General features: G+C 38.4%; 4 protein-coding genes across 5 annotated transcripts; 3 read left to right on the top strand and 1 right to left on the bottom strand.

Annotated features, from left to right (window-relative positions):
* The first annotated feature begins 20,561 nt into the window (after positions 1-20,561).
* Positions 20,562-24,273, top strand: LOC106088078 (uncharacterized). Its single transcript, XM_059361413.1, has 3 exons — positions 20,562-20,610; positions 23,628-23,698; positions 23,767-24,273. Exons 1-3 carry the CDS (start codon positions 20,562-20,564, stop codon positions 24,271-24,273), a joined length of 627 nt encoding a protein of 208 aa, XP_059217396.1.
* Positions 24,274-24,495: 222 nt separating this feature from the next.
* Positions 24,496-24,829, top strand: LOC131994904 (farnesyl pyrophosphate synthase-like). Its single transcript, XM_059362037.1, has 2 exons — positions 24,496-24,562; positions 24,620-24,829. Exons 1-2 carry the CDS (start codon positions 24,505-24,507, stop codon positions 24,793-24,795), a joined length of 234 nt encoding a protein of 77 aa, XP_059218020.1. The 5' UTR covers positions 24,496-24,504; the 3' UTR covers positions 24,796-24,829.
* Positions 24,830-41,703: 16,874 nt separating this feature from the next.
* On the top strand, positions 41,704-45,859 carry LOC106088088 (metallothionein-1). The gene is made up of 2 exons (XM_013253393.2): positions 41,704-41,883; positions 45,480-45,859. Exons 1-2 carry the CDS (start codon positions 41,862-41,864, stop codon positions 45,581-45,583), a joined length of 126 nt encoding a protein of 41 aa, XP_013108847.1. The 5' UTR covers positions 41,704-41,861; the 3' UTR covers positions 45,584-45,859.
* A 5,461-nt stretch (positions 45,860-51,320) lies between these two features.
* LOC106088089 (mucin-2) lies at positions 51,321-70,565 on the bottom strand. 2 transcript variants are annotated; one of them, XM_013253394.2, is made up of 4 exons: positions 69,009-70,565; positions 52,960-53,571; positions 52,694-52,888; positions 51,321-51,737 (listed from the first exon to the last, which is right to left on the bottom strand). In XM_013253394.2, exons 1-4 carry the CDS (start codon positions 70,093-70,095, stop codon positions 51,520-51,522), a joined length of 2,112 nt encoding a protein of 703 aa, XP_013108848.2. In that variant the 5' UTR covers positions 70,096-70,565; the 3' UTR covers positions 51,321-51,519. The 2 variants fall into 2 exon arrangements, with proteins under 2 accessions (XP_013108848.2, XP_013108849.2); XM_013253395.2 differs by having other exon boundaries at positions 51,654-51,722.
* Between the last annotated feature and the right edge of the window lie 1,524 nt (positions 70,566-72,089).

Below are 72,089 nucleotides of genomic sequence, written 5' to 3'. Positions count from 1 at the left end.
ATCCGAACCCACAATGGTTATGTTAAATGGCGCAAAAAGTGGTGATCCAGCCCTCCAGATAACAACTTCATTAAACGCAATAATGCAACAGCGAAATAAGTTCAGAAAAAAACCGAAACATGGCCTTTTGTCGTTAATGTAGCAAACCAATATGGATGAATTTTAGTACAGTCGGTATAAAGCGTGAGCAGAAAAAATATACATTAACAAGTAAAAGTGTGCTAAGTTCGGCCGGGCCGAATCTTGGGAACCCACCATCATGGATTCTGCTAAGGAAGTAAAATCGGGAGATCGTTTTATATGGAAGCTATATCAGGTTATAGACAAATTTGGACCGTACTTGGCACAGTTGTTAGGAGTAATAACAGAACGCTATGTGCAAAATTTCAGCCAAATCGGATGAAAATTGAGCCTTCCAGGGGCTCAAGAAGTCATATCGGTTTATATAGAAGCTATATCAGGTTAGAGACCGGCTCAGACCGTACATCGCACAGTTGTTGGAAGTCATAACAGAACAAATGTGCCAAGTACGGTCCAAATCGGTATATAACTTGATATAGCTCCCATATAAACCGATCTCCGGATTTGACTTCTTGAGCTCTTATAAGTCTATTGAAATCACGCTACAGTCTTCAAAAATAAAGATATTGAGCTGAAACTTTGCACAGCTTCTTTTTTTGTTCATAAGCAGATTAAGTTCGAAGATGGGCTATATCGGACTATATCTTGATATAGCCCCCATATAGACCGATCCGCCGATTTAGGGTCTTAGGCCAATAAAAGCCACATTTTTTATCCGATTTTGCTGAAATTTGGGACAGTGAGTTATGTTAGGTCCTTCGACAATCTTCGTTAATTTAGCCTGGATCGGTCCAGATGTGGTTATAGCTGCCATATAGACCGATCCTCCGATTTAGGGTCTTAGGCCCATAAAAGCCATATTTATTATCCGATTTTGCTGAAATTTGGAACAGTGAGTTGTGTTAGGCTCCTCGACATCCTTCGTCAAGTTGGCCCAGTTCGGTCCAGATTTGGATATAGCTGCCATATAGACCGATCCTCCGATTTAGAGTCTTAGGCCCATAAAATCCACATTTGTTATCCGATTTTGCTGAAATTTGAAACAGTGAATTGGGTTAGGCCCTTCGATATCCTTCATTAATTTGGCCCAGATCGGTTCAGATTTGGATATAGCTGCCATATAGATCGATCTGCCGATTTAGGGTCTTAGGCCCATAAAATCCACATTTATTATCCGATTGTGCTGAAATTTGAGACAGTGAGTTATGTCAAGTTGTTTGACAACCTTCATCAATCTGGCCTAGATCGGTACAGATTTGGATATAGCTGCCATATAGACCGATCTCTCGATTTAAGGTTTTGAGCCCATAAAAGGCGCATTTATTGTCCGATGCCACCGTAATTTAGGACAGTGAGTTGTGTTAAGACTTTCGACATAATTTTTCAATTTGGCCCAGATCGGACCAGATTTGGATATAGATGCCATATAGACCGATTTCTCGATTTATGGTTTTGGGGCCATAAAAGGCACATTTATTGTCCGATTTCGCCGAAATTTGGGACAATGAGTTATGTTAAGCTCTTCGACATTTATCTGCAACTTGGTCCAAATCGGTCCAGATATGGATATAGCGACATATAGACCGATATCTCGATTTTAAGTCTTGGCCCAACAAAGGGCGCATTTATAATACGATTTCACTGAAATTTGACATAGTGACGTATGCTAGGCTTTTCGACATCCGTGTCTTATATGGTTCAGATCGGTTTATTTTTAGATATAGCTACTAAAAAGATCAAAATTTTGTTTTACACAATTGAACAATGACTTGTACTTATTAGTATTTTGTCCAAATCGGAACATATTGGGTTGCCCAAAAAGTAATTGCGGATTTTTTGGAAGAAAGTAAATGCATTTTTAATAAAACTTAGAATGAACTTTAATCAAATATACTTTTTTTACACTTTTTTTCTAAAGCAAGCTAAAAGTAACAGCTGATAGCTGACAGAAGAAAGAATGCAATTACAGAGTCACAAGCTGTGAAAAAATTTGTCAACGTCGACTATATGAAAAATCCGCAATTACTTTTTGGGCAACCCAATATGTTTTGACGATAGGTGGTTTACATATATTCCCTAGGTGGTGGGTATCCTAAGTTCGGCTCGGTCGAACTTAACGCCTTTTTACTTGTTTAGTTTTGACTTAAATACTTAAAACAAACATTTTTACCAAAAATTAAGTTAATCTTAATTTCGTTCTTCTTGCAGGCACTGTGCTTCATTGTTTTGTCATTCTTAAAGTGTTATAATATGACACAAATTTAGTTTCTGAAAAATAAAGCCAATTTGAAACTCCACATCCTCCTAAAATGAAACTTAATCAAATGTTCGTTATCCTCTGCTTTAGTTACACTATAGAGCACCATTTGAAAGAACAAAGACTGCTCTAATATTGCCACTTAATAAATTCATGCCTTCATTGCTTTCCCCATTCTTGCAGTTTCACTTGGCTTGGGCTTTGTGGCATTTGGAGATTTATTACCCTCGACCCTAAATTTGACATATTTTTCATTGGCTGACAACAGGAGCAAAAACCGCATGCGCAACATTTGCAATGACATGCACCAAGACGAACGACTACCACCACCGCCACCAACGGAAAGGTACTGCAAAATATGGAAAGACATTTGGTTTCCATTTTGAACTACAACGAAGATAATAACAACAACATAAACAGTAACACCATTGTCATCACCACCATCACTTGCACTTGCTATGGGCCTGGAATGAGGCCATAAGGGAATCCTTAAGGATATTTTTCAACCTACCATTTTAGCAGGTGTTTATCTTCTGCTTATTGTTTATCGTCGCCTTGTAGCACTAGCTGTGGTGTATGAATTGCTTATGAGACTGAAATTCTTGGTTGCAATTGACACCAACACCACCACCACCACCATTATCTCGGCCTGCGCTACTTTCAGAGCAACGTAGATGTTTGTTCCTGCCTTCTGTACATGAAGCGGAACCTCATGCGATTACAATATGTTGTCTGTTTGGCAATTTGGAATTTCACTACACATTCAAGCCCAAGCCGGGGTTCATATACTGTCCTAGAACAGCTGAATTACTCTGTCCATTGTTTGGAATTACATTCATTTTTAAATGAGCTCCCTCAACAAAATGAACGGCAGTGTCCTAAAAATGATAAGCAATTACTGATAAAATAGCTCCTTTCTTCTTCTTCCGAAATAGTTTCCGTAACAAAATGCTAAGACAAACAAATGTTTTTCTCTCCGCTGCTGCCTCTTAACAAGAATGATGGATTTCTATTTAGGTGTCTATGGCCTATTTTCCTTACAATGTTGGCGTTTAACAAGAAACAACAGACACTTGTAGTGGTGGTCTCTTTAGTTTTCTAAGGAAATTTGTTTCGAGTTCCGTGAATTATGACATGAGACTCATTAGGAAAGATTGACAAAAATGTTTATAACTGCCACCAGAGGATAGACATTTTTAACATCTAGGAACATACATACATTGATCGGTAACTCTATAAAGTTTTCATAATCTTAATGCCCTGGCCGTTCCTCTGTCTGTCAAAAGCACGAACAAAGCCATTCGCCTCAAATTATGCCAACTACTTCAAATTTATCAGGCCGTAGAAATTACCAATAAAAAGGCAATGCCAACAAAAAGTTAGGGTAATGGAACTAGACCCATAGAGAAAAGTCCCAAAAGGGTTTACAGTTCTCAGGCAAAACTTTTTTGGGGCCCTTGTAATAGGGCCAAAACTGCCAAAAAACCACAGCCATTCAAATACCCCAGTTTCCCGGCGCAGTCAGTGGTACTCGCCGACGAGCGTGATGGAATTCGTTGCGCGGACCCTGGAAATGAAGAGGGTAGTTAACGAACATAAGCGGAATTTGTGGCTGGAGCACTTGGAGCAATGTAACTTAGGTACCGGTTTAGGCAAATTTGTGGTCTACTGTTGAGTCACTCTCTAACCCCGGTAGACCTCACTCACTTTAGGCGACGTAACTGTGACTGACCCGAAAAAATACCCCAGATTGTTCAACCGTCAATTTATTAAGCATCCTGAGAGCAACAAGGCAAGGAGGAGAGCCATTCGCCCTATCCGCGGTTTCCGAGCCGATGAGCAGCCATCACAATTTAACGTGGACGAAGTTACGAATGTCATCCATTGCTCCAAGCCATACAAAGCGTTGGGTCACGACGGAATCTGTACACCGATACTGAAGAATCTGGATCAACCTGGAGTTGAGTACCTTACAACTGTCCTCGACCTGTATCTGAACATTCGACCTGTCTCTAAACTCTGTAAAGTGGGCAGAGTGATCCCGCTACTGAAACCTAGAAAGGACCATAGCAAGGAGGTGTCTTTCAGACCTATCTCCGTTCTCTCACCAATAGCTAAGACTCCAATGAGGCTCGGTGTACTTCCGCACTACAACTCCCGAGCCTACTAGGAGAATTTTCATTCGCCGAGTATCAGCATAGATTTCGACAGCCGCACAGCACAAAAGATGGACAGCCATCACAATTTAACGTGGAAGAAGTTAGGTATGTCAACCGCGGCACCAAGTCATCCAAAGCGTTGGATGAAGAATCTGGATATGCCTGGAGCTGAGTACCTTACAACTGTCCTCAACCTATCTCTGAACACTCTTTTAGTACCCGATGTCTACAAAGTAGGCAGAGTGATCCCGCTACTGAAGCCTGGAAATGGCCCATGTAAAGGGGAGTCGTTCAGACCTATCTCCCTTCTCTCACCAGTAGCTAAGACGCCAAAGAGGCTTGGGAGTAGAGACATTATTACTCCCGAGCCTCATTGGACAAATTTCATTCGCCGAGTATCAGCATAGATTTCGAAAGCAGCACAGCCCAAAAACATCTTTGCATGTTTTCACGGCACACATATGCCGTAGTTTCAATTAGCCCAAGCCATATGATAGGATGGTTCTTGTGGCACTGGACCTATCGAAGCACATGTCAAACTATTTGGGGGCATTGCCAACATATCCCTCCAGCCACTGGACAAGTGGCTCTGGACTCCTCGTGGCACTGGACCTATCGAAACCATGTCAAACTACTTGAGGACATCGCCAACATATCCCTCCAGCCACTGGACTAGTGGCACTAGATTTATCGTGGCACTGGACCTATCGAAAGCTATATCAAACTACTTGAGGACATCGCCAATATGTACCCCCAGCCAGGCTCGAAACGCTCATGTAACGAATTGAGGTCACCAGTCGTTTTGTGAAATTTAGAGTTAAGATGTCAAAACCCCGTAGGGTGCAACATGGAGTTCCCCGGTGAGATATCTCCGACGCTGCTTAAGCTCTACGATATAGAACCCGTACCATATGCTGATAATTGTACAGAAATGGGATCAGGCCTTCCACCCATTGGTTACATCTGTGATAGGTTAAACGTCTACCTCAACGGATTGCCTCTTATTTCGCTGCAAGAGATCTGAAAACATCTGCCACCAAATCTTTAACCACAATGATCACTACCTACACACATGAGTTGGGCAGGGAGCTGAATGTGATGGTCGATAGTGTAACAATTCGGAACATTAAGTGTCCCAAAATACTAGGTGTCACAAGACGTCAAATCGGGAGATCGGTTTATATGGGAGATATATCAGCTAAAAGACCGATTTAGACCGCACTTGACACAGTTGCCCGAAGTCATAAAGGAACACCACATGCACAATTTCAGCCGAAACGGATGAAAATTAAGGCTTCCAAGCGCTCAAGAAGTCAAATCGGAGGATCAGTTTATATGGGGCTATATCCAAATCTGAACCGATATGGCCCATTTGCAATACCAATTGACCTACATCAATATTATTGGTTGCCCAAAAAGTAATTGCGGATTTTTCATATAGTCGGCGTTGACAAATTTTTTCACAGCTTGCGACTCTGTAATTGCATTCTTCCTTGTGTCAGTTATCAGCTGTTACTTTTAGCTTGCTTTAGAAAAAAAAGTGTAAAAAAAGTAGATTTGATTAAAATTCATTCTAAGTTTTATTAAAAATGCATTTACTTTCTTTTAAAAAATCCGCAATTACTTTTTTGGCAACCCAATAAGTATATGTGCAAAATTTCAAGCGGCTTTTCATACCCTCCACCAAAGGATATGCGTATACTAATTTCGTCATTCTGTTTATTATTCCTCGAAATATTCGACCCCATAAAGTATATATATATATTCTTGATCGTCATGACATTTTAAGTCGATATAGCCTTGTCCGTCCGTCTGACCGTCCGCTTGATTTTTTTATTGCACATATACTTCATATTAGTGTAGGTCAATTGGTATTGTAAATTGGCCATATCGGGCCAGATTAAGCAGATTAAGCAGATTAAGTTCGAAGATGGGCTATATCGGACTATATCTTGATATAGCCCCCATATAGACCGATCCGCCGATTTAGGGTCTTAGGCCAATAAAAGCCACATTTTTTATCCGATTTTGCTGAAATTTGGGACAGTGAGTTATGTTAGGTCCTTCGACAATCTTCGTTAATTTAGCCTGGATCGGTCCAGATGTGGTTATAGCTGCCATATAGACCGATCCTCCGATTTAGGGTCTTAGGCCCATAAAAGCCATATTTATTATCCGATTTTGCTGAAATTTGGAACAGTGAGTTGTGTTAGGCTCCTCGACATCCTTCGTCAAGTTGGCCCAGTTCGGTCCAGATTTGGATATAGCTGCCATATAGACCGATCCTCCGATTTAGAGTCTTAGGCCCATAAAATCCACATTTGTTATCCGATTTTGCTGAAATTTGAAACAGTGAATTGGGTTAGGCCCTTCGATATCCTTCATTAATTTGGCCCAGATCGGTTCAGATTTGGATATAGCTGCCATATAGATCGATCTGCCGATTTAGGGTCTTAGGCCCATAAAATCCACATTTATTATCCGATTGTGCTGAAATTTGAGACAGTGAGTTATGTCAAGTTGTTTGACAACCTTCATCAATCTGGCCTAGATCGGTACAGATTTGGATATAGCTGCCATATAGACCGATCTCTCGATTTAAGGTTTTGAGCCCATAAAAGGCGCATTTATTGTCCGATGCCACCGTAATTTAGGACAGTGAGTTGTGTTAAGACTTTCGACATAATTTTTCAATTTGGCCCAGATCGGACCAGATTTGGATATAGATGCCATATAGACCGATTTCTCGATTTATGGTTTTGGGGCCATAAAAGGCACATTTATTGTCCGATTTCGCCGAAATTTGGGACAATGAGTTATGTTAAGCTCTTCGACATTTATCTGCAACTTGGTCCAAATCGGTCCAGATATGGATATAGCGACATATAGACCGATATCTCGATTTTAAGTCTTGGCCCAACAAAGGGCGCATTTATAATACGATTTCACTGAAATTTGACATAGTGACGTATGCTAGGCTTTTCGACATCCGTGTCTTATATGGTTCAGATCGGTTTATTTTTAGATATAGCTACTAAAAAGATCAAAATTTTGTTTTACACAATTGAACAATGACTTGTACTTATTAGTATTTTGTCCAAATCGGAACATATTGGGTTGCCCAAAAAGTAATTGCGGATTTTTTGGAAGAAAGTAAATGCATTTTTAATAAAACTTAGAATGAACTTTAATCAAATATACTTTTTTTACACTTTTTTTCTAAAGCAAGCTAAAAGTAACAGCTGATAGCTGACAGAAGAAAGAATGCAATTACAGAGTCACAAGCTGTGAAAAAATTTGTCAACGTCGACTATATGAAAAATCCGCAATTACTTTTTGGGCAACCCAATATGTTTTGACGATAGGTGGTTTACATATATTCCCTAGGTGGTGGGTATCCTAAGTTCGGCTCGGTCGAACTTAACGCCTTTTTACTTGTTTAGTTTTGACTTAAATACTTAAAACAAACATTTTTACCAAAAATTAAGTTAATCTTAATTTCGTTCTTCTTGCAGGCACTGTGCTTCATTGTTTTGTCATTCTTAAAGTGTTATAATATGACACAAATTTAGTTTCTGAAAAATAAAGCCAATTTGAAACTCCACATCCTCCTAAAATGAAACTTAATCAAATGTTCGTTATCCTCTGCTTTAGTTACACTATAGAGCACCATTTGAAAGAACAAAGACTGCTCTAATATTGCCACTTAATAAATTCATGCCTTCATTGCTTTCCCCATTCTTGCAGTTTCACTTGGCTTGGGCTTTGTGGCATTTGGAGATTTATTACCCTCGACCCTAAATTTGACATATTTTTCATTGGCTGACAACAGGAGCAAAAACCGCATGCGCAACATTTGCAATGACATGCACCAAGACGAACGACTACCACCACCGCCACCAACGGAAAGGTACTGCAAAATATGGAAAGACATTTGGTTTCCATTTTGAACTACAACGAAGATAATAACAACAACATAAACAGTAACACCATTGTCATCACCACCATCACTTGCACTTGCTATGGGCCTGGAATGAGGCCATAAGGGAATCCTTAAGGATATTTTTCAACCTACCATTTTAGCAGGTGTTTATCTTCTGCTTATTGTTTATCGTCGCCTTGTAGCACTAGCTGTGGTGTATGAATTGCTTATGAGACTGAAATTCTTGGTTGCAATTGACACCAACACCACCACCACCACCATTATCTCGGCCTGCGCTACTTTCAGAGCAACGTAGATGTTTGTTCCTGCCTTCTGTACATGAAGCGGAACCTCATGCGATTACAATATGTTGTCTGTTTGGCAATTTGGAATTTCACTACACATTCAAGCCCAAGCCGGGGTTCATATACTGTCCTAGAACAGCTGAATTACTCTGTCCATTGTTTGGAATTACATTCATTTTTAAATGAGCTCCCTCAACAAAATGAACGGCAGTGTCCTAAAAATGATAAGCAATTACTGATAAAATAGCTCCTTTCTTCTTCTTCCGAAATAGTTTCCGTAACAAAATGCTAAGACAAACAAATGTTTTTCTCTCCGCTGCTGCCTCTTAACAAGAATGATGGATTTCTATTTAGGTGTCTATGGCCTATTTTCCTTACAATGTTGGCGTTTAACAAGAAACAACAGACACTTGTAGTGGTGGTCTCTTTAGTTTTCTAAGGAAATTTGTTTCGAGTTCCGTGAATTATGACATGAGACTCATTAGGAAAGATTGACAAAAATGTTTATAACTGCCACCAGAGGATAGACATTTTTAACATCTAGGAACATACATACATTGATCGGTAACTCTATAAAGTTTTCATAATCTTAATGCCCTGGCCGTTCCTCTGTCTGTCAAAAGCACGAACAAAGCCATTCGCCTCAAATTATGCCAACTACTTCAAATTTATCAGGCCGTAGAAATTACCAATAAAAAGGCAATGCCAACAAAAAGTTAGGGTAATGGAACTAGACCCATAGAGAAAAGTCCCAAAAGGGTTTACAGTTCTCAGGCAAAACTTTTTTGGGGCCCTTGTAATAGGGCCAAAACTGCCAAAAAACCACAGCCATTCAAATACCCCAGTTTCCCGGCGCAGTCAGTGGTACTCGCCGACGAGCGTGATGGAATTCGTTGCGCGGACCCTGGAAATGAAGAGGGTAGTTAACGAACATAAGCGGAATTTGTGGCTGGAGCACTTGGAGCAATGTAACTTAGGTACCGGTTTAGGCAAATTTGTGGTCTACTGTTGAGTCACTCTCTAACCCCGGTAGACCTCACTCACTTTAGGCGACGTAACTGTGACTGACCCGAAAAAATACCCCAGATTGTTCAACCGTCAATTTATTAAGCATCCTGAGAGCAACAAGGCAAGGAGGAGAGCCATTCGCCCTATCCGCGGTTTCCGAGCCGATGAGCAGCCATCACAATTTAACGTGGACGAAGTTACGAATGTCATCCATTGCTCCAAGCCATACAAAGCGTTGGGTCACGACGGAATCTGTACACCGATACTGAAGAATCTGGATCAACCTGGAGTTGAGTACCTTACAACTGTCCTCGACCTGTATCTGAACATTCGACCTGTCTCTAAACTCTGTAAAGTGGGCAGAGTGATCCCGCTACTGAAACCTAGAAAGGACCATAGCAAGGAGGTGTCTTTCAGACCTATCTCCGTTCTCTCACCAATAGCTAAGACTCCAATGAGGCTCGGTGTACTTCCGCACTACAACTCCCGAGCCTACTAGGAGAATTTTCATTCGCCGAGTATCAGCATAGATTTCGACAGCCGCACAGCACAAAAGATGGACAGCCATCACAATTTAACGTGGAAGAAGTTAGGTATGTCAACCGCGGCACCAAGTCATCCAAAGCGTTGGATGAAGAATCTGGATATGCCTGGAGCTGAGTACCTTACAACTGTCCTCAACCTATCTCTGAACACTCTTTTAGTACCCGATGTCTACAAAGTAGGCAGAGTGATCCCGCTACTGAAGCCTGGAAATGGCCCATGTAAAGGGGAGTCGTTCAGACCTATCTCCCTTCTCTCACCAGTAGCTAAGACGCCAAAGAGGCTTGGGAGTAGAGACATTATTACTCCCGAGCCTCATTGGACAAATTTCATTCGCCGAGTATCAGCATAGATTTCGAAAGCAGCACAGCCCAAAAACATCTTTGCATGTTTTCACGGCACACATATGCCGTAGTTTCAATTAGCCCAAGCCATATGATAGGATGGTTCTTGTGGCACTGGACCTATCGAAGCACATGTCAAACTATTTGGGGGCATTGCCAACATATCCCTCCAGCCACTGGACAAGTGGCTCTGGACTCCTCGTGGCACTGGACCTATCGAAACCATGTCAAACTACTTGAGGACATCGCCAACATATCCCTCCAGCCACTGGACTAGTGGCACTAGATTTATCGTGGCACTGGACCTATCGAAAGCTATATCAAACTACTTGAGGACATCGCCAATATGTACCCCCAGCCAGGCTCGAAACGCTCATGTAACGAATTGAGGTCACCAGTCGTTTTGTGAAATTTAGAGTTAAGATGTCAAAACCCCGTAGGGTGCAACATGGAGTTCCCCGGTGAGATATCTCCGACGCTGCTTAAGCTCTACGATATAGAACCCGTACCATATGCTGATAATTGTACAGAAATGGGATCAGGCCTTCCACCCATTGGTTACATCTGTGATAGGTTAAACGTCTACCTCAACGGATTGCCTCTTATTTCGCTGCAAGAGATCTGAAAACATCTGCCACCAAATCTTTAACCACAATGATCACTACCTACACACATGAGTTGGGCAGGGAGCTGAATGTGATGGTCGATAGTGTAACAATTCGGAACATTAAGTGTCCCAAAATACTAGGTGTCACAAGACGTCAAATCGGGAGATCGGTTTATATGGGAGATATATCAGCTAAAAGACCGATTTAGACCGCACTTGACACAGTTGCCCGAAGTCATAAAGGAACACCACATGCACAATTTCAGCCGAAACGGATGAAAATTAAGGCTTCCAAGCGCTCAAGAAGTCAAATCGGAGGATCAGTTTATATGGGGCTATATCCAAATCTGAACCGATATGGCCCATTTGCAATACCAATTGACCTACATCAATATTATTGGTTGCCCAAAAAGTAATTGCGGATTTTTCATATAGTCGGCGTTGACAAATTTTTTCACAGCTTGCGACTCTGTAATTGCATTCTTCCTTGTGTCAGTTATCAGCTGTTACTTTTAGCTTGCTTTAGAAAAAAAAGTGTAAAAAAAGTAGATTTGATTAAAATTCATTCTAAGTTTTATTAAAAATGCATTTACTTTCTTTTAAAAAATCCGCAATTACTTTTTTGGCAACCCAATAAGTATATGTGCAAAATTTCAAGCGGCTTTTCATACCCTCCACCAAAGGATATGCGTATACTAATTTCGTCATTCTGTTTATTATTCCTCGAAATATTCGACCCCATAAAGTATATATATATATTCTTGATCGTCATGACATTTTAAGTCGATATAGCCTTGTCCGTCCGTCTGACCGTCCGCTTGATTTTTTTATTGCACATATACTTCATATTAGTGTAGGTCAATTGGTATTGTAAATTGGCCATATCGGGCCATGTTTTGATATAGCTACCATATAAATCTTAGATCTTGACTTCTTGAACCACTAGAGGGCGCAGTTCTCATCGGGTTTGGCTGAAATTTTGCATGAGCTGTTTTGTTATGATATCCAACAACTTTACTAAGTGTGCAATTTCTGTCCGATTTGGCTTAAACTTAGCATGAGGTGTTTTGTTATGGCTTCTAACAAGCGGTTCTAAGTATGGCTCAAATCGGTCCATTTCCTAATATAGCTGCCATATAAACCGATCTTGAACAATGACTTCTTGAGCCACTAGAGGGCGCAATTCTTATCCGATTTGGCTGAAATTTTGAATGAAATGTTTTGTTATGGCTTCCAACAAATGTGCCAAATATGGTTAAAATCGGTCCATAACCTGATATAGCTGCCATATAAATCGATCTGGAATCTTGACTGTTGAGAATCTAGAGGGCGTAATTATTAACCCATTCGGCTGAAATTTTGTACAACAGCTTCTTTTATGACTTTCAACATACGTGTCAACTATGGTGTGGATCGGTCTATCGGCCTGATTTTACTTCTTGAGCCCCTTCCTATTTTACTTCTTGAGCCCCTAAAGGACTCAGTTCTTATTCGAATTGGCTGAAATTTTATACAATTACTTCTACTATGGTCTCCAACCCTTAAATTAAATTATGGACCATAACTTGATATAGCTTTAATACCATAGCAATTACCAGGATACCAGGAAAAGGACTCGAGAAATGCAAATGGTCGAGGGTATATAAAATTCACCCCGGTCGAACTTAGCACGCTTTTACATTTTATATTTATGATAAAAATTATTAATATTATGAAAATTTTCGGCGGACCCTCCCCCTTAGCCAAAAACTACTACCCAAAAATAAAAATGGACCGATCGGGACAATATGGTATTCGAATGAAAGGTATTCAAGAGTACAGTACGAATTTCATAATAAAAGTTGGGTTCAAGTACCTGGGGGGCCGCCCCAGCCCCAAAACCCCCTTAAATAGGTTTATTTGACGATCATGACAATATGGGACTCAAATGAAAGGTATTCGGGAGTAGATTACGAGTATGGTTATGAAGAAGGAATAGACTTTATAATTTATTGATAAGAAAAGAGGGCGGACCCTCCACCGTTACCCCAAAAACATTACCCTAAATCAAAAGTGGACCGATTTGCGGGAGTAGATAACGAATCTGGCATACAAATTCATGTCAAAGTATAGGGGGTCACCCCACCCCCACAAAAACGCGCAAAATGGACACATTAGCCAAGCAAGGATATATGGGACTCGGTTTGTTTGTTCCGTATAGACTGAAAAACGGCCGATTTTCTCGAAATTTTCGCATATTGTGTGGGTTGGTCTGGAAGGAAACATAGGCTATATAATTTTTTGATATCGGAAGGCGGGAGGACCCCCTTACCCCAAAAGTATTACCCAAAAATAAGAGTGGACCGATCGGGACTCAAATGAAAGGTGTTCGGGAGCAGATTGCGAATATGGGCAGGAAGGAGAAATAGGCTTTATTATGTTGACGATTTCGGAAGGGGGCGGACGCTCCCCCGTTACCCAAAAACACCACACATAATCAAAAGTGGACCGATCGGGACAATATGGATATCAAATGAAAGGTATTGGAGACCAGAAAACGAATATGGTATTAAAATTTGGGTCTAGTACCCATCGGGCCGCTTGGAAATAGATTACAATATGACATTAAAATTTTGCGTTCAAGTCCAGGTGGAACTTTTCCTCCCAGAAATATGTCAAATAGGTTAATTGGCCCATTATGACAATATGGAACTCAAATGTAAGGTATTTGAGGGTAGAAAATGAATTTGATATCCAATTTTGAAGTCAAGTGTTAGGGGGGATATGAAGTTTAGTTTAGGGGGTGCTTTAGAACAACACTCCCTAAACTGAACTTCATATCTGACTATGTCAAATTGGAGCTTAAATCAGCGGTATTTGGGGGTAAAGAACGAATTTTATAACTATTTTCAGGGCAAAGTACCGGTGGCCGCCCCGGCCCAAAACACCCTCCAAACGGTTCTTATTTACCGACCCTGGCGATATGGGGCTCAAATTAAAGGGATTTGGGAGTGTTGCATGAATTTGATATCCATATTTGAGTCGAAATGTCTGAGCTGCCATCGCTCCCCTAAAAAGAATTTCTCATTAACCCAATTTTTAAAAACACCAGATCTCGGAGATAGGTGATGCTATTCGTTCGAAAATTTTTTTGCATGCTTACAGTCACTAAGGAGTTAAAGCCCTCTCTGAGGATGACACAATCCGCATCATTTGAGTGCCGGGCCATAACGAAGTAAGGGGGAATGAAAGGGCAGACGATTTGGCAGTGAAGGCCAGTCGATAAACTTGGTTAACCCGAAGTCTTTCGGTTCGGCGCAGTCCGATTTAAGCGCTTGGACGATAAATGCATGTAACACTGTGGAACAGCGAAACAGTCGGTAGGACGACGAAAATACTATGGGGTGATCCGGATCGTGAGAGGACGAGGCTATTACTGAAAGGAAGTAGGAAGGAGGTCAGTATAGCTTTTGGTGTCATGACGGGACACATAAGACTACGAGCTCACTTATGCAAAATTGGTGCGGCAAGTGAAAGCATGTGTGGGGAAACCGATGGGACATTTGAGCATTTTCCAAAAATTACATTTTTTTCTTCGAGGCTACTTTATAGTTTTTAGAGCGCAGAAGAAGCCAAATACTGGCTTATGAGTATATCTATAGCGGCATGGGGCAGATTGATATCTGCACCTTCTTTTCAATCTAACCTCACGTAATCTACCGTCACCAAAAACAAAACATTGTTTCTATTGTTGTACTCTGGTGACTCGGGGGCCGCACAAAGCCCGCCAAATGGATATATAGACCAATCACAACAATTTAGCGTCATAGGCGGATGTATGCTACAATGACACGAGTTCGATATTCACATTCAGGGCGAAGTGACCCCACCCTTAAAAGATATAAGAGAGTTAAAGAAGGCGCACCGGAGCGGGCCCGGTTCGGCTAGTCTCCCATATAAACCGATCTCACGATTATACTTCATCCGCCTGTAGAGGGCGCAATTATTATACAATTTTGCAGATGATGATTTGTTATGACTCCCAACAATCGTACCATGTATGGTTCAAATCGATCCATCACCTGATATAGCTCCCACATAAACCGATCATCATATTTTACTTATTGAGCCACTATAAGGGAATGGTTGAAGGTTTATAAGATTCCGCCAAGCCGACTTAATGGACTACAACAACAACTTTCTCTTGAGTTTATACAGATGGCCCTTCGAAAATATAGGTTACAAAATTACCTACATAATCTTCTTCAGTCTTAAGATGGATACAAAAATGTTGTGGGGAAATATTGATCTACCATAACATTCACATCACCGCCCCTGGTCAATAGCCCCACTATTGGAACTTCTTGCGCACGCCCCTGGTTACCTCACGACACATTAGAACTATTTGCATATTTCTTTAACGACAGACATAAGCAATGAATTCCAAAAATATGTATAATTAAATATTGTTTCAGCTTATATCCATAACTATTTATAGCTTAAGAAGAACTAGACTATAGTCAGTATAGTTTCGTCTATTGTCAAACCCATCAAAAAGGTACGAATATATCAGTGGTATTAGCATTAATTCATAGCTCGTCCAAGTAACTAGGCTACTGCGCTTTGGGTTAACGTTAAGTGTTTCAAGTGTTTGTCAAAGGTTCTGTAAAGAAATCGTTTATCCAACTCAATTATTGCATTTTGGAGCTTCAGTTCAATGTATGAACAAGTGCTAACCTAATTTTAGAAAAAATTTCGTAAATTTGCCTGTTGTGAATAGAATAAAAGAAATTGGGAAACACAAGTAAGCCCGGCCTAGACAAATCTTAAATAATCATCACCAGCTATAGTATTTGTCAAGTACTTTGAACGATTGTGTCTAGACGTAAACCAAAACAGAGAAATTCAAGGTCTTCAAAATGAAGGCTTCATTCATGTGTTCGAACGTTATCTAGGTTTCAACAGACAGTTGGACGACGGAGGTTGATTCGGAAGTTCATATGAAATAAAAAATAAAAAGGAAAAAGACATTCAGTACAAACAAGCCGAAGTTAGAATACCCCAGACCTCGTACATATATGTTAACCACATTTCGACAAAATATACGTATACAGCTATGTCAAAAACGTTGTGCAAAATTTTGGCAATAAAGGTCAACTAAGGCGCTTGCAGCTGCTTTAGTAGTGAATATCGGGCGATATACATATATAGCGGCTATATCTAAATCTCAACTGATTTCTATGAAATTCACCAGCAATATTAAAAGTCATAAGAAAGTCCTTCATGCCAAATTTCGAGAGAATCGGTTAACAAATGAGTACTAATGGGTTGCCCAAAAAGTAATTGCGGATTTTTTAAAAGAAAGTCAAAAAAAAAAGAAAAAAAAAGCTAAAAGTAACAGCCGATAACTGACAGAAGAAAGAATGCAATTACAGAGTCACAAGCTGTGAAAAAATTTGTCAACGCCGACTATATGAAAAATCCGCAATTACTTTTTGGGCAACCCTATATATTGCAATATTTCTCAAAATCGGACAAATATCTGGCAGCTATATCTAAATCTTAACCGATTTCGAGCAAACTTCTCCGATATTGTGGTAGTCGTCAAGAAAAGCGTCAAGCATTGTTCCAAGTTGTGGCAATATTGATCAATAAATGCACATGCAGTGGCTCTAGAAGTAAAAATCGGGCATTATATATATGAGAGCCATATCTTAATCTGAACCGATTTTTATACGACTCACCAGTAATATCGAGAGCCAAGTGAAATAATTTAATAAATGACCACATTATTGCTATTTTAGTCCAAATCAGGCGCTCATATATAAAGGGTGATTTTTTAAGAGCTATAGGAAAGCTTTAAAACAAAAAAAAAAAGTAAAAGTGATCTAAGTTCGGCCGGCCCGAATCTTGGGAACCCTTCATCATGGATTCTGATAAAAATTTATACCAAATAAATCTAGTTGAAGGGCATTATTTTATTTTACATACCAAACTTTTGTCACAACAGCAAAAATTAAAGCTTCTAGGAACCGAATAAAGATGATCCGGAAACCGGATTATATAGGAGCTATATCAGGTTATGGACTGATTTGGACAGTATTTGGCACAGTTTTTGGAAGTCGTAACAGAACACCTCATGCAAATTTTCAGCCAAATCGGACAAATGTTCCGTTTTGTAAGGACCCAAGAAGTCAAATCGGGAGATGGGTTTATATGGGAGCCAGGGACGTAGCCATAGGGGGGAGGGGGTCGGGCCCGGGCCCCTTTCCCAAAATGTTTTGTCTACAAAAAAAATTTTAATTAAAATTATTCTAAACAAAACATTTCGGAAACATTTCTTAAATGAAACGAGTAAGTTCGGCCGGGCCGAATCTTATATACCCTATACCATGGTCGCATCTGTCGAGTTCTTTGCGCAGTATCTGTTTTTAGACAAACAAAGAATAATTCATAAGGACGGAGGAGTAGCTATTGGGTTGCCCAAAAAGTAATTGCGGATTTTTTAAGAGAAAGTGAAATCATTTTTAATAAAACTTAGAATGAACTTTAATCAAATATACATTTTCTACACTTTTTTTCTAAAGCAAGCTAAAAGTAACAGCTGATAACTGACAGAAGAAAGAATGCAATTACAGAGACACAAGCTGTGAAAAAATTTGTCAACGCCGACTATATGAAAAATCCGCAATTACTTTTTGGGCAACCCAATATATTAAGTTATAGTCCGATTTGGGACTCAAGAAGCAAAATCGGGAGATCGGTTTATATGGGAGCTGTATCAAGCTATAGATCGATTCAGACCATATTGCACACGTATGTTGAAGGCCATGGGAGGAGACGTTGTAGAAAATGTGTGCCAAATCGGATGAGAATTGCGCTCTCTAGAGGCTCAAGAAGTCGGGATCCCAGATTGGTTTATTTGGCAGCTATTTATTTATTGTCCGATGTCGCCGAAATTCGGGACAGTGAGTTAAGTTAAGCCCCTCGATGTATGCAATATGGCATAGATCGGTTCAGATTTGGATATGGCTGCCACATAGACCGATCTCTCGATATAAGGTTTTGGGGCCATAAAAGACGCATTTATTGTCCTATTTCGACGAAATTTGGGATAGTGAGTTTTGTTGCCTTTCGACATCCTTCTGCAATTTGGCTCAGATCGGTCTAGATTTGGATATAGCTGTCATATAGACCGATCCGCCGATTTATCCGGTTTTGCTGAAATTTGGGACAGTGAGTTGTGTTAGGCCTTTCCACATCCTTCTTCAATTTGGCCCAGATCGGTCCAGATTTGGATATAGCTGTCATATAGACCGATCTTTCGATTTAAGGTTTTGGGCCCACAAAAGCGCATTTATTATCCAATGTTGCCGAAATTTGGGACAGTGAGTTGTGTTAAGGCCTTCGACATTCTTTTTCAATTTGCCATCGGACCAGATTTGGATATAGCTGCCATATAGACCGATATCTCAGTTTAATGTCTTGGCCCCATAAAAAGCGCATTTATAATCCGATTTCACTGAAATTTGACACAGTGACTTATGATAGGCTTTTCGACATCCTAGTCGTATATGGTTCAGTTCGGTTCAGATGTCCGCCGTTCCTCTGTCTGTCGAAAGCAAGCTAACTTTTGAAGGAATAAAGCTAGGCGCTTGAAATTTTGCACAAATCCTTTTTATTAGTGTAGGTCAGTTGGGATGGTAAATGGGCCAAATCGGTTCACGTTTTGATATAGCTGCCATATAAACCGATCTTGGGTCTTGACTTCTTGAGCCTCTAGAGGGCGCAATTCTCATTCGATTTGCACGCGATGTTTTGGTATCACTTTCAACACCTCTGCTAAACATGGTTCAAATCGATTCATAACCTGATGTAGCTGCCATATAAACCGATCTTGGGTCTTGACTTCTTAAACTTTGTGTTTTGTTTTAACTTCCAATAACTCTGCCAAGTATGGTCTAAATAGGTTTATAACCTGATATAGCTCCCATATAAACCGATCTCGAATCTTGACTTTCTTAGCCGCCAGAGGGCGCAATTGTTATCCGATTTGGCTGAAATTTTGCATTAAGTGTTTTGTTTCAACTTTCAACAACAGTATTAAGTATGGTCCAAATCGGTTCATTACATGATAGAGCTCTTATATAAACCGAACTCGGTTCTTGACTTCTTGAGCCTCTAATGGACGCGATTCTCGTCCGATTTGGCTGAAACTTTCCACGAGATGGTTTGGTATTACTTTCAATACCTGTGCTAAATATGGTTCAAATCGGTTCATAACCTGATATAACGGCCATATAAACCGAACTCGGATCATGACTTCTTGAGCCTCTAAAGGGCGCGATTCTCGCCCGATTTGGCTGAAACTTTGGACGAGGTGGTTAGGTATCACTTTCAATACCTGTGTTAAATATGGTTAAAATCGGTTCATAACCTAATATAGCTGCCATATAAACCGATCTTGGATCTTGACTTCTTGAGCCACTATAGGGCGCAATTCTTATCTGGTTTGGCTGAAAATTTGCACGAAGTGTTTTGTTATGACTTCCAACAACTTTGCTAAGTATGGTTCAAATCAGTCAGTTACTTGATAAAGCTGCCATATAAACCGATCTTAGGTCTTGAATTCTTGAGCCACTAGAGGACGCAATTCTTATCCAATTTGGCTAAAAATTTGCACTTGGTGTTTCGGTATCCTTTCCAACACCTGTGCGAAATATGGTTTAAATTGGTCCATAACCTGATAAAGCTGCCATGAAATCCGATCTTGGATCTTGACTTCTTGAGCCAAGAAAATTTGTCTCATGAAAATTTGCATGAAGTTGTTTGTTATTACTTCCAACAACTATTCCTTGTATGATTTAAATCGGTCCATAACCTGATATAGCCGCCACATATTCCGATCTTGGAACTTGACTTCAGACAGAGTATGGTGTAAATCGCTACATAATCTGATATAGCTGCCATATACCGATCTAGGATCTTGACTTTTTAAAACTCTAGAGGCCGCAATTCTTATCCGATGTTGCTGATATTTTGTACAACGGCTTCTCCCATGACCTTCAATATACATGTTCAATATGGTTTTCATCGGCACAATTCTTATCCGAATGGACTGAAATGACTTCTACTATGGTCTCCAACATTCAATTCACTTATGGTCCGAATCGGACCATAACTTGATATATCTCCAATAGCATAACAATTCTTATCCACTATTCCTTGTTGTTCTAAAAAGAGATACCGCGCAAAGAATTCGACAAATGCTATCACTGGTGGAGGGTATATAAGATTCGACCCGGCCGAACTTAGCACGTTCTTACTTGTTTTCTCTTTACAGAAGTGAAGTAATAATGACGCCTAAAGGAAGATTTTCACAGGAATTTGACACAATTTTTCCAGGTGAGTAGATAAAAGCAACAAGTAAAAGCGTGCTAAGTTCGGCCGGGCCGAATCTTATATACCCTCCACCATGGAGCGCATTTGTCAGTTCTTTTCCCGGCATCTCTTCTTAGGCAAAAAATGATATAAGAAAAGAAAGAAAGAAAAATCTGCTATTAGAGCGATATCAAGATATGATCCGGTTTAGACCACAATTAAATTATATGTTGGAGACCTGTGTAAAATGTCAGCCAATTCGAATAAGAATTGCGCCCTTTGGGGGCTCAAAAAGTAAAAAAGAGAGATCGATTTATATGGGAGCTGTATCGGGCTATAGACCGATTCAGACCATAATAAACACGTATGTTAATGGTCATGAGAGGATCCGTCGTACAAAATTTCAGGCAAATCGGATAAGAATTGCGCTCTCTAGAGGCCCAAGAAGTCAAGACCCAAGATCGGTTTATATGGCAGCTACATCAGGTTATGGACCGATTTGACCCATATTTGGCACAGTTGTTGGATATCATAACAAAACACGTGGTGCAAAATTTCATTCTAATCGGATAAGAATTGCCCACTCTAGAGCCTCAAGAAGTCAAGACTCAAGATCGGTTTATATGACAGCTATATGAGGTTATGGACCGATTTGAACCATACTTGGCACAGTTGTTGGATATCGTAACAAAACACGTCGTGCAAAATTTCATTCAAATCGAATGAGCACTCTAGAGGCTCAAGAAGTCAAGACCCATCTATATCAAAACATGGACCGATATGGCCCATTTACAATACCAACCGACCTACACTAATAAGAAGTATTTGTGCAAAATTTCAAGCGGCTAGCTTTACTCCTTCGGAAGTTAGCGTGCTTTCGACAGACAGACAGACGGACGGACGGACGAACAGACGGACGGACATGGCTAGATCGACATAAAATTTCACGACGATCAAGAATATATATACTTTATAGGGTCTCAGACGAATATTTCGAGTAGTTACAATCAGAATGACGAAATTAGTATACCCCCCATATTATGGTGGAGGGTATAAAAATTTAAATCAAAATGTGAATCTATGGAGGATTTACCAGTTTAAAGCCACACTGATAGGGCCCCAATTATTTTGTTGACTTTAGATTTTAGTCTTTCACAAAGTACGCTTGATAGTATCTTGTATGAGATGGGGAGGAGACTTATTCCTCTGTATTTGGCTCAAAGCGTCTTGTTTCCTTACATGTGTAAGGGACATAGTATAGCCGCCATATAAACCGATCTCCCTATTAGACTTCTTGAGCTTCTAGAGGGCGCAATTCTTCTCCATTTTTTTTTTTATTTTGCACATATTTTTTTCAGTATAATTTCCAATAACTGTTCCAAGTATGGTCTATATCAGTCCATATCCACATATAGCTGCCATATAAAGCGATCACCTGATTTGACTTCTTGAGCCCTATACGTCGCAATTTTTATCCAATTTGCCTGATATTTTGCATATGTTGTTTTGGCATGACTGTGCTGAGTATGGTTAAAATCGGTTCATAACCATATATAGCTGTCATATAAACCGATCATGGGTCTTGACTTCTTTAGCTTCTAAAGGGCGCAATTCTTATCCGATTTGGCTGAAATTTAGCATGAGGCTCTTGGGGTTGACTTCTTACTTCTAGAGGGCGCTATTCTTATACGATTTGGATGAAATGTAGCCTCTTGAGGGCGCAATTGTTATCGAATTTGTTTGAAATTTTACATATGTCGTTTAGGCATGACTATTCAACAACTGTGCCAAGTATGATCTAGAGGGCGCAATTCCTATCCGATTTGGATGAAATTTAGCCTCTAGAGGGCGCAATTGTTATCGAATTTGGTTGAAATTTTACATATGTCGTTTAGGCATGACTTCCAACAACTGTGCCAAATATGATCTAAAGCGGTTCATAACCTGATATAGCTGCCATATAAACCGATCTTCCGATTAGATTTCTTGAGCTTCTAGAGGGCGCAATACTTACCCGATTTTACTGAACATTTTCATGTTTGTGTTTTGTTATGAATTCCAACAATTGTGTCAAGTTCGGTCTAATAAGTCTATATTATGATGTAGCTGCCATATAAACCGATCTCTATATTAGACTTCTTCAGCTTATAGAGAGGGCAATTCTTATCTGATTTAACTGAAATTATGACCTCTAACAACTGGGCTAAGTATGGTACAAATCGGTTTATAATCTGATATAGCTGCCATATAAACCGATCTTGGATCTTGATTTCTTGAGCCACTAGAGGGCACAATTCTCATCCGATTTGGCTGAAATTTTGCACGAAATGTTTTGTTATGACTCCCAACAACTGCGCAATCTATGGTTTAAATCGGTCCATAACCTGATAGAGCTGCCATATAAACTGATCTGGTGTCTTAACTTCTTGAGCCACTAGAGGGCGCAACACTTATCCGATTTGGCTGAAATTTTCCATGGCGTGTTTCGTTATGACTTCCAACAACTGTGGCAAATATGGTTCAAATCGGTCCATAACCCGATATAGCTATCATATAAACCGATCTGGGATCTTGACTTATTCAGCCTCTAGAGGGCGCAATAATTTTCCGATTTGGCTGAAATTTTGCTCAACGGCTTTTTCTTTCATGGCCTTCAACATGCGTGTCAAATATGGTCTGAATCGGTTATAGCCTGATACACCTCCCCTATAAAACCATCACCCTATTTTACTTCTTGAGCCCCTAAAGGGCGGAAATTCTTATTCGATTTGGCTGAAATTTTACACAATGACTTTTCTATGGTCTCTAACTCTAATGACTTTTCTATGGTCTCTAACATTCAATTCAATTATGGTCCGAATCGGACCATAACCTGCTATACATAGCTCCAATAGCATAACAATTCCTCATCCTTTGTTTGTCTAAAGAGAGATATCGTGCAAAGAACTTGTCACATGCGGTCCATGGTGGAGGGTATATAACATTCAGCCCGCCCGAACTTGACACCCTTTTACTTGTTTTATTTTTGTTTTATATTCCAGAAATTTTACAAGATCTCAAGGAAACTCTCATAGGATATGGCCAAAAAGAAACATTCGATTCTTTAGCTCGTGTAAGTTGTCAATTGGACCCACATATGTAAGTGGGCTAGAAATAATAATAAATTTCATTTCATAACAGGGTCTGGAATACAATTTACAAAATGCTGAACAAAATATTGCTCTGCTCACCATGCTGACCTATGAGCAAATGGTCAAGGCCAAAAAGATCACCTCACCGGACTATCGGTTGGCCAGCATTTTGGGATGGTGTGGGGAAATTCTAAATGCCGGCATTCTTATATGTGACGATGTCTTAGATCGAGGACAAATGAGACGTTCCCTGCCAAGTTGGTATACTCTGGAGAATGTGGGCCTCAATGCCGTCACGGATGCCTTTCTATTGCATCAGTTTGTGTTTTTGACTTTGACTAAGCATTGCAGGCATTTGCATTGTTACACCAGCCTCATGGAATTGTTTCATGAAGTTTGCTTTCGCACTGCCTGTGGCAAGAGTATGGATGTGGCATGCACCAGAAAATCACTCAATGAATTCAACCTTAGAGACTACAAAACTATGGCCGTGAATAAGGCAACATTTTATAATTTTTATTTACCATTTGCCTTGTCCATGCATTTGGCTGGGTAAGAAATATGAGTTGGGGTTCCCAAAAGAAACAACTTCAGCTATAAAAAAAAGTATTCCCTTAGGTTTACAGATCCCAAGGCCTTGAGCCAATCATTGGATATTCTAGCTGAAATAGGACTTTACTTTCAAATACAAAATGATTATCTGGATTGTTTTGGCAATTTGCAAACTGCTGGCAAAATTGGCACCGATATTGAGGACAGCAAATATTCATGGTTGGCCATCACTTGCATGGAAAGGGCAAATGAGCAGCAAAAGCTGATAATGATGGAGGGCTATGGCTCAAAGGGTAGGAATAGCTATATCCATTTTTGATTTTATTGTTCTTAACTTGTTTTGTTTCTAGATCCCCTAAAGGTTCAGCGGGTTAAAGATTTGTATAAGGCTTTGGACTTACCCAGTGTTTTTGCCGCGTATGAGGAAAAATCCTATAACGATATAACAGATCACATAAAGCAAATTTCGAGTGATGTTCCACCAGAGATTTTTCTACACATTTTAAATAAGATTTATCGACGTTGATGATTTAAATGTGCCAACCTAAATTTTGGTACAACATTTTCACAACAGCCTATTTTAAGTGATAAATTTTAAGAGCATGTACTTAAAAATGAAATATACCAACTACTGCACTCAAATGACAAAAAAAAACAAGTAAATCAGCGTTAATTTCGTCCGGGCAGAACTTTGGATATCCACATAAGTCAGTGTTTCAAATTTCAGCGAAATCGGACAATAAATGCACCTTTTATGGGCCTAAGACCTTAAATCGTAAGATCGGTCTATATGGCAGCTATATCCAAATCTGAATCGAATTGTGCAATTTGGAGAAGGTTATCGAGGGGCCTAACACATCTCTTTGTCCCAAATTTCGACGACATCCGACAATAAATGCCCGTTTTATGTGCCGAAACCTTAAATCGAGAGATCGGTCTATATGGCAGCTATATCTAAATCTGGACCGACCTGGGCCATATTGCAAAATTATGTCGAAGACCTTAACATAACTCACTGTCCCAAATTTTGGCGACATCGGACAATAAATGCACCTTTTATGGGCCCAAGACCATAAATTGTAAGATCGGTCTATATAACAGCTATATCCAAATCTGGACTGATCTGGGCCTTATTGCAGAAAGATGTGGAGGGGCCTAACACAACTCACTGTCCCAAATTTCGGCGAAATCGGTTAATAAATGCAACTTTTATGGGCCTAAGACCTTAAATCGAGAGATCGGTCTATATGGCAGCTATATCCATATATGGACCGATCTGGGCCATATTGCAGAAGGCTTTCGAGTGGCCTAACTTAACTCTTTGTCCCAAATGTCGGGGAAATCGGACAATAAATACGCCTTTTATGGGCCTAAGACCTTAAATCGGTGGATCGATCTATATGGCAGCTATATCCAAATCTGGACCGATTTGAGCCAAATTGAAGAAGGATTTTGAGTGGCTTAACACAACTCACTGTCCCAAATTTCAGCAAAATCGGACAATAAATGCCCAATTTTTTTATGGGCCCAAGACCTTAAATCGTAAGATCGGTCTATATGGCAGCTATATCCAAATATGGACCGATATGGGCCATATTGCAGAAGACTGTCGAGGGCCCTAACTTAACTCACTGTCCCAAATTTCAGCAAAATCGGTTAATAAATGAGGCTTTTATGGGCCTAAGACCTTAAATCGGCGGATCGGTCAATATGAGGTCTATATGAAGACATAGTCCGATATAGCCCATCTTCGAACTTAACCTGCTTATGGATAAAAAAAAGAATCTGTGCAAAATTTCAGCTCAATTTCTTTATTTTTAAAGACTGTAGCGTGATTTTACGGACGGACATGGCTAGATCGTCTCAGATTTTTACGCTGATCAAGAATATAAATGCTTTATGGGGTCAGAATTGGATATTTCCATCCCTCGGTGGTGGGTATAAAAACCTGCCACGTTTTTGCTTTATAACTTTTCACAAGTATAACACTTTAGCACTCTAGACGTGACTAGCTGCAATTGTGTTTTATATCGTATTAGGTTTTTGTATTGGCTAAGCATTATATTTCAAATATTATGTTGGACATTACATTGTAGATGTCGCCATTGTTAATATCGTAAATCTGAGATGTTGCAGCCGTGGCACAAAAAACCAGAAAAAATAACAAAAAATAGTAATGTATGGTATTTGAAGTGGCTTCTTAAGCTAGAACAAGTAAAAGCGTGCTCAGTTTGGCCGGGCCGAATCTTGGAAACCAAACACCATGGATTCTGCTATTTATGTTTTTATACAATTTATACAAAATAAATTTAGTTGAGGGGCAAACCAGCAAAAATTAAAGCTCTAGGAACCGAACAAGGATGATCGAGAGACCGGTTTACATGGGAGCTATATCAGGGTCTTGACCGATTTGGACCGTATTTGGCATAATTGTTGGAAGTCGAAACAGTTGGAAGTCATGCAAAATTTCAGCCAAATCGGACAAAAATTGAGGCTTGCAGTGGCTCAAGAAGTCAAATCGGGAGATCGGTTTATATGGGAGCTATATCAGGTAAAAAATAGATTTTTACTGTTGTTGGAAGTCGTAATAGGACATTAAATGAGCTATTTCAGCCAAATCGGAAAAAATTGCAGCTTCCAGGGGCTCAAGAAATCAAATCGGTTTATATGGGAGCTGTATCAGGTTATAGACCGATTTGGACAGTACTTAGAACAGTTGTTGGAAGTTATAACAGAATAGCACATGCAAAGTTTCTGCCAAATCGGACAAAAATTGCGGCTTCTAGGGGCTAAAGAATTCAAATTCGGGAGATAGGTTTATATTTGAGCTATATCCAAATCTGAAACGATACCCCATTTGCAATCCCTATCCACCTACATCAATATTAAGTATATGTGCAAAATTTCAAGCGGCTAGCTTTACGCGTTCGACAGCTATCGTGATTTCGACAGACAGACGGTTGGACGAACATTGCTAGACCGACTAAGAATGTCGAAACGATCAAGATAATCGGGAAATCGGTTTATATACTATTTTGACACGTATGTTGAAGGTCATGGGAGAAGCCGTTGCCCAAATCGGTTAAGAATTGCTCCCTCTAGAGCCTTAAGAAGTATAATCGGGAGATCTGTTTATATGGGAACTACAATATATCATGTTAAGAACCGATTTAGTTGTTGCGGGATAAAATAACATAGCTCACGCAATATTTCAGACAAATCGGAAAATAATTGCCCCCTCTAGGGGCTTAAGAAGTCAAGATCCCTAATCGGTTTTAATGGCAGCTATACCAGGTTGTGAAACGATTTAGACTGTACTTGGCATAGTTGTTGAGAGATAAAACAACATACCTTACGAAAAATTTCAAGATCCCAGATCGGTTAATATGACAGCTATATCAACCGATTTACACCTTACTTGGCATTATTATTGGTAGTCACAACAAAACACCTAATACAAAATTTCAGCCAAATCGGATGAGAATTGCGCCCTCTAGGGCTCAAAACTTCAAGATCCCAGATCGGTTTACATGGCAGCTATATCAGATTATGGGCCGATTTGAAGCATACTTAGCACTGTTGTTGGTAGTCATACACAAAACACCTCATGCAAAATTTCATCCATATCGGATAAAAATTGCTCCCTCTACTGGCTCAAGATACAAGATCGATTTTTATAGCAGCAAAATGTGGACCATTTAAAATCTCATATGACTTCCAATAAATGCGCTAAGTATGGCGTAAATCGGTATAGAACCTGATATAGCTGCCATATAAACCGATCTGGGATCTCAACTTCTTGAGCCTCTAGAGGGCGCAATTCTCATCCGATTTGGCTGAAATTGTGAACAACGGTTTCTCTCATAACCTTCAACATACGTATTCAATATGGTTTCAATAGATCTATAGCCTGATACCGCTCTTATATAAACCTATTTCCAGATTTTGCTTCTTGAGCCCCTACAAGGCGCAATTCTTATCCGAATGAACTTAAATATTACCCAATGACTACTTCTATGTTCTTCAACATTCAATTCACGTATGGTCCGAATCGAACTATTACTTGATATATATCCAATAGCATAGCAACTCTTATCCTTTATTCCCTGCTTGCCTAAAAAGAGATACTGCGCAAAGAACTCGACAAATGCGATCCATGGTGGAGGGTATATAAGATTCCGCCCGGCCGAACTTATCACGCTCTTACTTGAAGTAACAAATTTGAAATACAGGTTAGGGGGGAATTGATGATAGTATCGATATTTCGTCACTATCCGGTGAAAATTGGATAACTTAAGCACCCAAATTCGGCACGGACATTGAGTGGTCTAATATATTGGGTTGCCCAGAAAGTAATTGCGGATTTTTCATATAGTCGGCGTTGACAAATTTTTTCACAGCTTGTGACTCTGTAATTGCATTCTTTCTTCTGTCAGTTATCAGCTGTTACTTTTAGCTTGCTTTAGAAAAAAAGTGTAAAAAAGGTATATTTGATTAAAGTTCATTCTAAGTTTTATTAAAAATGCATTTACTTTCTTTTAAAAAATCCGCAATTAGTTTTTGGGCAACCCAATATATGTCACTATTAAATTTTTTACAACAAAATATTGGTCTTTTTGGCAGATATATTCAATTATAAACCGATCTGAAACATATTAAGGTCTGATATCGTGAGGCCACCGTAGCGCAGAGGTTAGCATGTCCGCCTATGACGCTGAACACCTGGGTTCGAATCCTGTCGAGACCATCAGAAAAAATTTTCAGCGGTGGTTTTCCCCTCCTAATGCTGGCAACATTTGTGAGGTACTATGCCATGTAAAACTTCTCTCCAAAGAGGTGTCGCACTGCGGCACGCCGTTCGGACTCGGCTATAAAAAGGAGGCCCTTTATCTTTGAGCTTAAAACTTGAATCGGACTGCACTCATTGATATGTGAGAAGTTTGCCCCTGTTCCTTAATGGAATGTTCTTGGGCAAATTTTTTTTTTGTTTATCGTAAGGCTCAGAAAAACTCACTGCTTCAAATTTCAGCGAAATCGAGAAATAAATAAAGCTTTATGCCCCTTATCGGCAGATCGGTCTATATGGCAGCTATATCTAAATATATTCCGATCTGAACCATATATAGGTCGGACGTTGGGAGTTCTTAACCTATTCACTGTTTCAAATTTCAGGGAAATCGGGTAATAAATAAGGCTTTTATTGGCTTCAGACCCTTTACCGGCAGATCGATCTATATGGCTGCCTTATCTAAATATAGTCCGATCTGAACCATATTTAGTTCGGGTATCGGAAGGCTAAAAATAACTCACTCTTTTAAATTTTAGCGAAATCGGTTAAAAAATAAAGCTTTTATGGGCTTCAGACCCTTTATCGGCAGATCGGTCTTTATGATAGCTATATCTAAATATAGTCCGATCTGTACCATATTTGGGTCAAATGTTGGGAGGCGTAAAACTGCGCACTATTCCAAATTTCGGCGATATCGGATTAAAAGGAAAGCTTTTATTGCCTTCAGACACTTTATCGGGAGATCGGTCCATATAGTAGTTATATTTAAATATAGTCCGATTTGATCCATATCAGTTGTCAGTTGTCGTGAAGCCTTAAACTACTCACTGTTTGAAATTTCAGCAAAATCGGATGAAAAATAAAGCTTTTATGGGCTTAAGACCCTTTATCGGAAAATCGGTCTATAAAGCAGCTATATCCAAATATGGTCCGATTTGTCCCGTTCAAGAACGTAACCAGTGTGCATCAAAAAGACGTATCTGTGCCAAATTTCATCTTAATATCTCAATTTTTAAGGCTCTAGAGCGATTACAGAAGACGGACGGACAGACGGACAGACTCACGGACATCGTTAAATCGTCTTAGAATTTTACGACGATCCGAAATATATATACTTTGTAGGGTCGAAAATTGAAATTTCGATGTATTGCAAACGGAATGATATCCTACGGTGGTGGGTATAAAAATATCGAATGTTGCGATTATTTATATAGATTGCCAGTTCTAGTACAGGAAATAATTCCTATCCAATTTGGTCGACAATATAAAGGGTGATTTTTTTGAGGTTAGGATTTTCATGCATTAGTATTTGACAGATCACGTGGGATTTCAGACATGGTGTCAAAGAGAAAGATGCTCAGTATGCTTTGACATTTCATCATGAATAGACTTACTAACGAGCAACGCTTGCAAATCATTGAATTTTATTACCAAAATCAGTGTTCGGTTCGAAATGTGTTCATTCACCGTAACGTTGCGTCCAACAGCATCTTTGAAAAAATACGGTCCAATGATTCCACCAGCGTACAAACCACACCAAACAGTGCATTTTTCGGGATGCATGGGCAGTTCTTGAACGGCTTCTGGTTGCTCTTCACTCCAAATGCGGCAATTTTGCTTATTTACGTAGCCATTCAACCAGAAATGAGCCTCATCGCTGAACAAAATTTGTCAAAATTTGAACACATTTCGAACAGAACACTGATTTTGGTAATAAAATTCAATGATTTGCAAGCGTTGCTCGTTAGTAAGTCTATTCATGATGAAATGTCAAAGCATACTGAGCATCTTTCTCTTTGACACCATGTCTGAAATCCCACGTGATCTGTCAAATACTAATGCATGAAAATCCTAACCTCAAAAAAATCACCCTTTACGTCATGGAGAATATAAAGAATTTGGTGCTGTTTAATTCAACGTAACTTCTATAATTATTCCTATCCACTATAAACATTTCCATTACCGTTTTGTCTTAACCTTTCATTGTATTTTAATTTCTCTTCCATTATTTTCACCACAGAACTGACATTCCCATAGTCAATTTCCTACTAAAATGGTCCAATGTGCTATTGTGCCGTAAGACCCCAAAATAAATGAAAACCATTTTGCTGCCAAACACATCTGAGTGCAAAGCATACAGATAAAGCTATTTGTAGACGCACATATTTCATTCTTCGCCGTAGTCGTCTCTTATCTCTGCTTATCACAATCAACAAATGTTGAAAGGCAATGCACCAACAATTGTTGGGTAAAAGTTTTATGAGATCCAAAAAAAAAAAAAGAAAAAATAATTGAAAACAATCGCATGCAACAACAATGGCTTAAAACAAATAACACTCTACCAATGTTTCAATGTAAACAAAAAACAATCAAACTGCGTACTTAATGGGGCTAGGTAAAAACAAGAAAAGGTGTGTTAAGTTCGGCTGGGCCGAATCCTATATACCCTCTACCATGGATCGCATTTGTCAAGTTCTTTGTCCGCTATCTCCTTATAGGCAAACAAAGGATACCGGATAAAATTTGCCATGCTATTAAAGCTTTATCAGGTTATGCACCGATGCAGACCATACTTGGTTTGAATGTTGGAGTGGAAGTCATTGAGCATAGTTTCAGTCAAATCGGATAAGGATGGAGAGATCGATTTATATGGGAGCTTTATCAGGTTATAAACCGATTTGGACCATACTAGGTCGTAGTCGTTGGAAGACCGAAAATTTTCAGCTAAATCGGATAATAATTGTGCACTCTAGAGGTTAAAAAGGTCAAGACCCGAGATCGGTTTATATGGCAGCTATATCACATTATAACCCGATTTGAACCATACTGAGCACAATTGTTGGAAGTCATAACAAAATGTTACCTTCAAAATGTCAGTCAAATCGGATACAAATTGCGTCTTCTTCGTCAAGTCAAGACCCGAGATCGGTTTATATGGCAGCTATACCAAAACATGGACCGATTTAGCCCATTTTCAATCCCAACCGACCTGCACTAATAAAAAGTATTTGGAAAAAACGGCAAGCGTCGAAAATTAGCGTGCTTTCGACAGACAGACAGACTGACGGACAGACTGACGGATGGACGTACAGACAGACGGACGTACAGACAGACGGACGGACAGACAGACGGATGCACGGACAGACAGACGAACGTACAGACAGACGGACGTACAGACAGACGGACGTACAGACAGACGGACGGACATGGCTAAATCGACTTAGAACATCAAGACGACTAAGAATATATATACTTGTTTAGGTCACAGACCATTATTTCCAAGAGTTACAAACGGCATGACGAAATTGGAATACCCCCATCCTATAGTGGAGGGCATAAAAAGAAACAAATGCTACTAAAACAATAGTGCTGACAAATACAATTCAGTTAGGGTAAACCATTTTGACAACGAATAGCTAATCAAAATGAACCAATTAAGAACATAGTAAACATTTTATATAGAAATTTTATTTTTAAAGAAAATTTTGTCACAAACTACATATATCAAAATATTTTACTATACAAAATTTTGTTAACATTTAACTATTTGAAAAATTTTCAAAATTTTATTTTCATTGGCTCGTTGAAAAGAGGTTACGAACATTAATCCGACCCATGTCACTATGGACATTACCCTAAGCCAGAAATCGGCTTGTTGTGCGTTCTAAATACTAACAATTAAAAAGACGTTAAGTTCGGCCGGGCCGAACTTTTGATACCCACCACCTCGGTATAAATGTAAACCACCTTTCATCAAATTCCGGTGTAATTTGAACCAAATACTAATCGGTACAAGTCATTGTTCAATTGTATATAACAAAATATTGGTCTTTTTAGAAGCTATAACTAAAAATAAATCGATCTGAACCATATGCGACACGGATCTCGAAACGCCTAACACAATGAACTGTCCCAAATCTCGGTGAAATCGGACAATTAATGCGCCTTTTATGGGCCCAAAACCTTAAATAGAGAGATCGGTCTATATGGCAGCTATATTTAAATCTGCACCAAATTGAAGAAGGACGTCGAAGAGCCCAACGCAACTCACTGTCTCAAATTTGGGCAAAATCGGACAATAAATGCGCCTTTTATGGCCGCAAAACCTAAAACTGAGAGATCGGTCTATATGGCAGCTATATCCAAATCTGGACCGATCTGGGCCAAATGGACGAAGGATGTCGAAAGGCCTAATACAACTCACTGGTCCAAATCTCAGCAAAATCGGATAATAAATTTGGCTTTTAAGGGCCTAAGACCCTAAATTGGAGGATCGGTCTATATGGCAGCTATATCCAAGTCTAAACCGATCTGGGCCAAATTAACGAAGGAAGTCTAAGGGCCTAACAAAACTCACTGTCCCAAATTTCAGCAAAATCGGATAACAAATGTGGCTTTTATAGGCCTTAGAACCTAAATCGAAGGATCGGTCTATATGACAGCCATATCCAAATCTGGACCGATCTGAGCCAAATTAACGAAGGATGTCGAAGGGCCTAACACAACCCACTGTTCCAAATTTCAGCAAAATCGGATAATAAATGTAGCTTTTATGGGCCTAAGACCCTAAATCGGCCGATCTGTCTATATGGGGGCTATATCAAGATATAGTCCGATATAGCCCATCTTCGAACTTAACCTGCTTATGGACAAAAAAAGCTCAATATCTCTATTTTTAAAGACTGTAGCGTGATTTCAACAGACAGACGGACGGACATGTCTAGATCGTCTTAGATTTTTACGCTGATCAAGAATATATATACATTATAGGGTCGGAAATGGACATTTCGATGTGTTGCACACGGAATGACAAAATGAATATACCCCCATCCTTTGGTGGTGGGTATAATAACCTTGGTAAAGAAAATCTAAGTCAGGAATTCAGTTTTACTTACAAAATCCCTCATTATTTTCCATACCACACCCTTAAGTCTGGTATTGTGTCCCCTCCCAAGTGCCGGTGCCTGTTGGACGCGAAAGCCAGGCAATGACATAGAAACTGATCCAATGTCTCGCTAATTTCCCCACATGCCTCACAAACACTATTACTTGCCGCACCCATTTATCCGTTAAAACATCGAAAACCATACTGACCTACATCCTCTCAGTAATAGGCTTGACTTCTCACGATACGGATCCCCCATAACGTGTTCGTCACCCCGCCGACCGTCTCACGGTTACATAATGGTACATGCGCATTTGTTGCCCACGCCGTTAACTCAGACTACGTAGCACCGAAAGACCAAGTTAACTAAAAGCGTTCTAGGGCGGGGCTAGGGCGGCCCACCAGTTACTTGGACCCAATTTTTATTATGAAATTCGTACTCTACTCCTGAATAACTTTCATTTGAATTTCATATTGTCCCGATCGGCTTACTTTTGTTTTTGGGTAGATCTTTTATTATAAGGGGGAGGGTCCACCCCCCTAACGATATCAAACTTTTATACAGTCTATATTTCCTTCCAGTCCAATCTACACAATATGTGAAAATTTCAAGGTAATCGGTTTAGACGTTTATGAGTCTATACGGAACAAAAAAATAAACACAAATTGATTATATAAGACTAGCTGGACAGGGCCCGCTCCGCTGCGCCTTTTTCCACTCTCCTATTATATCTGAGCCCTATACTGACGCGGTCAAGAAAAAAATCCCAGTTAGGGGGAGCCGGCCTTTCAGATATTTCGCCCCAATGTGTGTGGTTCTCTACTAACAAATTGCTTTCACTTGAACCTTATATTGCTATGGTCGTGGGGGTGAAGTGGACCCCAATATATAAAATTCCTGCTCTAGGTGGGAGCGGTCTTCCTAGATATCCCACCCTTAATAAGAATACCAAATTTCAGTTTTTGAATTATTATAAACAAACTAAATTTCGCTTAAATCGCCCCACCCATCTCCGAGATCTGGCATTTTTGAAAATATGGTAAGGGGAGGGTCCACCCGTTAAAGTTTTGATGATAGATCTACCTCACTCTCTTGGTTTTGGTGGTGGTTTGGAGTAACGCCTTGCGCCGAAAGTGGATATCAGTCTCATACTCTGCTCCCAAAAACCACATTTGAGTTACATTTTGCTATAGTCGGTATATATGTGTGGTTCAGGGGCAGTTTATGAGATAAGTCGTCCCTGAAACACTTGGCCATAAAACAGTTATCGGATTTGAGCCCCTTTTTGCAAAATTACAAATTTTGCCCATGGACATTCCACTAAGGAACAAGGGCAAACTGCTCACATATCAATGAGTGCAGTCCGATTCAAGTTGTAAGCTCAATGATAAGGGGCCTCCTTTTTATAGCCGAGTCCGAACGGTGTGCCGCAGTGCGACACCTCTTTGAAGAGAAGTTTTACATGGCATAGTACCTCACAAATGTTGCCAGCATTAGGAGGGGAAAACCACAGTTGAAAATTTTTTCTGATGGTATCGCCAGGATTCTAACCCAGGCTTTCAGCGTCATAGGCGGACATGCTTGAAAATTGCTTATTTTTTCTACTACCCAGTATTTGAGCCCCTTATTGCCATAGTAAGCAAATATGGCCGGTTTAAAAGGAGTTTAGGCGGTGGTCCCTGAAATAATATCAGCATCGTGGTAGAGCAAAATTTTGTATGAGCCCTGTAATGTCAAGCATTTTGAAGGTATCTATCAAGATATTGAGGGGTATGGGTCTCGTTCAGATCCGCACTAATTAAATTTTTTGTATAGGTTATCCACATTCCAAATCATATTTTAAACCTTCCACTTGGGATAGCATATTTTTAAAGATTCGCAGATTCTCCTGTGTGTATCCCAAGTTGAGTGTTAAAAGTGTACTCTACCACCAAAGTCCTTTTATTGCTGTCCTATTCCATTCTGATCGGCCTTTATATATTATTTTTAATACCTTTTGTTTTGGGTAGGATGGGGGGAGGGGGATTACCCTCTGACACTTCCTTTTATTTCGTTTTTTTTTTCTGGGTCGTCCTACATGACAATTTGCCGTTGTTTTTATTGAGAGAAGAGGGTCGGTTCCCCCGTTACTAAGAAACAAAAGACAATTTCTTTGAGTCCTTTATTGTCGTGATCAACATGTCCTGCTGACCCACGTGACCCAGATACTTCCATTCTTATATCAACATCAGATTCAAACTCTGCTGTCATAGACCTTTCGTTTAAGTCCCATACATACCACACGTCTTATTGACGCGTATTCGATGGGTAGGGCGGCCCAAGACTCTGTCCTAAATGTGTATATCAGATTCGTGGTCAACTATGAAAGACCTTTCATTTTATACCCATTTTATGACGTTTTGGGGGTTTTGGGGTTGGAGAGGCCCCGTAGACGCCTTGAACCAAATTCTTATAACAGATGTGTACTCAACTTCCAAACACTATTTATTTGATACCCATATTGTCCAAATCGGTAAATATGTCCTGTTGATTGGTTTTTGATGGGTGGGGAGCGCCTCAGATACAAAGGAATAAATTTTTGTATCATCTTTTCATTATACTATTAAATAGCTTTCATTTGATATCCATATTGTCCCAATCGGTAAATATGTCATGTCGGGGGGTTTTTGGGAATGGGAAGTCCCCTCAGACACCAATGAATTCATTTTTGTGTCAGATTTATACTCTTCTTTCAAATACCTTTCTTTTGGTACTCATATTGTAAATATGTCATGTCGGAGGGTTTTTGGGAGTGGGAAGGCCCCCAGACACCCATGAATTAACTTTTATGTCAGATTTATACTCTTCTTTCAAATACCTTTCATTTGGTACCCACATTGCCCAAAGCGATAAAAGTGTCCTGTTGGGTGGTGTTTTTGGGGATTGGGTGGTATTTTTAGGACTGGGACTCCCCCCCCCCCACACTAATGTGACATTTTTATGCCAAGTTCGTACTCTACTCCTTAATACCTCCCATTTGATACACATAATGTCCCAGTCGGTAAACATGTCCGTTCAGGTGAGTTTTGAGATGGGGCGTCCCCCTCAGATTAGTTGACCCCAAAATTTTATACCTATTTCGTGTTTTTCGAGTACCATGAGGGGTAAATCGGAGCTCGCTTCTCCGAGATCTGACGTTTTGGAAAATTTGGGTAAGAGTGAGGGTCCGCCCCCTCTTCTGATATCAAAAACTATTTTGTTCCCTATTTTTACCAGAGGCTCAAACTTTACCCTCTGTTTTTTTTTTTTTTTTTTTTGTTAAAAATTTATCATAACTTAATTTGAATTCTACTTTTTATAATAATTTTGTCAACATTTTATTTCTATTCTCTAACTTCAGGAAAAAGTGCATTGACGGAAGTTTATATTAAAGTCTTTTATCTCTGTTTGCATTCCCTACCCCATTCTGCTACAATTTAAATTATCACAATTACAAGTAGGGCATCTAATGCCACGGCATAGATCCAATATACATCAAAATAGAAAACAACAACAAAAAAAAAGAATTCAAAACTAGATTTGTCAGACATACCAAACCGCATTGCGTTCTAACGGATGCAGTGTCGCAGAAAGTTTTCACCGGTAATTAGGTTTGTTAGCTTTTTTTAGTTTGGTTAGTGGTTGTAATGTGAAACCTTTGTTGACAATCACACATATGAATGTGTGTGTGCGTTTATAACTAATTTTTGTGGTATGTTTGTACAAACACAATGTCTCGGTATGTATTTGTGTAAGTTTGTTAACCCGTATCTGATATACACTTCACCTGTGTAACCTTGCTGTAGTTCTCCTTTGCACACAACCCTACAAATAATTATACACCATGGAACTAATTATGGCACAGTGGGGTTAAAAAATTAAATCCTGCAATAAATCAAACAAAGCTTTAGTTATAAGCGTTTATTTAAATCTAACATAAAATTGTAATTATGGCAGAGAAAATGACGGAATATTTCAATAAAGCTTTAAAGACTTTTATAATACCCATTGTACATTAGGGTAAATCGCAAAAAAGTCTAAACCTTTTGAAACAGTCGAAATTATGACTCTTTAATGTTGCAAAAATTTTCTATAGAAATAAAAGGTTGGCCAACATTTGCTATAACTAATATATTGGCAGATATATATATGTGAAGTGGAGTTGTTTTCTTTCTTGCTGCGCTACAAAAGGTTGCCCAAAAAGTAATTGCGGATTTTTTAAAAGAAAGTAAATGCATTTTTAATAAATCTTAGAATGAACTTTAATCAAATATACTTTTTTTACACTTTTTTTCTAAAGCAAGCTAAAAGTAACAGCTGATAACTGACAGAAGAAAGAATGCAATTACAGAGTCACAAGCTGTGAAAAAATTTGTCAACGCCGACTATATGAAAAATCCGCAATTACTTTTTGGGCAACCCAATAGTTTCAGCCTAGAAGACATAATTTTTCCAACAAATCCTACTGATGAGTTTTGTGTGGTGCCGAACGAAATCGCGATCTAGGAAACCATTCACATGATATTACACAAAAAAAAATTATCACGAGAATACGTTTATGCCCACCACCATAGGATGGGGTTATATTAATTTCATCATTGTGTATGTAACTCCTCGAAATATTCGTCTAAGACTCCATAACGTATATATATTCTTGATCGTCATGACATTTTAAGTCAATCTAGCCATGTCCGTCCGTCTGTCTGTCGAAAGCACGCTAACTTTCGAAGCAGTAAAGCTACGCGCTTGAAGTTTTGCACAAATACTTCTTATTAGTGTAGGTCGGTTGGGATTGTAAATGGCCCAAATCGGTCCAAGTTTTGATATAGCTGCCATACAAACCCATTATGGGTCTTGACTTCTTGAGCCTCTAGAGGGCGCACTTCTCGTCCGATTTGAGCGAAATTTGTACGTGGTGTTTTAGTATTACTTCCAACAACTGTCCTTAATATGATTCAAATCAGTTCATAACCTGATATAGCTGCCATTTAAACCGATCTTAGGTCTTGACTTCTAGAGGGCGCAATTCTTATCCGATTTGGTTGTAATTTTGAACGTGATGTTTTGCTGTCACTTCCAACAGCTGTGCTAAGTATGATTCAAATCGGTTCATAACCTGGCATAGCCGTCATATAAACCGATCTTGGATCTTGACTTCTTGAGCCGCTGAAGGGCGCAATTCTCATTCGAATTGGCTGAAATTTTACATGAGGTGTTTTATTATGATTTCCAATAACTGTGATAAATATCGGCACGTAACCTGATATAGCTGCCATATGAACCGATCTTGGATCTTGACTTCTTGAGCGTCTAGAGGGCGCAACTCTCATCCGATTTGTTAGAAATTTTGTAAAACGGCTTCTCACGTGACCTTCAAAATAGGTGTCCAATCTGAATCGATCTGTAGCTTGATACAGCTCCCCTATAAACCGATCTCCCGATTTTGCTCTTGAGCCCCTACAAGGCGTAATTCTTATCCAAATGGACTGAAATATTACACAATGACTTATACAATGTTCAGCATTAAATTCGTTTATGGTCCGAATCGTGCTATAACTTGATATAGCTTCAATAGCATAACAGTTCTTATTGATTATTCTTGGTTTGCCTAAAAAGAGATACCATGCAAGGAACTTGACAAATGCGAATCATGGTGGAGAGTATACAGAGGCTCAAGAAGTCAAATTGGGAGTTCGGTTTATATGGGAGCTATACCAGGTTCTTGACCGATTTGGCCCGGACTCGCCACAGATGTTGGAAATTATAACACAACACTACATGCTAAATTTCAGCCAAATTGAATGAAAATTGCGTCTTCCAGGGGCTGAAGAAGTTAAATCGGGAGATCGGTTTATATGGGAGCTATATCAGGTTATAGACCGATTCGGACAGTACTTTGCACAGTTGCTAAAAGTCATAACAGAACACCACTGTGTCGAAAATGAGGCTTTCGGGGTCTCAAGAAGTCAAATTGGGAGAGCGGTTTATATGGGAGCTATACCGGTCTCGCCACAGATGTTGGAAATTATAACAGAACACTACATGCTAAATTTCAGCCAAATTGGATGAAAATTGCGGCTTCCAGGGCCTCAAATCGAGAGATCGGTTTATATTGAAGCTACATCCTAATCTGAACCCATATGGCCCATTTGCAATCCCCAACGACCTACATTAATATTTAGTATCTGTGCAAAAGCTTCACGCGTTTGACGGCTATCGTGATTTCGACAGACGGACGGATGGACGGATATGACTAGTACGACTCAGAATGTCGAGACGATCAGGAATATGTATACTTTATGGGGTCCTAGGTGATACAAACGGAATGACTAGATTAGTATACCCCCCATCTTATGTTGGTAAGTATAATAATTGATTCAATAATTTTTAAACCCACCACCATTCAATAATTTCGTCTGTTGTAATTACTCTACAGCCTTCAAAAATTGAGATATTGAGCCGAAATTTTTCACAAATATGACTTTTTGCTGCACGCTGGTTAAGTTCTTGAACGGGCCAAATCGGACCATATTTGGAAATAGCTGCTATATAGACCGATCTGCCGATAAAAGATCTAAAGCCCATAAAAGCTGCATTTATTACACGATTTCGCTGAAATTTGGAATGGTAAGTTGTTGTAAGCCCTCCCACATCCGATTCAAATATGATTCATATCAGACTATATTTAGATATAGCTGTCCTATAGACCTATATGACGATTAAGGGTCTGAAATCCATAAAAACTGCATTTATGACCAGACTTCGCTCAAATTTTAAGCACTGAGTTGTTTTAAGCCTCCCGACATTCGGCTTACATATAGTTTCGATTGGAATATATGTAGATATAGCTGCCATATAAACCGATCTGCCTATTAAGGATTGAAGCCCATAGAAACTGCATTTATTATCCATTTTCAATGAAATTTGAAATACTGAATTGTTGTAAGCCTCTTAACGTCTGACACGAATATGTTTCAGATCGAACTATATTTAGATATAGCTGCCATATAGACCGATCTGCCGATAAAGGGTCTGATACCCATAAAAGCTGCATTTATTACCCAATTTTTTTTTTTAGCCTCCCGTATAGATCGGCATATCGATTTGGGCTCTGAAACCCATAAAAGCTTTATTTATTAGCCGATTCCAAAATTTTTAAAGGAATAAAAATTATGCCAAAATTTGCCACAAAAATAAAATGTTGACAAAATTTCAGTATATGTACGTATGTGTGTTAGTACAGTCATGAGCTAAATCACGTATTCTCTTTTCCAACCAATCCAACTTGTTTGTACTAACCAAAAAGATGCAGTTAATATCTCTACTTCTTTATTAAACAAATCACAATTAAGGAGATTTATCAGTTATTTGCATTTGTTTTCTTAACCCCCACTAAAGTTCATATAAACATTCTTCTCTTCAAATATGTACCCATTGCATTCAAAAATATAACTCCCATTGTGCTGCGTACTTATACAATACTCGTATGTATGTATTGTATCTGTACATTTGTATGTAGGTAGACAGCGGTGTTTACTGTGCACACGTTCAATTATGATGAGGTGTGCACACCACCCTACTCAGCTTAAACAAAAATATGAGAATGTGCACACGACGAAATTCGAGTTGGCCGGCAGCATATTCGAATAAAGTAGGAAGAACAAGAGAGACTAACTGTATGTACGTACAGTAAAGAAAGGTAGTGCGACCAAAATTTCATATCTATAAAACGCGCAGCACTGCACAAAACGACCATCAGTCAGCAGTTGACTAAACACAACGCAACATCCAATACAACTACAAAAGTTTTTGATAAAGCTTCGTCGTTTCTCAACGAGAGTGCATCCATCTATTTTCTCTAATCTACAACAAAGTAAACGTCAAAACATCGTCATCAACATGCCTTGCCCCTGTGGAACTGGTAAGTGTGTGTGTGTGTGTGTTTGTGCATGCGATTGTACAAAGTCTGAGAAGATTTCAAAGAATACTTCGATTAAGGTTGACGACGACATACTAGTAAATGAAGGCGCAATTAGAATTTAAATTGGGAATAATTGGATCACTTGTGCCAATTGATTTTATTTTTGTATTTGCTCTCTCGCCATGTGGCTAGTGGCTACTGTAAGAAAGAGGGTATTATTGGTTGGTTGAGAAGGGACTCTGCAGTGGTTTGATAATAATAGAGCTCCTAAGAGGTGATGTAAAGGTATTTTCTATACTTTGGAATATCCTGTTGAAGAAGTGTAAAGGTTTATATTAACGAAGAATTTAAACATCAACTTAGATGTGCATATAGATTTTGTTAAATAATTGTGTTATATAAAGTAGTTGGCGCGTTTTGTCAAAGTAATCCAGTTTTCTGGGGTGATAATCAAATTCGATTTGTAAAGACAAAAAACGCTTTGTGAAAACTTTCAACTTTATTTATTTTGAAAATGGTGTTTAATCCCGTTTACACTGCTCTTTAAATCCGGATTTAATGGCTCGATCATCTGTTTTCCGTTTATAAAATCAGCTGACGAGATCACTCTTACGTGAGCTTGGCCACATACCTGCACCGATCTTCTTGTCCTTATTTCAGTTTTTAAATCGTAATGCTCCCCCTTTGCTATAGGTTTTCCCATCTTGCCAATAGAAATTTCACTGCTCTCCCCTACTTGACTTTATTCGTTTCGCCTGCTTCAGAGAAGAATAAGTTTGGATATGGATTATAGAGTGTCTTAGTGTGGGTGTAAAATTACAAGAGAATGACATGAAACAACAACAACAATCGTAATGGTAATTAACCTTTACTGATGTGTGGTTATTAATCACGTAGGGTATATTAACCCACAGAGTTGTGAGTGTTGCCTAATTTGAAAAAAAACGAGAGAGTGAGTAAAACATTGATAGAAGAAAGTCCTCTCAACATCAGGGATGGAAAATGCAAAATTTTAAATAGTACTAAAACGGTACTTTTTGAACCGAAAGAGTACTTTTTGTTTCGCATAAAAATTTCAAAAATTTTTGTATGCAGAAATCAAAAATTTCTCGCTGAAGAAATACTGCCTTACCGATTACTGAATACACTGTACAACATCCCCTTGTATATAACCCTAACCGAAGGCGGAAGGTCATCATCTTTTGGAAAATATACATCAGCTATGGTTGAACATATTTATTTGATTTGTTGATTGAATATTGACAGTTATTCAAAAACGGAAATCAGATATTCAAATTTTGAGTCAAGTACCAAGAGGAACGCCGCAACCAACAAAACCCTACACACCGAAATATAAACCAATAGGTACAATATGAGACCTAAATGGAAGGAATTCAGGAGTATAACGCGATTCTCACATAGAAATTGGGTGTGAAGTGTCGGGAGTCCTCAACTCTGCCAAAGCTTTCTAGAAGCTCAATAAGTCATATAAGGCGACTTGTGCATAAGGATTTTTTATGTAGATAAGAATAGCTATTGCTCCATTAAAATCCCAAACGACCTGCATACGTCAGATAAACAAATTCGGGCGGACGTTATTTGATCAACTATTTGAGCGTGATGCTTCTAAATTAGAACTACTTGTCAGTAAAAAAATAAATGTTCGAAAATATTCGGAACTAAATCGGTCGCGGGGGTACTAGGATACTCTGCGAGTGGAAAAAGTAATGAAAAAAGTACTAAAGTACTGACTTTTCCATCCCTGATCGACATACATAATAATTCGATAAGAAAGAGGCAGAAATGTAATCATTTTTTAAAAGAGCCGCTAAGAAAGAGACAGAGATATAATCATTTTTTAAAAGAGCTGAAGAATGAGAAGCTGTTCTAGGGATAACTTCCTATAATTTGAATAAACGAGTTAAGTCCGAATGTTTGAAGAAGCTATTTGGTAGATTGTAGAAAAACTCCCACTACGAGGTTGGTCTCATAATAAGTCGACTTTGCAAAGGTCGATCTGGCGATGTCCGAAACCAAACTAACTTTCGAGGGCACACTAGTAAATATTTCTATTTAGTGTATGTTGGTTGGAATTGCAATCGGACTATGTTTAGATATAGTTGACATGCGAAATAATGAGTAGGTAGTTAGTTAACAATTGTTTTAGAGGGTCTATGACGGACTGCCACTACTACCTATCCTAAACCAACGTATTCTCATAATGTAGACGACATTTGCGAGGCCTATAGTTAGCTACACGCCATTCGAACTCGGCTACCAAAAATAGGTCACTTTTCAATATGCTGAAACTCGAATAGTTCAGTACGCATTGATATGAGAAATATATTTATTTTTACTTTTATACTCTCCCCCATAGGATGAAGGTATACTAATATCCTCATTCCGTTTGTAACACCTCAAAATACAATATTCGACTTCAGCAGTGGTTACATCTGTGAGGTACTATGCCATATACAAACTTCTCACCAAAGAGGTGTAGCAATGCGGAATTCCGTTCGAACTAGGATAAAAATTTCAATCGCTCAACACTCATTGACAAGTTTACTCCTGATCCTTAATGGAATGTTTATGACCAAATTTGCAAGTTAACATTGAACTACTCTTTGGTCCATAATGAAATATTCAAGGAAAATTTAGCTTTAGCCAAAGTAAAATCCAACTCGGCTGTAGTATTGGTTAAACATCCCGGCTGGTGACTATATTACAAATGCTGGACCTTAGGGTAAAACACCCACTAAAGCCGTTAAAACTTTGACTAAAGCAAGTATTGATTAGAGCAAATAATGAGTAATACATCGAAAATCCATTTTCGACCCCACAAAGTAAATATATTTCTGATCATCGTAAAATTCTAAGACGATTTAAAGATGTGCATGTATCTGTTCGTCTGTCCGTCAGTTGTAATCACGCCACAGTCTTCAAAAATTGAGATATTGAGCCGATATTTGTCACAGACCCGTATTTCTTCCATAAGTTCTTAAACGGACCAAATCGGACTATATTTGAATATAGCTGCCATTTGGACAGATCATAAGCACATAATAGGCTCATTTATTATACAGTGGGTCCCGACATCCGACCCGAATATGGTGTATATCGGACCATGATTCCATAACAGGCTGTAAGGGCAGGCTATTACGATCGTGATTTTGGCCTTGCCAAGAGGCCTCATCAGGTTGTTATCCCACTTAAAGATTTTACTGAAATTGTTATTTCTATAATAATTTTGTAGTCAATTTTTTTCTAAAAAAGATGTTTTCAAAAAGTTTTAAGAAATTTTTATCGCAATGCTAGTGTTTCTATCGAAAATTTTTATATTTTATTTTAGGGATTTTTTTTTCAATTTTTTTCATAGAAAAAGATTTTTAAAATTAAATTTGAGTTTCAAATTTAATTTTTAAGCCAACCAAAAGGGCCTATCTCATTCGTTGTCAACCAATTTTGTTGTATTCATACATATTTTTTCTTTTCCTACTACGACTGCCAATGCCACATTCCTTTGTATGGCTTCTAGTTCTATTTATTTTGTTTTATACTATTTTATTTATTTTTCTGTGTTTTCTTATTTTTTTCAGGTTGCAAATGCGCTACTGAGAAATCCAGTGGTACTTGCGGATGCGGTACCTCCTGCAAATGTGCCTCTGGCGGCAGCTGTGACAAGGGTAGCTGCGGCAAGTAAACGAAGAATAGCCTGAAATCAAATCAATATTCTTCCTTACTATGGCTACTGTAGCATATTCTGCAATCTTTTGTGTATTTTCTCATGTCTGGGATCGAATTGTATTATGTATTATAGACTAGTTGTAAAATCTCTTTTTCATTAGAGTTGCTTGTATCAAAATTCTTGCTAATCACTTGCAATATATTTTTTGCATTTTTCTAAAGAGCACTATTTTTTTATAAAAAAAAGTGAAATACAAAGACACAAAAATAAACATAACAAGTTTTTTTCTGATGTATTACTAGAGTGTCCATATGATTGGGTGAATAGCGGGCTTATGATGTCATATTAGGGTTAGTGCGATCGATTACTACCATAGGTTTTAGTAACAAAAGAATTAAATGTACAAATGAGACTGAAAATAGACCAGCGATGCCCAGCCCTTTACTGTAGCGTAGATGGCAAGTCACACGTATTCTTATGCTCTTTGTTTCAATCGTTGTTGAGAACGCAACGAATGAACATGCGCAAAGGAACATGCTTTGTTTTTTTACTATTTTAAAAACAAAAATTTTTGTTGATTAAACGCTTGGAAGAGATAAAAAGTATTTAAAATTTCATATTTTATGTTTTCTTTTGCAAAACACTAATCATTTAGTCCAAAAATGATTTTTTACATATTGAGAGAGTATTTTACACATACAGTCCACAGTTCACACCACAGATTATTTCCAGTAAAAAGATAAATTTGAATTATCTATGCATGCGTATGAGTTACATAAAAACAAAATATTAAGTATACGTCCAAACAAATTCGATTAAATAATTTATGCTAATATGGCCATATACGGAAATGTTTTAAAAAGCAGTGACTACACATTAGCAATTATTTGCAAGTACATGGGATGGCATGGTATTATTTTAGGGTGGTAAATTTTTGCGGTTGCCAAAATCGTACTTCAGATTTTTTCGCGAAAAATTTGGAAAAGCAGGCCCTTACGGATGGTCACCATGGTATTTCGAAAAATTTTTGGGGCTGGCAAATCTTGGTTCGTGGTCCAACTTCAAAAAATTGTTGCTGGATAGTGCTTAAGAATCTCAAAAAAAAATTCCGTTCAAGGTGTACAATATCTCTATTGGTTTCGGGGATATGTCGAGTCCGAATGTCGTGCCGCATAGCGACACCACTTGGTAGAGAAGTTTTAACATGGCAGTATACTTTTCAAATGTAGCCAGCATTAGTAAGAGGATAACCACCGCTGAATACTTTGTTAATGATTTAAAAAATTAAAAAAAAAAAAAAACGTTTGAAAATCGGACCACAAATGAAGATTTGGCATCCCGAAGAATTTTTGGAAATGGCGAGGTGACCAACCTGGAACCGATTTTGATAAAATTGTGTACACATGTTAGAACGTTAAATAAAACGTCTTGTGCAAAATTTTGTAAAGATCGGACCAAAATTATGGCTACCAGAACCTTAAAAAGCCATATAGGATGACATATATATATGGAAGCTATATCTAAATCTGAACCGATTTTGTTCAAAATCAATAGCGTTCGTCCTTGGATCAAAAAAGTGACTTGTGCTAAATTTTACGATAATCGGACGAGGACAGGTCACAACCTGTAACTTGAATACAAGAATATTGAATATCGAAAGTACAGGAAAAACAAATAAAAGCGTGCTAAGTTCGGCAGGACCGAATCTTATATACCCTCCCGGTATCTCTTTTTAGGCAAATAAAGCTACTGGAGATATCAAGTTGGGGTCCGATTCGGACCATAATTGAAATGAATGTTGGAGACCATAGTAGAAGTCATTGTGTAAAATTTCAGTCAATTCGAATAAGAATTGCGCTCTTTAGGGGCTCAATAAATAAAATAGGAAGTTCGATTTATACGGGAGCTGTATCAGGCTATAAACCAGTTTTGGACCAAATTTGACACGTAAGTTTAAGGTCGTGGGAGAAGCCATTGTACAAAATTTCAGCCAAATCGGATAGTTATTGCGCCCTCTAGAGACTCAAGAAGTCAAGATCCCATATCTTTTTATATGGCAGCTATATGATGTGATGGACCGATTGAGATCATATTTAACAAAGTTGTTGGAAGTAATAACAAAATACGTCATGCAAAATTTCCGCTGAATCGGATAAGAAGTGCGTCCTCTAGTGGCTAAAGAAGTTCAAATCCATAATAGGTTTAGTTGACGGCTATATCAGATTATAGATCGATTTGGACCATACTAAGCACAGTTGTTAGGTCATATCAAAAACTTCTAACGGGTGATTTTTTAGCTATTATCTTTTTGACAACACTGGTTCAAACATTTCGTGTTTTGTTTCACTGTTAAACATCTTCAGTTTGGTCTATAATTTAACCATGAATCGTCTAACAAACAAACAACGCTTGCAAATTATTGATTTTTATTATCAAAATGCGTGCTCCGTTAAGGAAGTTCATCGCGCGTTTTTTGTGTTCAACGACGAAGCTCATTTTTTTCAATGGGTACGTTAATAAGCAGAATGGGCGATTTTGGAGTTAAGATCAGCCAGAAGCATAGCAAGAGATACCAATGCATCCACAAAAAGTCACACTTTGGTGCGGTTTATGGGCTGGTGGCTTCATTGGACCGTAATTCTCCAAAGATGATGCGAATCGTAACGTAACTGTGAATGGTGAGAGCTATCGTGAGGTGATATCCAACTTTTTTGCCCAAAATGCAAGAGCTGTACTTGCATGACATGTGGTTTCAACAACATGTGGTAACAATGGATTAATTGAGCGGCAAGTCCGGTGAAACTTTTATTTCAAGTTCGGGACCGGTCAATTGGCCATCTAGATCGGGCGTTTTAACGCCTTTACAGTATTTTTGTGTGGCTATGATAAAGCTTATGTCTATACAGACAAGTCGGCTTCAATTGATGCATTGGAAGATAACATTGAAGCATTTATTCGTGAGATACCGGCCGAAATGTTGGAAATAGCATGCCAAAATTGAACTTAGCGGGTGGACTATTTGAGGCGCAGTCACGATCTACATTTTCATTAAATAATCATCAAACATTAAATTATATGGACTGTACTATCGATTCAAATAAAGTATTCATGGATTTTTTCTGAATTTTATGTGTTTTTTTTTTTTTTGAAAAACTTTCCTATAGCTCTTAAAAAATCATCCATATGATTTATTTATTTTTTTCTCAATTTTTCGACCATACCGGATTTAATATTTTTTAAAATTTCTAACTCCATCTTTCACACCAAAATGCCAACGAATACTAAGCTAATGATGTGAACCTCTTATTTTATTAAAAGCGAATGATTTCATTCTGTACTCTGATTGGGAGATACAAATCTCCCAACTTTCATATTAAAAGCCTTTGCAAACGCATTTATCATCCAATCTTCTCAAATGCACAACGATTTCCTCTGTGACTCATACAGTATGTACGGATTTTGGTCTAATTTCTATTAATCAAATTTTAAATTCGACTGCCTAACCTGCATACCATAGAAAGTGTAGTGTATCAAAAAGTCGCTTTGTTCGACTTTAGCCCGTCCATACTTGTTTTATATCTTCTCATCTGAATCTCCATCCAAAGAGCGATTCTTCATACCCACCACCGAAGAATGGGGGTATATTCATTTTGTAATTCCGTTTCCAACACATCGAAATATCCATTTTCGACCCTATAAAGTATATATATTCTTGATCAGCGTAAAAATCTAAGACGATCTACCATGTCCGTCCGTTTGTCTGTTAAAATCACGCTACAGTCTTTAAAAATAGAGATATTCAGCTGAAACTTTGCACAGATTCTTTTTTTGTCCATAACCAGATTAAGTTCGAAGATGGGCTATATCAGACTATATCTTGATATAGCCCCCATATAGACCGATCCGCTGATTTAGGGTCTTAAGCCCATGAAAGCCACATTTATTATCCGATTTTGCCAAAATTTGGGACAGTGAGTTGTGTTAGGACCTCCGACAGCCTTCTTCAATTTGGCCCATATCGGTCCCGATTTGGATATAGCTGTCATATAGACCGATCTCTCGATTTATGGTTTTGAGCCCATAAAAGGCTCATTTATTGTCCAATGTCGCCGAAATTTGGGACAGTGAGTTGTGTTAGATCTTCGACACCCTTCTTCAATTTGGCTGAGATCGGTCCAGATTTGAATACAGCTGCCATATAGACCGATCTCTCTATTTATGGTTTTGAGTCCATAAAAGGCGCATTTATTTTCCGTTGTCGCCGAAAATTGCGACAGTGAATTAAGTTAAGCCCCTAGATATACTTATGCAAAATGGTACAGATCGGTCCAGATTTGGATATAGCTGCCATATAGACCGATCTCTCGATTTAAGGTTTTGGGCCCGTAAAATGGGCATTTATTGTCCGATGTCGCCAAAATTTTAGAAAGTGAGTAATGTTAAGCCCCTCGACATACCTCTGCAATATGGCACAGATCGGTCCAGATTTGGATATAAATGCCATATAGACCGATCTCTCGGTTTAAGGTTTTGAGCCCATAAAAGGCGCATTTCTTGTCCGATGTCGCCGAAATTTGGGACAGTGAGTTGTGTTAGGACAGTGAGTTGAGTTAGGACTTTCACACCCTTCTTCAATTTGCCTCATATCGGTCCAGATTTAAATAAAAGGCGCATTTATAATCCGATTTCAATGAAATTTGACACAGTGACTTATGTTAGGGTTTTCGACATCCGTGTCATATATGGTTCAAATCGGTTTATTTTTAGATATAGCTACTAAAAAGATCAATATTTTGTTATACGCACTTGAACAATGACTTGTACTTATTAGTATTTGGTCCAAATCGGAACATATTTCGATATAGCTACTTTGGGGCATAAGGTATGCATTTTTCACCGGATTTTGACGAAAGATGGTTTACGTATATACCCGAGGTGGTGGGTATCCAAAGTTCGGCCCGGCTGAACTAAACGCCTTTTTACTTGTTTATAAGTTAGTTTTTTCATGTTGGCAGCACTGGTTGATAATATGGCCAAACTTCATTCCTGAAACTGAAAAGTGTTCTGTATACTCTGCCATTTCATCCAAACACACTAACGACAGCAAATCGTTTACTTTTATTATTAAAATTCGTGCTCTGTGACAACGGCTCGATGGAAATCCACTATTTTATCCCAAAAATTTTTTTTAGTATGGTGTGGTTCGTTTATACCATCCCATATCCCGACATGTGAACAATCGGAGCAATATTCATCTTAATTGAAAGATATTTGGGCTTAATTAGTTATCCTGCTTACGCTAGTTGTTTATTTTTGTGTATTATGTTACTAATTTTGTTTTTGAAAAAGCTTCGCCTAACAAAGCAATATCCCAGTTTTGTGAACCATTATTAATCATTGGCGATTTTATTCATGTAATATCTGTTCAAAAACATTTAAAGTGATAACATAACAAACATAGCTTCATCGCACTCAATAACTTAAACAGTTACAACAGATACACATACATATACTACATATACAAATTAAAACAAATAAATTCTACACATACAAAATATACAAGAAATTCGAATAGACAAAGAGAGAGAGAGATATGAGTCTCCATTACGGACACCATTAACCTCTTAAGATAAATTACAACTACAAATAGGTGCAATGGAACAAATTACGAGTACAATTTATAATAGGCAAGAGATAACGCACACTATATAACAAATGTGTGGGTGTATGGGTACACATATGAATGCATGAATAATAAATATATACACAAAATGTTTAAATATCGATTAGTTAGCAGTAATATCAACAACATCACATGGTTATATAATTTAATATCAATGTAGAGAATAATTCAGATTAACACACACCCTTATGGGTCTTTCCACATGTAACGTTCAATGAGATTGTGATTATTTTTTTAGTAGATTATAATAAAGTTCTGTGTTCAGTGATTATTTAATGACAATATTTTGTGTTAAACGCTTAACTAAATCTACATTAAAGACATTGGCCAACATGGTGAGAACAGATTTTTTTGGTGGCCTACAGTGACGTAGTCCAGCCTCTTGACAACAGACATTGGGAAAACAGTCCAGGGTAGAAGAACACGTTTTTGGATGTAAGTCGAAAATGGGCGGTGGTGGCGCGGTACATTCTAAATATTCGGTCACTGTAAGAAAAAAATGGAAATTGATTAGATAATGGTATCACAATAGAAGGGGTACAAAATATAATGCTTTAAATATAAATATGAACTACAATAAGTACGGCAGAATAAACCTTTCCCTAGGGAAACCTTAATTCAGGCTGGAGTTGAATAAGCCTTTTTGAATAAGGAAAACTTTAATTCAGCCTGGCTGAATAAGGTTTTCCTATAGGAAAACTTTAATTCAGCCTCGCTGAATAAGGTTTTCCATTAGGAAAACTTTAATTCAGCCTGGCTGAATAAGGTTTTCCATTAGGAAAACTTTAATTCAGCCTGGCTGAATAAGGTTTTCCACTAGGAAAACTTTAATTCAGCCTGGCTGAATAAGGTTTTCCATTAGGAAAACTTTAATTCAGCCTGGCTGAATAAGGTTTTCCATTAGGAAAACTTTAATTCAGCCTGGCTGAATAAGGTTTTCCATTAGGAAAACTTTAATTCAGCCTGGCTGAATAAGGTTTTCCATTAGGAAAACTTTAATTCAGCCTGGCTGAATAAGGTTTTCCATTAGGAAAACTTTAATTCAGCCTGGCTGAATAAGGTTTTCCATTAGGAAAACTTTAATTCAGCCTGGCTAAATAAGGTTTTCCTGTAGGAAAACTTTAATTCAGCCTTTGTACCGGCTGAATAAGGTTTTCCTATGGGAAAACTTTAATTCAGCCTGGCTGAATAAGGTGTTCCTATAGGAAAACTTTAATTCAGCCTGGCTGAATAAGGTTTTCCTATAGGAAAACTTTAACTCAGCCTAGCTGAATGGGATTTTCTCTAAGAAAATTATGATTCAACCTGGCAAAATAATATTTTCTCTAGGAAAGTTCAGCCTGGCTGAATAAGATTTACTTTAGAAAAACTTTAATTCCAGTCTGGCTTAATTAAACTGCTTGGTTAACACACAAAGCTCTTCATTCGTATTTTATACTTACAATAATTGAATGACCTTTGTACCGGCACCGGTATTGTATCCAATTCCGGTTGCGAGGTGCGACAATACCGCCTTCTACCATCTGGACAACACACACGTGGCCAACAATCCATATCTGTTTCACACTCCTTCACCTCCCACCATAATTCGGCCAATGGCCTACCCGGACACTTGCGAGGTATCAGACCGAGTATTGCTTTAATTAAATTGTTTGATTGTATTGGATTAAGCGCTTTATCAATTCACTTAACTCATTCACTAACTTACGTGAATGCGATGTCTCTTCCAGGGGCTTGGGTATGCCAGAGACACAACTCTTGGCCCCGAAGATATCACAGCATATCTCGCCACGATTCCAGACCTTACAGTCTTCGTCGATCGTGCATATTTTTGGAAACAATTGAAAGCGTACCTCACTTTCGCGAGGACAATTGTATTTGGCGCGCAAATCTGGATCATTGTCATCCTCGGCATCACGTTTATCCTTTTCAGCCGGAGAGCTAGTCTCTCTGCGCGAGTTCAAGATATTGAAAGTAGGCAATGCTATGCGAAAGGGTCCCTCGTCTTTGCGTTTTGGAGGTGTTGCATATATGGGTTCAGGGATGGGAGTGGTTGATGTTGTCGTTGTAGTGGTGGTGGTGGTGGTGGGATTCTGTGTCGGTTTAGTTTTGGAATAAGTGAGTTTTTCCTCTTTTCTAAGGGTTACTTGTTGGGTTGGATTGTATTTTTTGGGTGGTTTCTTTGTGGTGGTTATGACTGGTGTGGTGGTGGTTTTGGGTTCGGGAGGTGTACGATTTCGGAATGTGGGATTTAGGAAGCTCCAAAATGCCGGTGAGAATATATTGTACTCGTTGGGCAGAGAGAACAAAGGTCTGGGAGCTGTAAAAGAAAAATGGCGAAAAATTAGGTTATGATGGAAAAGTGTGAGTGAATGAATGCCTTCACCAATAGAAAGTAGTTGTATTGAAAAAAATTTCGAGTGAGTACCTTTAGTTGTTTGAAAGAGGGATTTATTCGATTTTCGCTAAATAAATTTTGAATTTTATAACAACCAATGAAATCATAGATCAATATGTCGAGTTGTGGAAGTTATAAAACTGCCACAAAACCCCATGCACAAACCTATTCCTATAAATCTCAATATATAAATTCACTTTTACCCTAAAAATACAAATAAAATCTAAAAACCTCTTTTTAACAACAACATATAAACCGTTTTTATACCCTCGACCACAAGATGGCGGTATACTAATTTCGTCATTCTGTTTGTAACACCTCGAAATATGCGTCTAAGACCCCATAAAATATATGTATTCTTGATCGTCATGACATTTTAAGTCGATTTGGCAATGTCCGTCCGTCTGCCTGTCGACAGAGACAGGCTAGGTCCTTGAAATTTTGCACAAATACTTTTTATTGGTGAAGATCGGTTGAGATTGTAAATGGGCCAAATCGGTCTACGTTTTGATATAACTGCCATATAAACCGACCTTGAGTCTTGACTTCTTGAGCCTCTAGAGAGCACAATTCTTGTTCGATTTGACTGAAATTTTACACAAAATGTTTTGTTATGTCTTCCAAGAACTGTGCTTAGTATTGTCAAAATCGATGCATAACCTTATATATTGGGTTGCCCAAAAAGTAATTGCGGATTTTTCATATAGTCGGCGTTGACAAATTTTTTCACAGCTTGTGACTGTGCAATTGCATTCTTTCTTCTGTCAGCTGTTACTTTTAGCTTGCTTTAGAAAAAAAGTGTAAAAAAAGTATATTTGATTAAAGTTCATTCTAAGTTTTATTAAAAATGCATTTACTTTCTTTTAAAAAATCCGCAATTACTTTTTGGGCAAACCAATAGCTTCCGTATAAACCGATCTTGGGTCTTGACTTCTTCAGCTTTTAGACGGAGCAGTTCTTATCCGATTTGGCTGTAATTTTGCACGTGGTGTTTATGTATCACTTCTTACAACTGTGCTAAGTATGGTTCAAATCGTTGCATAGCCTGATATAACTGCCATATACACCGACCTTGGGTCTTGACTTCTTGAGACTCTAGAGGACGCAATTCTTGTTCGATCCGACTGAAATTTTGCACGAAGTGTTTTGTTATGATATCCAACAACTGTGCCAAGTATGGTTCAAATCGGCCCATAACCTGATATAGCTGCCATATAAACCGATCATGGATCTTGACTTCTGAGCCGCTAGAGGGCACAATTCTCATCCGATTTGACTGAAATTATGCATGAGGTGTTTTGTTATGTCTTCCAATAACTGTGGTAAGTATGGCGCAAATCGGTACATAGCCTGATATAACTGTCATATAAACCGATCATGGGTCTTGACTTCTTCAGCTTTTATAGGGCGCAATTCTCTTCCGATTTGACTGAAATTTTGCAAGTGGTGATTTGGTGTCACTTTCAACAACTGTTTGGTTCAAATCGGTTCATAAGGTAGTATAGCTGCCATATAAACATATCTGGGTTTTTGACTGCTTGAGCCTCTAGAGGGCGCAATTCTTGTTAGCTTTGGCAGAAACTTTGTACAACGACTTCTCCCATGAACTTCAACATACGTGTCCAATATGCTCTGAATCGATCTATAGCTTGATACAGCTCCCATATAAACCTATTTCCAGATTTTGCTTCTTGAGCCCCTACAAGGCGCAATTCTTATCTGAATGGACTGAAATATTACACAATGACTTTTACAATGTTCAGCATTCGATTCATTTATGGTTGGAATCGGATTATATCTTGATATAGCTCCAATACCATAATAGTTCTTATTCATTGTTCTTTATTTGCCTAAAAAGAGATACCGCACAAAGAACTCGACAAATACTATCCACGATGGAGGGTATATAAGATTCGGCCCGACCGAGGTAAGCACGCTTTTATTTCTTTATATTCACTTATTCAATGAAATTATTCACCATTGCTGCAAGCAACTCATTAATTTCGAGCTTTTTTCTTTTGTTTTGAATTTCTGCACAAGTACAAATAACAATTAAGATGGTTTATAACGCGATATGACTCTATTGGCAATTCAAGAAAAGCCATACTCTATCCGCTAATGATCATTATACTCATAAATTTAGGGTGTATCTCACAATACTTGGTTGTTCATTGTGCGAAAGACAGCCAGAGGCACTCAACAATCAAATGATGCAACACAAAAAATTACCATACATACAATAGTCACAGTTAGACATGCGTATAACCGCTATGTCAGTACCCATTTCTTTAGGCAAACTTCTAAGATATCACACAATAGAACTTCAAAATTGATGGATTCACGAAAAATCCACACGTAGATCAAGTAACATATGCATTACACAATGGAAGTGCTATTAAGTTTCCTTTCAAGGTAAGTTAATGCCATGCTAATGTGACTTAGTCAAATCATCACACATACACAGGGGGAAAAATGAATAAGTACAACAAGTGAAATCGAGTTAATTTCGGCCGGGCCGATAATGCTTCTCATTAGTATACCCTCCACCATAGGATTGGGGGTATATTAATTTCGTCATTCTGTTTGTAACTACTCGAAATATTCGTCTGAAACCCCATAAAGTATATATATTCTTGATCGTCGTGACATTTTATGTCGATCTAGCCATGTCCGTCCGTCCGTCCGTCCGTCTGTCTGTCGAAAGCACGCTAACTTCCGAAGGAGTAAAGCTAGCCGCTTGAAATTTTGCACAAATACTTGTTATTGTGTAGGTCGGTTGGGATTGTAAATGGGCCATATCGGTCCATGTTTTGATATAGCTGCCATATAAACCGATCTTGGGTCTTGACTTCTTGAGCCTCTAGAGTGCGCAATTCTTATCCGATTGGAATGACATTTTGCACGACGTGTTTTGTTATGATATCCAACAACTGTGCCAAGTATGGTTTAAATCGGTCTATAACCTGATATAGCTGCCATATAAACCGATCTTGGGTCTTGACTTCTTGAGCCTCTAGAGGGCACAATTCTTATCCGATTTGAATGAATTTTTGCACGAAGTATTTCGTTATGATATCCAATAACTGTGCCAAGTATGGTTCAAATCGGTCCATAACCTGATATAGCTGTCATATAAACAGTTCTGGGAACTTGACTTCTTGAGCTTCTAGAGGGCGCAATTCTTATCCGATTTGGCTGAAATGAAAGACGTATTTTATTCTTACTTTGAACAATTGTGTCAAATAAGGTTCAAATCGGTTAATAACCTGATATAGCTGCCATATAAACCGATCTGGGATCTTGACTTCATGCGCCTCTAGAAGTCGCAATTATTATCCGATTTGCCTGTACGACATATTCTCTTGACCATCAACATATGTGTTTATTATGGTCTGAATCGGTCTATAGCCCGATACAGCTCTCATATAAATCGATCTCTCTATTTCACTTCTTGGGTCCCCAAAGGGCGCAATTCATATTCGAATTGGCTGACATTTTACACAGGTCTCCAGCATATAATTTAATTGTGGTCCAAACCGGACCATACCTTGATATCGCTCTAATAGCAGAGCAAATCTTTTCTTATATCCTTTTTTTTGCCTAAGAAGAGATGCCAGGAAAAGAACTCGACAAATGCGATCCATGGTAGAGGGTATATAAGATTCGGCCCGGCCGAACTTAGCACGTTTTTACTTGTTTTTGAGCTATCTTCCTTATATTCCTTCTACAATAGATGTTTTTTTTTTCTTTTTCGACAAATAGCACATACACGAGAGTGGCAGATGGTTCCTTGCCGTTCAGATCCCTTTCTAGCATATTTGTCCGCTTTTTCATAGTCATTCCGTTTGTAACAATTCGTTTAAGACCACATAAAATAAAAGAACATATATATGGAAGCTATATCTAAGTCTGAACAGATTTCGAGCAAAGTTTATAGATATTGTGGAAGTCGTCGAGGAAAGCATTGTACAGAGTTTTGGAAAGATTGGAAGAAGATTCGAGCAAACTTCTTAAATATTGTGGTGGTCGTCGGGGAAAACGTTCTACAAAGTTTAAGGAAGATTGGTCAATAAATGCGCTTGCCGTGGCTCAAGGTGTGAAAATCGGGCGATATATACATACATATAAGAGATCTACATCTAAATCTGAACCGATTTCTTTCACCAGTAATGTCGAGAGTCATAAGAAAATCCCTCCTGACAAATTTCGAGGGAATCGGTTAACAAATGACGATTTAATTGCATTATAACCGCAAATCGGACAATTCTATATGTGGGAGCTATATCCAAAACTGAACCGGATAAAAAATGCGAAATTTACTTTGTACACAAATTAACATGGACAGACGGACATAGCTAAATCGAATCAGAAATTAATTCTGAGTCGATTGGTATACTTATCAATGGGTCTATCACTCTTCCTTTTGGGTGTTATAAACAAATTCACGTAGCGAGTTTGGTTCAGATAGGACCAGAAAGGAGAGCCTACGTCCCTGCAGACGCGGACAAGAACACAGCAAGAGCTCAGTAGACCATATTATGTTGTTGTTGTTGTAGCAGTGTGTTGTACACTGTGGCGACAGCCCTTGCCAGTGAAGAACTTCATTGGGTCATTCCGATACGCACAACCCGCTGGCATGGGATTGAGAGCATTATATATCCATGCCTTTATTGACCCACTTAAATTTTGAACAGTAAGTTGTATTAGACCTCTCGATGTCCGTACTGAGTTTGGTCCAGATAGGACAATATTTCGATATACCTGTTATGGGTTCATATAAGATCCTCTTATTTTCGGATTTTGACGAACCGTGCTTTATATATCCGAGGTGTTGATTTTCCAAAGTTCGACTCGGTCTAACTAATGCTTCTATACTTGTTCCTTCTTAAGAAGTTAGCATAAATCCAATTAACTATTATATTGGGTTGCCCAAAAAGTAATTGCGGATTTTTTAAAAGAAAGTAAATGCATTTTTAATAAAACTTAGAATGAACTTTAATCAAATATACTTTTTTTACACTTTTTTTTCTAAAGCAAGCTAAAAGTAACAGCTGATAACTGACAGAAGAAAGAATGCAATTACAGAGTCACAAGCTGTGAAAAAATTTGTCAACGCCGACTATATGAAAAATCCGCAATTACTTTTTGGGCAACCCAAAAATAACTTTTCTGCATTAACTAACTTTATACCAATTTTGCCAAGTAGATGTATTTATTTTCCATTAGTATACATTTAAAGAGTCATAGGTTAAAGTCATAGTTGTATATTTTGCCGGCCTCCGCAGTAAACTGCCAAAAATTCATAGAAGTTAAACTAAATATGGTTAAAAGCCTACTAACTATTAGTCACTGACAATTGCCGGGGATTTTGAGTGTATGTAAATTTGTTGCCATCTTTGAGTTAGACCACTTTTCAAGTGGAAGTAAAAGGGCATGTGCATGCAAGATATTAATAAGCTTGTTGGTTTTTACGAGTATTATAACATTTAATTAATTAGCATTAATTTCAAGTTCAAGGCTACTGCAAACTGTGTATGTGTCTGGTATTAAATGTGACAAAAACAGTCATTATTCACTTCACTTATTGTGTGTTAGTCACGCTGGAAAATATAATTTCGACATAAATCTAACAAATAATATTAATCAGCAGCTGTTAAGATGGAAATGGTGTTTGACAGTGTACTAAAAAAATTAACGATTGACTTAATTTCAAGTGGATTAAGATTTATGTTGAAGAATGGTTTGTTATTGACAGAAGAATATTCTCCTTGAATATCAAATCTTTTATGCACTTTTATACCCACCACCGTAGGATAGGGGGTATATTAATTTAGTCATTCCGTTTGTAACACATCGAAATATCAATTTCCGATCCTACAAAGTATATATACTTCGGATCGTCGTAAAATTCTAAGACGATTTAACGATGTCCGCATGTCTGTCCGTCTATCCGTCCGTATGTTGTAATCACTCTACAGCCTTAAAAAACTGAGATATTGAGCTGAAATTTAACACAGATACGTCTTTTTGATGCACACTGGTTAAGTTCTTGAACGGACCAAATCGGATCATATTTGGATATAGCTGCTTTATAGACCGATCTGCCGATAAAGGGTCTAATGCCAATAAATGCATTTATTTTTCATCCGATTTTGCTGAAATTCGAAACAGTGAGTAGTTGTAGGCCTCCCGACATCTGACCCAAATATGGTCCATATCGGATTATATTTATATATAGCTGACATATATACCGATCTGCCGATAAAGGGTCTGAAGCCTATAAAAGCCTTATGCATTACCCGATTTCGCTGAAATTTCATAGGATTATATTTATAAACAGCTGCCATATATACCGATAAAGGGTCTGAAGCCCATAAAAGCTTTATTTATTACCCGATTTCGCTGAAATTTGAAACAGAGGGTTGTTTTAAGCCTCCAGACATCTCACCTAAATATAGATCAAATCGGACTATATTTAGATAAGGGGTCTAAATCCCATAAAGGCTTTATTAAACCCTACACCACCACTGTGGTCTGTCTGCAGGTGGTATTTGTTGTCCGATTGTCACGAAATTTTGCACATGTCACTTCTTTGGCCCAAGGACAAACGATATTGATTATGAAAAAAATCGGCACAGATTTAGATATAGCTCCCATATATATCTTTCATCCGATATGGCTTTTTAAGGCTGTAGAAGCCGCTATTTTCGTCCGATCTTTAAAATATTTTGCGTGAGGTGTTTTATTTAACGACCTAATATGCGTGGAAAACTTCATGAAAATCGGTTCAGATTTAGATATAGCTCCCATATATATCTGTCATCCGATATGGACTTTTAAGGCTGTAGAAGCCACAATTTTCGTCCGATCTTTAAAATATTTTGCGCGAGGTGTTTTATTTGACGTCTTCATATGTGTGCAAAATTTCATAAAATTCGGTTCAGATATAGCTCCCATATATATCTTTCATCCGATATGGCTTTTTAATGCTGTAGAAGCCACAATTTTCGTCCGAACTTTAAAATATTTTTCGCGAGGTGTTTTATTTGACGTCCTAATATGCGTGGAAAACTTCATGAAAATCGGTTCAGATTTAGATATAGCTCCCATATATATCTTTCATCCGATATGGCTTTTTAAGGCTGTAGAAGCCACAATTTTCGTCCGATCTTTAAAATATTTTGCGCAAGGAGTTTTATTTGACGTCCTAATATGCGTGGAAAGTTTCATGAAAATCGGTTCAGATTTATATATAGCTCCCATATATATATTTCATCCGATATGGCTCTTTAAGACTGTAGAAGCCATAATTTTGTACCGATGTTTACAAAATTTGGCATGGGGTGTTTTATTTGATGTCTCCATAAGTGTGCAAAATTTCATAAAAATCGGTCTAGATTTAGATATAGCTCCCATATATATGTATCGCCCGATTTGCACTTAAATGGCGGTAGTAGCTACAATTTTTAACCGATATGCACAAAATTTGGCACGGACTGTTTTGTTACTAATCTTAATATATCTGGAAATTTTCATCAAAATCGGTTCAGATTTAGATATAGCTTCCATATATATCATTCATCCGATATGAACTATTAAGGCTGTAGAAGCCACAATCTTGGTCCGATCTTCTCCAAATTTGACGTGGATTCGTTTTTGTGAAGTCTCAATGTATGTGCAAATTTTCATAAAAATCGGTTCAGATTTAGGTATACCTCCCATATATATCTTTCATCCGATTTGGTCTTTTAAAGATGTGGAATCCAAATCTTTTGTCCTATGGTAGAAAATCTTACAAGATTCTAAATTGCTATTTCAATTGGTATTCAAATAAAAGTCTAACTAGATTTCGAGATAAGTTTTACATATAAAAAGTACTACATGCACGAGGTGGTGTAGGGTATTATATAGTCGGCACCGACCGACTTTTGCCTTTCCTTACTGGTTTTTTAACTGATTTCGCTGAAATTTGAAGCATTGAGTAGTTTTACGCCTATAACCAAAGGACTCAAATATGGTTCAGATCGGTCTACATTTAGATAAAGCTGCCATTTAGACCGATCTGCCGATAAAGGGTCTGAAGCCCATAAAAGCTCTATTTATTATCCGATTTCGCTGAAATTTGAAATAGTGGATAGTTTTAGGTCTCCCGACATCCGTCCCAAATATGGTTCGAAGCGGACGGAAGCGATATAGTTCCCATACAACCCATCTTCCGATAAAGGGTCTGAAGCGAATAAAAGCTTTATTTTTTATCCGATTTCGCTGAAGATTGAAACATTAAGTAGTTTTAGGCCTCCCGCCATCCGACCCAAATATGGTAAAGATCGGACTATACCCAATTTTGTTGAAATTTTAAAGTTATCCAATTTTCACCGGATGGTGACGAAAAGGGGTTTACATATATACCCGAAGTGGTGGGCATCCAAAGTTCGGCCCGGCCGAACTTAATGCTGTTTTACTTGTTACTTGTTTCCATTGATATGTGGCCTAACATATTGTTCGTTAGGAACAATATATAATAATTAGTTGTGACCAATAGCAATGGTGTCACTTGAAACCAACCATAAACTATTGCCCACATTTGCCCAACGCACGCTCTTCCACTACATTAGCACTGCCATCAATTCATCCATCTAACAACAATTACCAAAACATACGTTCCATCGAACCATTATTTTGTTAACACTCGCATTTAATCTTGCACCATTTCCACACTACCACACTTCCACAATAGCTCCAAGAGTGGAGAATGGTGGCAAAAGGCATACGAAATGCTTGCACATAGACTGCAAAAAAAGGGGCCCCCACATGAAAGTCTAATTAAAATTAACGTTCTATTAACTCAAGTGTTGTTGTGAGTGCTACTCTATAGGCACCAGCCACCGTAAACATGATTGCGCCAACTAAAGTTTATCATACAGACAAAAAAAAACATATTTTGCAATTTTAGTTAAAATGCATTTCAGTTGGAAGAAAAAAAGTTATGAAGTTTTGCCTTCAAATTAAAGCAACAATCTTAAGTGGACTATGTGTCGGCGAAATGAAAGTTAGGCCAATGTCATTTACATTTTTGTATGCAACAACAAGAAAAGTAATCAACTACTGCGCATGGGCAACTGCAGTGCAAGACTCCGCCGGCGAGAACAACAACAACCTGTTCATGCATTGTTTGCTGCTTACTGCTATATGGCCATAATGGTCGTCTTAAGTTAATATTTTCTGTTTTGAGATAACTGACCTAACCAATAATTTTGATCGCCACATTTGTTCTGGCCAAGTGATCTTGGCTTTGCCTCAATCGCATCAACACTCACAGATGCTGGTCAGAGACAAGACCGTCATCACTCATGGACAGGGGTGCCGTGTTTAATAATTTTCATAAAAGAAAAATTTAAACTTAAAGCCTAGGGTATATATGTAAACACCATTTCGTAATAATTCGGTGGAAAAATGCATAATTTATGCCCCCATAGAAGCTATCTCAAAATATGGTCCGATTTGGACCAAATTCAGCACGGACATTGAGTGGTCTAACAACTACAAGTCATTGTAGAACAAAATATTGGTCTTTTTGGTGGCTATGCCCAAATATAGACCGATCTGAACAATATACGACACGGATGTCGAAAAGTCTAACATTAGTCACTGTGTCAAAAAAAAATTCAATGAAATCGGATTATAAATGCGACTTTTATGGGTCCAATACTTTAAATCGAGAGATCGGTCTATATGGCAGCTATATCCAAATCTGGAGCAATCTGGGCAAATTGAAGTTATATGCCGAGGGGCCTAACACAACTCACTGTCCCAAATTTCAGCGAAATCGGACAATAAATGTGTCTTTTATGGGCCTAAAACCTTAAATCGAGAGATCGGTCTATATGGCAGCTATACCCAAATCTGGAGCGATCTGGGCCGAATTGTAGCAGTATATCGAAAGGCCTAACACAACTCACTGTCTCAAATTTCGGCAAAATCGGATAATAAATGCGCCTCTTATGGGCCTTAAATGGAGAGATCGATCTATATGGACCGATCTGGACCGATCGGGGCCAAATTGAAGAAGAATATCGGCTGACCTAACACAATTTACTGTCCCAAATTTCGGCAAAATCGTATAAAAAATATGGCTTTTGTGGGCCCAAGACCTTAAATCGGCTATATCCAAATCTGGACCGATCGAAGCCAAATTGAACAAGGATGTCGAAGGACCTAACACAATTTACTGTCCCTAATTTCGGCAAAATCGGATAATAAATGAGGCTTTTATGGGCCTAAGACCCTAAATTTGAGGATCGGCCTATATGGCAGCTATATCCACATCTGAACCGATCTAAGCCATATTAACGGAGGATGTCGAAGGGCCTAAGACAACTCACTGTCCCAAATTTCAGCAAAATTGGATAATAAATGTGGCTTTTATGGGCCTAAGACCTTAAATCGGAGGATCGGTCTATATGGCAGCTATATCCAAATCTGGACCGATCTGAGCCAAATTAACGGAGAATGTTAAAGGGCCTAACACAATTCACCGTCCCAAATTTCAGCAAAATCGGAAAATAAATGTGGCTTTTATTGGCCTAAGACCCTAAATCGGCGGATCGGTCTATATAGGGGCTATATCAAGATATAGTCCGATATAGCCCATCTTCGAACTTAACCTGCTTATGGACAAAAAAAGAATCTGTGCAAAGTTTCAGCTCAATATCTCTATTTTTAAAGACTGTCGCGTGATTTCAACAGACAGACGGACGGACATGTCTAGAACGTCTTAGATTTTTACGCTGATCAAGAATATATATACTTTATAGGGTCGGAAATGGATATTTCGATGTGTTGCAAACGGAATGACAAAATGAATATACCCCCATCCGTCGGTGTTGGGTATAACAATACCGGATGGTATGGATGAAACATAAAATTATTAGTTCCGTTTGGTACTAACCTTATTATCAAACTGGTAGTAGTTTTAATACCAATCTGTTATTGGTTTTAGTACCAGACCGTTATTGGTTTTAATGGCGACAATATTTTAAGTACAAAGCTCCACACCACTTCTGGCGCGATGACAAGAATATAAATGTGACTCCGCCAATTCTGAATAGCCTGTTTTGCCTGGCATGGAATTTATACCATGTGGTATTAAAAATCTTTGTCAATGACGCAAAGCAAACAATACCAGGCGGTATAAGCAAAGTACCGTAATTGTTCTATCATTGTATCAGGTTATAGACTGAATTGGACCATATTTGGCAGTTGTTGGAAGTCGTAACAGAACACCGCATGAAAATCGGACAAAAATTGCCGTTTGTAAGGGCTCAAGAAGTCCAATCGGCAGATTGGTTTATTGGGAGCTATACCAGGTGGACTTTACTAAGTACAGTTCTTGAAAATCATAACAGAACACTACATGCAAAATTTCATCCAAATCGGACAAAAATTGAGGCTTAAGTTAAATCGGGAGACCGGTTTATATGGGAGCTATATCAGGTTATAGACCGATTAGGTCCGTACTTAGCACACTTGTTGAAGTAGGGTTATAAATTCGGCTTATATGGGCCCAACCGTTAAATCGAGAGATGGCTCTTTATGGGTGCTGCTATCAAGATATAGTCCAGTATAGCCCATATTCGAACTTAACCTGCCTTTGGACAATTAAAAAATCTGTTCAAATTTTTGCAAAAATTTCTGAAATTGGACTACTTTTTAGCTACAAAAAAAAAACTATCAATGGCAACCCTGTTGTTGTCACTGCCACTTGCTTGCTTCGCTGTCTTAATTTGGTATTAAAGTCAGCATCAGTCTAAGATCCAAGGCACAAATCATTTAAAGGTAAACAACTTTTTTTCAGGTTATTGCAGTCTCGGCTGCTGCTGCAATTGCCAGTGTTGTTGATTATTCGCTTTTGGGGCATGCAAAAATGCATTGAAACATATCGCCTTGTAGTAGAAACAAATATTCAGCTTGGATTGACCCCAATCTTAGAATTACCAATATGACGCCCACTGTTGATAAAGTGATTATACAACCAAGTGCCATCATACTAATAATTGTTAATTAATGGATAGATAACCCCCATACAGATGAAATGCTAAACACTTAGCAAAAAACACAAAACAAAAACTCAAATTTTATCGATGAAAAATGAGCCTTTTACAAATTTTTACAAAAATTTTACAAAATTTTTTTCGGTAGATCGATCTATATACAACGATACAATATTATGGTCCGATCACGACCATATGGGAAAGTATGGAAAAAAATAGCCAACAAAATTTTAATTAAAATATTAATTGAATACAAAATAGTTTTCAATTAAAAATTTATTTGAGAAAGTGTGGAAAAAAATCGCCAACAAAATTTTAATTAAAATATTAATTGAATACAAAATAGTTTTCAATTAAAAATTTAATTTATTCAATCATTTTTATTGTATATGCATTATTTATACCCAACACCATCACTGTGGTACAGGGTATTATAACTTTGTGCATTTGTTTTCAACGCTTAGAAGGAGAAGAACTAGACCCATTGATCGATTGAGCGGCTTAGAATCACTTCCTGATTCGATTTAACTATGTCTGTCCATGTATACTTGTGATCAAGATGCAGGTAGCATTTATTGTCCGATTGTCATGAAATTTTGCTCAAGTCTCTTTTTTTACCCGAGGATGAACGCTATCGGTTCAGATTAAGATATAACTCCCACATATATCTTTCCACTGATAAGGACTTTTATGGCTTTAGAAGTCAACATTTTCGTCCGATCTTAACAAAATTTGGTATGGTATTATTTGACGTCCTAATTTGTGCTCAAAAATTTCATAAAATTCTGTTCAGATATAGATATACCTCCCATATAAATCTTTCATCCGATTTGGTCTTTTAAGGCTGTAGTAGGCCCAATTTTCCATCGATTTTGCATGAGACGTTTCATTTGACGTTCGCAAAATTTTATTAAAATCGGTCCTGATTGACATATAGCTCCCATTTATATTTCATCTGATATGGACTTTTAAGGCAGTAGAAGCAACAATTTTGGACACATCTCTACAATGTTGGGCATAAGATATTCTATTTGACGTCCCAGATATAACTCCCATATAATCTTTTATCCGATATGGCCTTTTAAGGATGTGGAAATCAAAGTTAACTGATTCAATTAATTTTTTAATTGAATCTGAAAATTTTTTCAATCACAACTGTGACCTATAGCTATACCATGGCTGGTACTGGTTCTACTTGCCGGATTAACCCGATGTAGTTCTTCATCGACCAAGCGCTGCCACCTCAGTGCAGAACACACTGCCACGACAACAACGACAAATCTATAGAGCGCACTTATTTAATACCCGAAATTTTTTCGAGAACCCCCACGGGGGAGTTTTTCATTCATTTGCCTACACTCCTTTGCCCAAACAACGCACCTCAATTTCATGTTCAGGAGGTAAACATCTATGTACTTATGAATATGCAATTTTTTTAACGCGGCAATTCATATTATCATTTTCGTGATTGAAACGTTTTTAACTAAAAAATTAATTGGATCAATTAATTTCGTAGTTGAGACCGATGTTTATTTTCTATGTTAACTGCCATTTTGCAAGAATTGTAAATTTTAACAAAGTCGGGTTATTAATGAGGCTATAATAAGAACATGACCTTAAATCTGGAGATCTCCTACATGGGAGCTATATCCAAACATAGTCCCATTTCGACCATACATGGCACGGATATCGATAGGTCAAGCAGAACTTACTGTTTCAAATTGCGGCAAAATCTGATAATAAATGCTCCTTTTATAGACTGAAATGGAGTGACATCATCGGATGATCTGCTCATATGGCAGCAATATCCAACCATATTCATATCGGGAGAAAGGTTTATATGGGAACTATATCATGTTCTTGACCGATTTGAACCATACTTGGCACAGTTGTTGAGAGTCATAACCGAACCACATGTACAAAATGTCAGCCAAATTGGATGAAAATTGCGGCTGCAGTGAGCTAAAGAAGTCAAATTGGGAGATCGGCTTTTATGGGATCTATATCAGGTTATACACAAATGTAAACAGTGCTTGTCACAGTTGTTAGAAGTCAAAATAGAACACTATGTGCAAAATTTCAGCCAAATCGGACAAAAATTGCGGCTTCCAGGAGCTCAGGAAGCCAAATCGGGAGATCGGTTTATATAGGTTCTTGACCCCATCCCAAAACCTACCAAATATATATATACACCAATCACGACAATATGGGACTCAAATGGAAGTTATTTAAGATTAGAAAACTTATCTGATATTCAATTGTCGGACCAAGTGTTTTGGGGGACCACCCCAAGCCCCAAAAACACCCCTAAATCGGACATATATACCGACCATGGCAATATGGGACTCAAATGAAAGATATTTGGGAGTAGAATACGAATTTAATATCCAAATGTGGGACCGCGTTTCTCGGGGTCCACCCCTTCCCCCAAACACCCCCCGAACAGGACTTATTTACTAACCATGGCAATATGGGGCTTAAATAAAAGGTATTTGAGTGTAGAATATGAATCTGATATCCAGATGGCATCAAGTGTTTGAGGGACCGCCCCGAAAACATCCCCCAAAAAAGATAAATTTACGACCATAGCAATATAGGGTTCAAATGAAAGGTCTTTGGAAGTAAAGCACGAATCTGATATCATTGTCGGGAAAAGTGTCTATGGGGCCAACCCACCCCTATAACACCACCCAAATAGGAAGTATATGCTGACCATTGCAATATAAGGCCCAAATAAGAGGTATTTTAGAGTAGAACACGAATCTGATATATTGGGTTGCCCAAAAAGTAATTGCGGATTTTTTAAAAGAAAGTAAATGCATTTTTAATAAAACTTAGAATGAACTTTAATCAAATATACTTTTTTACACTTTTTTTCTAAAGCAAGCTAAAAGAAACAGCTGATAACTGACAGAAGAAAGAATGCCATTACAGAGTCACAAGCCGTTGAAAAAATTTGTCAACGCCGACTATATGAAAAATCCGCAATTACTTTTTGGGCAACCAATAATTTTGACTAAATTTTTAAAATAAAATCAAAATTTTTAAGACACTTTTATTAGAGACATGGCCATTTAACCCATTGTCTAATAGCTTGTCCTAATCACCATTTTATTCCCATCGTATTTTAATACACTTGGAGTAATTTCGTTTATGCAACAACGCTCAAATCTAAAAATTTATGGCTATCTTTAATGATTTTCCTCAAATAAGAAAAAACAGACATTTCCATATTTATTAGCAGAGCCAAAGATTTACAAATCGTGGTACTTGGTGGTACTTGAATGTAACCTAAATCATGCTACTCACTTGTGGTAGTTGCAACACTCTTTGATGATTTCCTAGAGTTAGTGCGGTTGCTATGCTGATTTACTGAAGTACTTTTCGGCCTTATTTGTTGGCCATTGGATGATGGTGGCGAAGGCACTATTTTCATGGGACTATATTGACCGGGAGCCGTTGCTGATGGTCTAGGCAAAGAGTTTTGCTGATGATTTCTTGTGGGTTTATTTGCAATGCTGCGGCTTCTTGCGGAGCTGTTGCGATTTGCATTACGCGATGCGGGTGTTGGAGGTGACTGCAATGTTGAATGTTGGGAATTTGTACGTGACGCTTCGATACGTCTTGTTGTCGCAATTGCCGCTGTCGTTTGTCTTTGTTGCTGTTGCTGTTGACGTTGTCGCTCACCAGCTGTGGCCTGTGAACTACTAGGCGCCTGCGCATTGTTTTCTTTTTTAGTGTGGGAAATACGTGATCGATTTGAATTTGTTGCCTGGGAAGGGGGTGGCAATGATGATGTCGCCTGTTGTTGACCCACTCCAGCTGGGGTTATTGGCTTTTGTGGTTTGACTTGATGGGTTTTATGCACTGCAGGTATATCATATTGTTGCACAAGATTGTGATCTGAACTTGCGGCATTATGACGCCGCGAGATATGAGATACAGTGTTCTCGGAAGGAGGAGGATGTGTGGGTAAGGTTATATATTCTTGTTTACTCTGTGTCAAAGGTGTAGGCAGGAAATAATCTATTCTAGGCGATGTCTGCGGCTGTGGGTTACGTTGGGCAGATGAACGCCTTGGCATTTGAGTGTTCACCTCAGTGGAATGGGTTACTCTAACTGGGCTAGTGCTCTCCCTTTTACTTTCATCTCTATCTTGCCTCAGCGTTGTTGTGCCTCTATCCACTGTCTTTAGTGGAGTAATTGGTGTGGACAGAAATATTTCATTTTGTACAATTTTTTCCCCAAATTTACCTGCTCTTGGGGCAATGGTTTGCGAATCACTTACTTCCGCTTGAGGTGGAGATGTTGCATAAGTGGCAGCTATAGAAATAAGCAATGGTATAAGTAGACAACATGTTGCTTGCAACAAGCTGTGGCATCGCTGCACTTTCATAGTTGCTGGGGCACTTTCCTAAATCGATTGTCTATGTATTCAAAAATTTGTTTCTTTTCCGAAACACTCTTGACACACAAGAGGGTCGTTGTTTATTTTCGCTTTCAACTTGAATTGCAGACAGATGTGAGGGGCGCATGCGTTCACTTGTGAGCCCGACTCTCTTTAGCTCTCGCTCTCTTCTACTTTTGTTTTGGTTGTTGGTATCGCACAGAATATGTGTTGAGGTCAGTTTGACCTTAAAACATCATTGATCGACATTGTGAATGCGTATCTTTGGGATTGTTTTTGGTTGGATCTCTTCTTGGCCAGCAGTGGTCGGCAAATGATGGCAAGATGGTATTGCCAAAAATAAAACAAAAACGCAGACTAGTTTATTGATCTTTTACTTTTGGTTAACGCTTATTGCCACTGAACTTTACATTCAAAATTTCAAAAAAAAACATTTTTTTTCAAATAGTTGGATTAAAAAAATTTTTTTTATACACTTATTTTGTTAATTTTTTTTTTTGTTATTAAGGCTATATAAAAAATTATTTAAGCCATTCACCACCTGCTGTAGTTTTTGCGGATGACTGACACTAGTTCGATTGCCGCGCGTGCTCTATGCTCGATGCCTAAATTTCGACTGTCTACCTTGTCTAGTGCAAAAGCCAATTCTTTGGCTCTGCAGATTTGCGCATGCGCTGTGTTGCCTCTGTTTAACTCCACTCTCGGCCAACTACTCCACTGTTGTTTCTTCTGCAGACACTGACTCTGATCCACTAACTTGCTGACTTTGATTGCATCCATTCATTTCTCTTCTCGTTTTGCCTCAATTGTTGTTGTTGCTGGTGAATGTGTGTCTGTGTGTGTGTGTTTTTTTTTTCTCGAGTTTAAAGTGCAAAAATTCATCAAAAAAGAGACACCCAATAACAACATAGCTACCGTACAGTGGCTACCAATTGCTTATGGACCAATTTCAAAAAATTTAGGAATAAATTTTCGAGTTTTTTTGTAAGCAATGAATAATTATTCCATAAGAGGTGGAGATGCAATCCAAACGAGTGCCAATCAATTGACCCAAATTAGATGTTAAACATTAACAAGTAACAGGCTTGTAGGGGCTCAAGAAGTCAAATCCGGGGATCGGTATATGTGGGGGCTTTATCTGTTTATGGACCGATAGGGATCATAACATAAGTCATGGAAGTCATAATATAAGTTTTTGTTCCAATTTTCAGCCAAGTCGGATGAAAACTTTTTCCAAATTTCACGCAAATCGGATGAAAATTGAGGGATCTAAGGGCTTAAGAAGTCGAATCCGAGGATCGATTTATATGGGGGCTTTATCTGTTTATAGACCGATTCGGATCATACTTTGCATGGAGGTTGAAAGTCATAACACAAGCCCTTTTGCCAAATTTCAGCCAAATCGGATGAAAATTTGGGGGAGCTCAAGAAGTCAAATCGGGGTATCGGTTTATATAGGAACTATATCCAAATCTGAATCGATGTGGCCCATTTGCAGTCCCTAATGACCTACGTCAATAAGAAGTATCTGTGCAAAATTTCAAGCAGCTGGCCTTAAGCGTCGACCGCTATAGTGATTTTGACAGACGGACGGACGGACAGACAGACAAACGGACATGGTTAGGTCGAGTTAAAATGTCAAGACTTCAAGAATATATAAACTTTAGGGGGTCGCAGATCATTATTTCAAGGTTTTACAAACGTAATGACTAGATTAGTATACCCCCCTCCTATGGTGGTGGGTATAAAAATAAACAAGCGATCCAAAACAACTCGGGGAATAGGTCTAAGTTGAAGCTACATCGAAGTATAGTCCGGTGTGGACCATAATCCGCATGAATGTCGAGGTGTTTAATGCAACTCACTATACCAAATTTCGACGGAAAAGGTTTGTAATTGCGAATATCGAAGAGTCTAATACAACTCACTACACTAAGTGTAAATTAGTCAATATCACTACATGGACGCTATATCAAATTTTG

The sequence above is a fragment of the Stomoxys calcitrans genome, chromosome 2, assembly GCF_963082655.1.
Source record: "Stomoxys calcitrans chromosome 2, idStoCalc2.1, whole genome shotgun sequence".
Lineage (NCBI taxonomy): Eukaryota > Metazoa > Arthropoda > Insecta > Diptera > Muscidae > Stomoxys > Stomoxys calcitrans.
The sequence above is the reverse complement of the archived record's forward strand: the minus strand, read 5'-3'. Positions and strand labels throughout refer to the sequence as shown.

Coding starts and splice junctions, on each gene's coding strand:
- LOC106088078 (XM_059361413.1), top strand. CDS start 20,562: ATGACGCCTAAAGGAAGATTTTCACAGGAATTTGACACAATTTTTCCA. Junction 20,611..23,627: donor ATTTGACACAATTTTTCCAG/GTGAGTAGATAA, acceptor TTTATATTCCAG/AAATTTTACAAGATCTCAAG. Junction 23,699..23,766: donor CATTCGATTCTTTAGCTCGT/GTAAGTTGTCAA, acceptor ATTTCATAACAG/GGTCTGGAATACAATTTACA.
- LOC131994904 (XM_059362037.1), top strand. CDS start 24,505: ATGGAAAGGGCAAATGAGCAGCAAAAGCTGATAATGATGGAGGGCTAT. Junction 24,563..24,619: donor GGAGGGCTATGGCTCAAAGG/GTAGGAATAGCT, acceptor TTTTGTTTCTAG/ATCCCCTAAAGGTTCAGCGG.
- LOC106088088 (XM_013253393.2), top strand. CDS start 41,862: ATGCCTTGCCCCTGTGGAACTG. Junction 41,884..45,479: donor GCCTTGCCCCTGTGGAACTG/GTAAGTGTGTGT, acceptor TATTTTTTTCAG/GTTGCAAATGCGCTACTGAG.
- LOC106088089 (XM_013253394.2), bottom strand. CDS start 70,095: ATGAAAGTGCAGCGATGCCACAGCTTGTTGCAAGCAACATGTTGTCTA. Junction 53,572..69,008: donor GAGTGTTGCAACTACCACAA/GTGAGTAGCATG, acceptor TTTCTTTTACAG/CTCCCAGACCTTTGTTCTCT. Junction 51,738..52,693: donor ACAAAGGTCATTCAATTATT/GTAAGTATAAAA, acceptor TTTTTCTTACAG/TGACCGAATATTTAGAATGT.